The following is a 60948-nucleotide window of genomic DNA, read 5'->3' on the forward strand; positions in this document are numbered from 1 at the left end:
TATTTTGTACCAATTCTCAGCAATTCATTTTTTACAATAAAAATACCAAATCAACAACACAAGTTAAAAGAGTATGTCTTGGATTATTCATATGTTAACTTTCACATTTATATCTAATCCACAAAACGAGAAATCGTTGTTGAAACGTAGCCGCTCGATGAAGCTTTTTTGACAATTTTACTGACGTTGGAAAGCACGATACTGCATCTACCCGAATCAATTGGTTGCATGTCCATTGTCCAAGGCAGTAGCGTATTTAGGGGGGAGAATAAAGGGCGATGGCCTCCCCCTAATGATCAGGTAAAAAAATAAAATACTAATTTTGCAAAAAAAAAAGTTGTAGCGCAATAATTGCTTGGATGATTCATCCTAGCGCGGGGGGCGGGGTATACTTTTTGCAATGTAATTTATCAACAGTTTTTCTTCCTTTTCTTGACAATTGCATGGCACAAATTCACGATAGATTCAATGAGCACTGCTCAGCTTTTAAAGTCAGCACATTTCTGCCTTCATTGATTCTTGAAGATGAGGACTGCACGATCGACGAGATTTTCGACTTCTACCATGGAATGCTGGATGTTGAACCAAGCAATTGCTTTGCAGCTACTATTGAATTGCGAAGATGGAGAGCGAATTGGCTTGCAGTTTCTGTGGATAAACGACCTGCGACTCTTGTGGATGCGTATCAAGCGGCTGAACAACTCGGCACTTATCCGATTATCCATAAATTATTACTTCGAATCTTTGCTACGCTTCCAGTTACAACTGCCTCCAATGAGCGATGTTTCAGTTCAATAAAGTACCTGAAAAATTATTACCGCACGACCATGACCGAGCCACATTTGGATGGTCTAGCTCAGATGTATTTAAATAAGGATATTGTACTCGAGCATGATGCAGTCATTGATATATTTGCCAAGCACAGCCATCGCATTAAAATGTAAATTGTCATTGCGAATCGCAGAGAATGTTCAAAAGGTATTCGAGGTCGGGAGGACTAACTTATTGTTTATGTTCTGAAGTGTTTCATATCTTTTGTTGGTTCATTGATCGGAACAGTAACTTACTTCTGCGGATTCGCTCTTGATTTTGGACCCTCTCTCCCCTTATCTGACAGTTTCAGCTAACCTCCTCCCCCCGTTCTGACCCATCATATGACATTTTGATATACCCCACCCCTATTTAAAGGCTCAAACAAGTCTAATTTCAACCCAAGTAGAAAAAATTTAAACCAATTAACTGCCATTTTCATCAAGTTTGAGCTTTCTGTGTAGTACCGTTGACTACCCCGTGTGTACTACCCCCAGACCCCCTTTGGACTCCAGCCGCCGATTCAGCCGCTGCGCGGCTGACTGACTGTAGATGAAGCCTAATGCCATCCAACGATAGTAAAATTGTTAGAATCCGAGCAGAAATGAGAAAGCTACAGCATATTTGGTGGAGGCAGTATTCATCGATCACAGCAAACTGTGGGCGGCTTATACTGAACCACGATCGAATCGCCTTGAAAAATGCATTGGAAAAACGCTTCGTCGAGCGGTTACGTTTGAACAACGATTTCTCGTTTTGTGGATAACATATAAACGTGAAAGTTGTTAGGTTAATAAAACAAGACATACTCTTTTAATTTGTGTTGGTTTGGTATTTTTATTGTAAAAATTGAATTGCTGAGAATTGGTACAAAATAGTAAAGTTTAAGTTAGCGCTAGATCAATATAATGCATACTTAAAACTTGCAACCAATGAATTCGGATAGATGCAGTATCGTGCATTCCAACGATGGTAAAATTTCTCAAATCCGAGCAGAAATGAGAAAGCTACAGCACATTTGGTGGAGGCAGTATTCATCGATCACAGCAAACTGTGGGCGGCTTGTAATGAACACTGGAAACTGATCGCTTTGTGTTTGCAATGTTTTGGTAAAAAGCTTCGTCGAGCGGTTACGTTTGAACAACGATTGCTCGTTTTGTGGATTAGATATAAATGTGAAAGTTAACATTTGAATAAACCAAGACATACTCTTTTTAATTTGTGTTAGTTTGGTATTTTTATTGTAATAAATGAATTGCTGAGAATTGGTACAAAATAGTAAAGTTTAAGTTAGCGCTACATAAATGTAATGCCTACTTTAGATTGGTAATTAATCCATTCAAGTAGATGAAGCATAATGCCATCCAACGATAGTAAAATTGTTAAAATCCGAGCAGAAATGAGAAAGCTACAGCATAATTGGTGGAGGCAGTATTCATCGATCACAGCAAACTGTGGGCGGCTTATACTGAACCACGATCGAATCGCCTTGAAAAATGCATTGGAAAAAAGCTTCGTCGAGCGGTTACGTTTGAACAACGATTTCTCGTTTTGTAGATAACATATAAACGTGAAAGTTGTTAGGTTAATAAACCAAGACATACTCTTTTAATTTGTGTTGGTTTGGTATTTTTATTGTAAAAATTGAATTGCTGAGAATTGGTACAAAATAGTAAAGTTTAAGTTAGCGCTACATAAATATAATGCCTACTTTAGATTGGCAATTAATCTATTCGGGTAGATGAAGCATAATGCCATCCAACAATAGTAAAATTGTTAGAATCCGAGCAGAAATGAGAAAGCTACAGCACATTTGGTGGAGGCAGTATTCATCGATCGCATCAAACTGTGGGCGGCTTGTAATGAACACTCGAAACTGATCGCTTTGTGTTTGCATTGTTTTGGTAAAAAGCTTCGTCGAGCGGTTACGTTTGAACAACGATTGCTCGTTTTGTGGATTAGATATAAATGTGAAAGTTAACATATGAATAAAGCAAGACATACTCTTTTAATTTGTGTTAGTTTGGTATTTTTATTGTAAAAAATGAATTGCTGAGAATTGGTACAAAATAGTAAAGTTTAAACCATCAGTTATTGGCTCCAGTGTTTATTTGTGAATTAGGATTAACTGATTCGTATAGATGAAGCATAATGCCATCCAACGATAGTAAAATTGTTAAAATCCGAGCAGAAATGAGAAAGCTACAGCATATTTGGTGGAGGCACTATTCACCGATCACATCAAACTGTGGGCGGCTTATACTGGACCACGATCGAATCGCCTTGAAAAATGCATTGGAAAAAAGCTTCTTCGAGTGGTTACGTTTGAACAACGATTGCTCGTTTTGTGGATTAGATATAAATGTGAAAGTTAACATATGAATAAACCAAGACATACTCTTTTAATTTGTGTTGGTTTGGTGTTTTTATTGTAAAAAATGAATTGCTGAGAATTGGTACAAAATAGTAAAGTTTAAGTTAGCGCTAGATCAATATAATGCCTACTTTCAACTTGCAACTGATGAATTCGGATAGATGCAGTATCGTGCTTTCCAACGATGGTAAAATTTCTCAAATCCGAGCAGAAATGAGAAAGCTACAGCACATTTGGTGGAGGCAGTATTCATCGATCACAGCAAACTGTGGGCGGCTTGTAATGAATACTGGAAACTGATCGCTTTGTGTTTGCATTGTTTTGGTAAAAAGCTTCGTCGAGCGGTTACGTTTGAACAACGATTGCTCGTTTTGTGGATTAGATATAAATGTGAAAGTTAACATTTGACTAAAGCAAGACATACTCTTTTAATTTGTGTTGGTTTGGTATTTTTATTGTAAAAAATGAATTGCTGAGAATTGGTACAAAATAGTAAAGTTTAAGTTAGCGCTACATAAATGTAATGCCTACTTTAGATTGGCAATTAATCCATTCGAGTAGATGAAGCATAATGCCATCCAACAACAGTAAAATTGTTAGAATCCGAGCATAAATGTGAAAGCTACAGCATATTTGGTGGAGGCAGTATTCATCGATCACAGCAAACTGTGGGCGGCTTATACTGAACCATGATCGAGTCGCCTTGAAAAATGCATTGGAAAAACGCTTCGTTGAGCGGTTACGTTTGAACAACGATTTCTCGTTTTGTAGATAACATATAAACGTGAAAGTTGTTAGGTTAATAAAACAAGACATACTCTTTTAATTTGTGTTGGTTTGGTATTTTTATTGTAAAAATTGAATTGCTGAGAATTGTTACAATATAGTAAAGTTTAAGTTAGCGCTACATAAATATAGTGCCTACTTTAGATTGGCAATTAATCCATTTGGGTAGATGAAGCATAATGCCATCCAACGATAGTAAAATTGTTAAAATCCGAGCAGAAATGAGAAAGCTACAGCATATTTGGTGGAGGCAGTATTCATCGATCACAGCAAACTGTGGGCGGCTTATACTGAACCACGATTGCTCGTTTTGTAGATAACATATAAACGTGAAAGTTGTTACGTTAATAAAGCAAGTAGTTTTATTGTAAAAATGAATTGCTGAGAATTGGTACAAAATAGTAACAGTTTAAGTTAGCGCTAGATCAATAATAATGCCTACAAATATTTAAAAATCAATAGGCATTCCGCTTTTACTTCTATTCCGCGTTTTTGCACCCTTCCTAAAAGTAGTTGCGTTTTTTTGCATGACGTCACAGATTTTTGTGACGTCACTAACCAAGGCGGCCGATCCTAAACCAGCACCTAATTTCTTTCACAAGTTTGTTTAGCTTATTAAATAGTTGCACCTTGTTTCACATGTTATCAACTAGCCTCTAATCTACAACGCAGGATGCAACAATGCATCGAGTTGAAAGATCAAAAATCAGAACTTCTTAGTCCAAACTTACGATCGTCGGACCATTTGGCTTGCGACAACTCGGCAAGTGCTTCAACTCAGAAGTCAGCAAATGAGATTTACCTGCTCACACTGGACTTGCTTGTCAAACTCATTTTGCTGACTTGCGACATTTTAAGTTTAGCTTTGCTCAGTTTTATCATTTACCAACTTCAGTCATTTGCTTAAATGTTGTCACTTGCTCAGTTCACTCCTGCTGAGTGCTGACTTGTAGAAGTAGGAGACTCAACTCAAACTTAAACAAGAAAATTAAAATATTGAATCGATGACAGTTACTTTGAACCAGTATTGCCAGACGCCAAATCATTGCTCTAACAAAAGCTGTTTTTCAATAAATAAAATCAATATTGAGCAACAATCCGTATCTTTGTCCATCAGACATAGAGTATTGAAGAATTATATTAATGCAAATTTTAAATACACATCAAAAACCTTGGAAATTCCAAAACAAACAAATAGATTTGAAATGTGGCATTCCGAAAAAGGCAGGAAATTTTCTGGAATGAAAAAAACAACCAAAACGTTTTAGAACAAGTCAATTAAACAAAAAATTGATGAAAACATCAAAGAAAGACAACTTCAATTTCCTGGACACGTGCTTTGAAAAGTAAAAAATAGAACAACTCTCTTAATTTCGCAGGCAAAATTGAAGGGAAGCCTTCCCAAGACAGACAAAATTAACTTAATTAAATCAAAATATAACTTGTTTAGATATCCTTGACTAAACGAGAATATTAAAAAAATTTTGTAAAAAGTCAATCAATGCTTGGATTCAAGTTTGGCAAAAAAAATTACCCATTTTACAATTTCCTTCAACACATCTGCTTTTCACCGCCAATTCACTCCAAGAATCGATTTCCTCGGAGTAAGTAAGCCTATCATCTCTAAAACGATTTTGAGGTAGTTTTTTCGCCAAATCTAGCCTGCTTGCAGTATATATATATATACAATTTGCATATTTTGAACATGTATTGTTTTTGACAAAAAAACAATGATTGATTGATTGACAATGAAGCCAAAGTTACTTTTTAGAATTAAATATTTCCTTAGGACAAAACTTTTATCTGGCAACACTGCAATTATTTTAATAAGTGTTGCCAGATGTCAAACACAACACACACAATTTGATGGTTGGTTTGGTTTTGATTCTTTATTTTCAGACTGACAAACCTTTGATAGGTTATTCCTGGTAGTTTTGCATGCTTGTAGAGGCTTTTGACGCAGTGCCAGTTACCGAGATTGACAGAGTGAAATTGACGATTGTTATTGCCGAAGAATTATTCCATCCATTAGGTGCCGCTGAATGGAGAGCAGTCCTTAAAATGCGTTGCTCAAGCGCACACTCCGAGAGTCAAACCAGTGCCGCTTGATCTTGAAGCCTGTAGCGCATCCAGCATGGGGTAAGGGGGCTCAATCCCCCCAAACCCGCTACAAAAATGAAGTTTTTATATGTTCCCCATTTATAGGCTACCTTTGCTTACAGGTTAGATATGAATAAGACATAACAATACAACAGGGTTGAGTATTATTTATAACAATATATTTTACATAATTATTTACAAATAGTTTTAACAGTCGAACGTTTTCGGCTTAACTGCCCTCATCAGGAATCAGGAAATAATTTTAAAAAATGCAATAAATTTCAACTTCTTGAAGGTAAATTTACATTAGGAAAAAGCAACTATCATAAATAACTACAAAAAAATTGCACCACAGGGAAAGTGATAGGCCTACATCAAGTAAATGTTGAGGAAAATAAACACGCCTCCAGCTAATATTTGTTTGTTTAAATTTGGGTTGTAGCGTTAACAGTGCTTCCTAAATTTTGGTGACAAATTGGGATTTACGTGCTGTAAGTGCTGTAGCCTATTATAGCACACAATCACTTATTGGTCGTTGGTTAATTCTTGGTCGCTGGTTTGAATCTTCATCCTCGGCTTACTCAGTTTGAGGATGCAGATTCAAACCAACAGCAGTTGTTTTTCAATCTCAGTGGCGAACCTTTTTATTCAATGAAGTAGTGTGCCTGCCTCTGCACACTATTGTGTATGAATGTGTAGTTAGATTTACTGTGATGGGGTGGTGGCTGACTAGATGACTGCTTATGGTCTTTCGCTACCATCCTGATTGCGCCATAATCTAACCAACAGTTGTACAATGCATTGTTTTGACAACTACATTTTACTCTGATTGTTTGTTAATATATGGCGCTGTTAAAACAAAATAAATTGACTTGACTTGACTTGACTTTACCTTTGCGTAAAATCTTAAATGAGTGAACAGAAAATTTTCGATCTGTGCAAAATAAACACTCCGTCTCCATGATATGGTCTTTGATGGCACTTTTCTTTAATTCCCTAAAGTTCAGATGCTCCCGTAGCCTACTCTCGTGGTCAAATGTCTGCTGGACATACCGATGTAGGCTACCGTACGTCAATACCGAATGACACGGACATGTAAAACTGTAGCCTATACGACTAGGGTTGAAATATCCGGATATCGGTTAACCGGTTAACCGGTTAACCAAGGCATTTTCACCTATCTGATATCCGGATAGTTTTTTGTCGGTTAACCGTGTAATAAAAAAGTAAAAGTATTACTGTGTGTTGAGTGTTTTACGCCTCTTTTGCAATTTTGAAATCCGATATTTTATCTATGGGTGGCCAATAGCATCACGCAGTTATCTACACTACGATAAACGTGGTGTGGTGACTTCCCACAAGAGGTGAAAACTGCAAAGTCGGCAACATTAGAAGAAATATTTCTTAGGAGTTTTGATTGATCCATACGGCGGCTTTTAGCGCTGTTATAACGTCACTGCAGTCTGCAAGTCTTTCTATTAGGCTACCACACGTCCTCACCTCACAGTCCAAAAGTTAGATAGACGCAAAACGCAGTGAAAGAAGAGTGAGACAGTAGGCTTATATCTTACTTCGAGTGTATAAAAAATACTGAAATGGAGTTCAAACGTTTTAAAAGTGAAAATCCTGTGTGGGCCCACTACCTACGTTCAAGAAATGGCGAGAAGGCAAAGTGTGAAACGTGCAAAACTACTATTTCCTGCAAAGGAGGATCTACAGGGGCCATGAGAAACCACTTGCATTTGAAACACAAGATTCAGGTTGAGGCTAAAAAGACAAAAATGCAAAGTTCTTCTTTGGCAATGACAGACAGCAGTTCCACTGGTACAAGCAGGATTGACATTTTTTTTAAACCAGCCAAAGATTCGTTAGAGAGAATTGTTGCAGAGCTAGCAGCTGTTGACAGAATTTCTTTCAACACAATTGCTACCAGCAATCAAATGAGACAAGCATTTTTATCCAGAGGATATAAGTTACCACAAAGTGTGGTAACTGTCAGAAATCTTGTCATGACATTCTACCACCAACTGAAAAGCAATACGAAAGATAAAATCGAAATGGAAAAAATGAGTACAAAATTCTGCTCTATCACGCTTGATGAGTATACAAGCACAACAAACAGAGAGAGAGAGAGAGAGAGAGAAACCTTTTATTTTGTCTGTTGCGAGAAAAGTATACGGTACAAAATATAGACAATGCAAATAAAATAGCACCATAACTAGAATCTACAACAGACAGGAAGCAGCGAAAGACTATATTAGTCATCGAGTCAGCTGCTTCCCGTGTTTTTAATGTGACAAATGTCAAACATCGGCATTACGTTGAAACCAAGATATGCGTTAAAATAGGATAAGCTTAAGTTCCGTAAAAAATGAAAACAAAAAGTTGTTTACTGCTGCGACAGTCAAGTGAATTGCTGTGATTTTATTCAAATATCAAAAAATATCATGCCCTACAAAAGTAGTAAGTTATGAGAAAAAAAAACAAACAAAAAACTATGCATAAACAACAACTTCTAACTGCTAGCATAAAAGACGAAACAGAAACACTAAAAGTAGGCCTAATCATAGTATATAACTTTAAACCTTAACAAAATCAGTCAGTTTATAGGCCGACTTGAATACAGTTAATAAGATGACAGCCGTTAATAAATAGTACTTAGCACTAGTTCGTGAGTAGTAGACCTAGGTCTACGTAGTATCAACAATGTTCAATCCGAAAATTTTGCGATAACACTCGTCAATGTTGTGGCAATAAAAACAGTCACAGACAAAGTTTTTTCATATAATAAATTTTACATTTTTTTGTGAAAGTTTTTACACTCGTAGCCCCTACTACTTCAGAAGGTAAATCATTCCATATTTTTGGGCCTAAGAATTTCAAACTGCCTTGGCCTTTTCTTGAGCTGACACTACGTAAGTGAAAGTTATTTTTTTGAGAAGCTCTAGTGCCATGGCAATGTACTTCAGTAATTTCCTTAAAGTAAGGTTCAAAATAGCTTGGCAATAGCATATTTTTAAATTTAAAGACAAATTTAGAAATTTCTAATTGATGCAAGTTAGTGATGGGAAGTATGTCGAGATCTTGGTACAGTAGTGAAAGTTTTGCTCTTCTGTTGCTAAAGGTTATTGTGCGAATGATTCGATTTTGCATTGTCGAAATTTTCTTGAGCAGTTTTTGTGTGCTTGAACCCCAACATAAAATGCCATATTGTATTATTGATCGTGCAAGAGCATAGTAACAGTGTTAACATGCTTTGTTTGTTTGTGTAGTTTCTAATTTTATAAAATATTCCAGATATTTTTGCCAATCTCCCAGATAGATCTTCAATGTGATAATTCCAACTCAGTTTGTCATCAAGAAATATGCCAAGATATTTGATGTTGTTTGTTTTTTTGAATTTTTGTGTTGTTTAAGACTACATTTAGTTTTGAAGTTGACCCTCCTTTTCGTTCAAGTAACATGTAAAATGTCTTGGAGTAGTTGATACATAATTTGTTTGCATTGAACCAATCAGTGATACGCTGCATCTCAATTTCAGTGTTTTGCTGCAATTGCAAAATAGATGTTGCTGAAGTAAAAAAAACAGTGTCATCAGCAAATAGCTGAGAATTGAAAGTTGTTATAAGAGGCAAATCATTTATGTAAAGCAGAAAAAGCAATGGTCCAAGTATAGATCCTTGAGGAACACCACATGTGATATTTTCATGCTTTGATTTGAAGCCATCAGCAGAAACATATTGTTGGCGGTTGTGTAAGTAAGATTTTATAAGGCCTCCCATTAAACCTCTCAGGCCATAAAACTCCAGCTTTTTTAGAAGTATTTGGTGGTTAACGGTGTCAAACGCTTTTGCTAAATCAAGAAATAACAGGTAAACGTAATGATTTTTTTCTTTGAGTTCAATTAGTCTTTCATGAAGATTACTTAATGCTAACGTTGTAGAATGACCTTCCCTAAATCCAAATTGTTGATCATTAATCACGTTGAATTTGTCAAGAAAGCTCATCAAGCGTTTGTAAATAATTTTTTCTAAAAGTTTGCTGATATTTGAAAGCAAGGAAATAGGACGGTAATTAGTTGGATCTGCTTTTGCCTTTTTCTTGAAAATAGGAATAACTTTTGCAATTTTTAGAGCGTCAGGAAATATTCCTTGTTTCAAGCATGCATTAAAAAGTTTAGTTAAATGAGGTGCAATAATACTTTTTGATAACTTTAACATTCGAGAAGAGATGTCATCTGGTCCATCCGATTTTTTAACATCTAGTTTGTTTATTAGGCATTCGACTTCATTTTCATCAGTTTCATATACCGCACATGTTTGTTTTAAAGCAGGCCCCATGAATGAATCAAAGTTTGACTTTTGCTTTAAGTGTGAAGTTAATTTTTCGCCAATATGTGTAAAGTGGTAGTTAAGTTGGTTGCATATTTGTTCTTGTTTTTTGTATGAAATGTTTTCTGCAATAAGTTCATTGGGAAGAGTATTCGTTTTAGCTTTCTTTTTTTGAAGAAGTTCATTGATAGATTTCCATGTTTTTGATGAGTTGTGTCTCGATTCATTGAAGCGTTGTTTGAAGTAGTTTTGTTTTGAGATTTGTTTAATGTGAGTTAATTTGTTTCTATATTTCTTGTAAAAAGATACTTTTTCAGGACAATTTTTTTTGTAGCAAAGTTTGAATAATTTATTTTGGTGTTTGATTGAAACCAGAATTCCTTTTGTGATCCATGGCTTGTTGTACAATCCAGACTTTTTCCTACTGAGTTTTTTTAATGGGAAATGAGAGTTGATTAGTGTTTGCAAAATAAGTATCAATTTATTAGTGCTGTCGTTAATATTTTTATAGCTTGTGGTTAATTTTAGGTTTTCAAGTTGATCTGAAAGTTCACTCAAAAAAGCATCAATTTTATTTTCTTCAATTTTTCTTGTCAAATACGGACGTTTTTTCATTTTGCGTGGTACAGTTTTGATTAATAAAAATGTTGGTAAGTGATCAGATATATCATAAGTCAATACATTAGTTTGTGCACTTTCACTGTTATTAGTATAAATGTGATCAAGTAATGTTGACGAACTTTCGGTAATTCTGGTAGGCACATTAATCAAGTTTGAGCATCCCAAAGCAGTTACAGCTTGCAAATAAGAAGAAATTTTGGATTCTTTATTAGATTTGGCTAAATCAATGTTGAAATCACCCAAAACGAAGAAGTCACAACGTTCTTTTTGAATCATGTGTAAAGTATCACTGAATTTATCCAAGAAAACTTCATAATTTCTGTAAGATGGATGTCTGTATACAACGCCTATAATAATTTTTTTAGAATTGGTATGAGACAGCTCTATCCACATGTTTTCACAGTCTTCGATTATAAATTGTAGATCTTGTCTTTCAGAGTAAATGATTGAGTTATGAAGGTACATTCCAACGCCACCAGCAGTGGTTGGAGAATCAGCTTGTATGAATTTGTATTCAGCAATATTAACTAATGGATTTTCCATTTTTAATTTTGTTTCCGTTATGCACATTATATTAGGTTTAAAATCCAACTGAGTCATTAATTCTTCTAATTTAAATTTGTTTTTTATTAAGCTAACCATGTTGAAGTGAAATGTTGAAGAAGATGTTGTTGAAGAAGATAGCCTATAACCATGTTGAAGAAGATAGCCTACATGAATCTAAACCTTCACTATCACGAAGACTACATTATTCTTGGAATGGCGAGGATAAAAGGCTCCATGCCAGCTAAAAAAGTTGAGGATTTGGTGAAAGAAAGATTGCACGAATTTGGCCTAAAGATGGAAGATATTGTTGCAGCCACCACAGATGGAGCTAGTGTGATGAAAAGTTTTGGAAGGTTGGTTTGTTGCATCCACCAGCTTTGCTTTGCACATGGTTATCATTTAGCTGTCATGGATTTCTTGTATGCTAGGCAAGAAAACGTTGATGAACTGGAAGAAGAAAGCGAAAATGATGAAGGATCGGAACATTTAGAAGAGGAGATGGAAGAAGTAGAAGAAGATGGTCTAGATTTTGTGGAGGGTGAAAGTAATGGCTTAAATCTTCAAGAATTTGTTTCTGACTTGATAAAAAAGGTTAGAAAGGTGGTAATTCTGTTTCGCAGAAGTCCTCTTAAGAATGAAATTTTGCAAAAGCACGTTCAAAGACAGTTCAATACCGAGTTGAAGTTAATTCTAGATTCAAAAACCAGATGGAACAGCCTTTTACAAATGATAGAACGGTTTGTAAAAGTGGAGACATGCATCAGATTGGCTCTTGTTGAAGTTAATTCTCCCATTACAATCACTGAGAGGGAAACAAAGATCCTCAAAGATGTGGTTAATGTCCTTGAACCTGTCAAACACGCAGTAGATGCACTTTGCAGAAGAGATTCCATGCTGCTGACAGCTGAACGAATTCACGATTTTGTACTTAAAACTCTTTCTGATACTGATTCTGCGTTTTCAGAATGTCTCAGATCTTGCCTTCAGATCAGAATCAAAGAAAGGCGAGACACATGTCTCACTCACCTACTTGAATACTTGCATGATCCCAGATTTTGATGGATGATAAACTCGACACGTTTGGTGAATTCGGAAAAAGAAGCAAGGTATACGCTCTCGCAGCAACCCTATTGCAAAGGTTACTTGGAGAGGTTGCAAGAGATCCTGAACCTAGAGTAGAAGATGAAAGCAACTTGGTATCAATTACTTCTGCAAGGGTAGAAAGAGGGCCTACATCTTTGAAGGAACAACTGGAGCAAGCCATCATGTCAGCATCTGTTGCTGCTACTGCAACTCCACCTTCCAAATCCAATACCATAGAACTTAGCAGAAGGACAATCCGAAAAGAATGTGAAGTCTATGAAGCAACAGCGAAACGGCCGGCCAATCTTCAAATTCTTTATGAAGCGCTGCTTACCATTCAGCCCACTTCTGTAGAAGCAGAAAGAGCATTCAGTGCATGCGGGCTTTTTGCTACAAAACTCCGGTCTCGTCTAAACGATTCAACTATTGATGCGTTGTGCTTTATTCGAAATGCATTACAGAAAAAATAAGCAATCGATAGTTTTCGTTTTATTGTGTAAAAATGAAACAGAGTTGAACCATTAACTTGTAACTGAGTTGCTTGTAAGATAACATGTGTATTTTAGTGGTTAAAAGACTAGATATGCTGCGACAGGGTAGCTTTCAGTGTTCCTTCCAATATCCGGTTAACCGGATATTAAAATTGTCAAATATCCGTATATATCCGTTATCTGGATATCAAGCTTTTACAACTATCCGTTCAACTCTACGACATTTGAGCAGAGAGACGAAGGCGTCTGGGACTTTAGTAGAAAATACGAACTAATTTTGAATGTTTTGTAAGTAGGAAAAATGTCCACATAAAATTTACTACTTACAAAATTAGTGTTTCGTTTCAAACTGTTTTCGTGCTATAGTTGTTGTTTTCGCATTTATTTGTGTTGGCAAATGGAAATCTAATTCTATTTTGACATAGCCTACATGACGAAAAAGTCGAGATCTATAGAAGATTGCGAGAGTGGACGTAGCGTAGGGATGAGGGTGCTGATGTTGCTGTTAGCATGGGGTTCACTAGGCCAACTTCTAATCTGATTGAGAGAACAAATCCTGATGCATCGACAACCGGTGGGTTGTGGGAAGTAAGTGCCTTTAAATATTAATCAAATGGATGGGCATTGGCCTACTGTCACTAATTGTCGGAAATCACTCGGCCGACATTTATGAATTAGCCCTCCCCTAATTTTTTTTCTGGGTGCGCTACTGCTTGAAGCTTCTTCGTTTACGAAGACACGCGCTCACCAACTGAGTTATCGGGGCGGACCAATTTTGCTACAAATCGTTCTGTTTTGCAGATATGATGATAAAGAATAGGCTACTAGGCTACTACAACGCAAAGCTTCTTCAAACAATTTCCCATTCCTTCAATCAGTTTATTTATTTGTCACAAACACAAACATGAAAAGAATACAAAATATCCAATAATCTGTTGTGTGTCATATGACGAGGAGACTGCGAAAAGACCAAGCGGTCATCCAGTCAGCAGCCACCTCAAGCTAGGTGATGTAGGTCTAAATAACATACAGACAGTAAATACACAAACAATCATACAAAAAAATCAAGCATTTGCTGATACAGATAGGCTACACACAGGGCCGGATTGACCATTAGGCTAATAAGGCTATAGCCTCAGGCCCCGGAAAAATTCGGCCTTCAATTTTTGTAAGGCTGATAGTGATACACATCCAGTACCAGTAGCCTACAGTACAGTTTTTGCGTAAAAACGAATGACTGAGTTGAGTCAATACATATGAAGAGCCCATTTCCAAAACCACGTAGGCACCACTTTTACCGAAATTGAGTTTAGAGCAGGGATTTTCAACCTGGGGGTCGCGAGCCGTTTTTCGGAGGTTTGCGAGGCGCTTGAAATTCCAGTGTATTGTTTTCAATTTTTTTGCCAGAAAAGATTAAAAGCTGTCCTTTTTTCGAAATCGCCCATTCCTCTACTTGAGGTTATTATATCGTTTAAGCTTTCAGACGTTGCAAGGCTTCAACAATAGGAAAGCATTCGATATTTTTCACCAAGTTCTTGTACCTTGCTTTGCGCAGACTAAAGTTAACCAGTAACCACGCTATGGTAAAAAAGCAAAATTTTGTAGAATCCTATGCAAAATATATATTTCTCAGTAGCCTATCGTTTTCAAAGGCATTGAAAAAAAAATTAGTGTCGGCTATTTTGTTTGAAAGTTCTTTCAGCAACAGGTGCACGCATTGACAAACTTAATAGTTATAAATATGCAGCACCAACCATCTCACGGAAATTGATTGAAATAAATCCGTAAAAGATTGCAATAAATTCAACCGGTGAAAGTGCGAAAACGTAGATTATTCTCATTATTTTTTCTCCTACTATCTAACGAAGCTTGATAGAAAATGGAAATAACAATCGAAGGAAACGTAATAAAAGCCGTGATAACATCGCAAAAAAACGTTTTTCGTTTCGGAAGTTTACGTTGGAACAGCAAAACTAAACATAACTGGATGTTGGCTTGAATCAAATTTGGTTAAATTTTGAATTAAATATGCTTTTGTTGAATACTTTTATGAGGGGGGGCACGAGACAACCAGGAGCGGATTTACCTATGGTGCCGGGGCGCCCCCTGAAATTCCAATTTATTTCTTTATGTCTGTATGCAAATTTCCTTTTTATGCTATAATACTTTAACTTGTAAATTTCCATTTTACTAACGTAAAACAATGCGTGATGTTTAGTCTCGGCAAGTAGACCTACTAACCGCTAATAACCGCTGATAACGGTACAAGAGACAATGGACATTAGGCCTATATAAAATACAGTACTAATAACTAATAAAGAAACCTTTTTTAACTCAAGTATAAATAATATAATGCATGGTAGCAATCCAGATTTTATGGCAGTTTAGGCAGAGAGATAAGATCAAAGATGGAATGCCATACATCAAACTTTTGGACAGTAAAGCTGGATCTGGTCTTGAACACATGTCTGCTAAATTTATTACGTATTTTATTCAAAACATGTTTGTAATCGAATTACTTTTTTGAGGAAATCTAATGTCATTTTGTACGTTGTTACAAATTACAATTGCGTATTGAGACGTTTTTGCAACATTATCAGCATGAGTAGGCTAGTTTAATCGTATTGTTCTTTTGCTCAATTGCATCATTGTCAGTTTACAATATTTTGTTTTGCTGATAGGGCATAGGCCCGATTTCGCTTATTCTACAAAATAGAAATAGTAGACTCTTATTGCTGCAAGCGTTTTGTTCATATTTGAATTATTTTTTTATTCGCAATATCTTAACTGAGTAGGCTACCACTCACTTGTACTAAGTACACCTAGGCCTCACCGTTTGAATGTTTTTTGTAATGCATTTTTTGGGCTATGCACCAGTGAGCTTCAGGCACTCTAGGTTGGTGATTTATTGAAATGGATTTTGGTAGTTACCCCTTTTCATTCACTTGGAGCAATCACAGTTGTATAGCCTAAAGTTTTAGTGGAAAATACCTAAATTATCATTTCACGTTCGTTATTGCTTTTAATTGCCACGAGCGGCATTATGGCATTGCCTCAACTTAACAACTGATTGTCACTTGTGGTGTTGATTTGTGATGTGGGAATGACTGGTAGCCTACCTGACTTAGATAGGCAATTTTATTGATAAAAACGCAAAAAATTTTCCAAAGCATTTGCGCGAGGTTGTTCCATACTTCTTTGGCGCCCCCTAAAATTTTGCCCTAAATCCGCCACTGGAGACAACACTGATTGCTCAGAGGGTGTCGCGGTGGAAAAAAGGTTGGAAACCCCTGGTTTAGAGTGTCATTAGGTAAAGTATTACCATAGGTACCTACTATCCATTTCTTTGTTTAAGTACAAAATCTTTTCCGTGAATGCAAATTAGCAGTACCATCTGCCTCAAATTTGACAATAAAAATTGTGTTTGTTTCCAAAACCAATTATGCGCCATCATCAGCCATTTTTCTCTTATGTTTATGTTATTTTGGAGTAAATAATTTCAATTTTTCATGTACGTACTTTTATTACTTTTTGTAGCTTGGTTTGCAAAATTAGGCCCTTCTCTAGTAAATAGCCTTAGGCCGACAGTACCCTTAATCCGGTCTTGGCTACACATGTTTTCATTAGGCAAAAAAACTAAGCAAGTTTACTACCGTGCCACTGAATGAATTAATTGTGAGCGGAGCTTAAGAGATATCAATTGACAATTTTAATCAGTAAAAAATGAAAAGTAACGTATAGGCCTACCAAAGAGATGAGCAAATAGAATAATGTAATTATGTAGATAAAACAGTTATTATTGATACAGTGTCATTTAAATCAAGAAGGTAGCGTTTAAATCTGATTTTAAAAGAAGTTGGAGAAAGACCTTTGAGATCACCTGGAACTTCATTCCATACTTTAGGACCCCTGATTAACATATGCCTTTTACCCAATTCAGTACGCAGTCCTTGAAACAAAATAGTTAGGCTACTACTGGATGATTGGCGAGTATTGTGTGAGTGGCATTCAGATAGTCTGGAAGATATCCCATTCCGTTTCTGGTAATAAATTTAAATGGACTCTGTGCATGTATTTTGCTATCTCTAGTTTATAAATTTCTTGTATATTTAACAGCTGTAGTTTATGGAAAAGTTACAATGTGTGAGCTGTATACTGTAGTTGCTGAATGTCATGATTCTAACAACTCTTTTATGTAGCTTAAATAAGTGATCCAGTGCATTGTCACAGGCTCCACCCCAGCTGGATATGCATTACGCAGCATTGAATATGAGAATATATAAGACTGTAATTATTATTTATTTGCAATCAGACTCAAAGTCCATAGAATTCAAATTTTTAACAGTCATCACACAAAATATCAGAATAACACAGCACCAAGCAGGCTACATCAAACAACGTACAAAATACTGAATGTTGTAGTGAATATAAAATGTAGAATTAAAATAGTAATCAGAAGACATAACATTGCGCAAAAGTGGATTAATTGATCTTTTGCAACGTTCTACAAATGCGTAGCAATTTTTTCTTAATAGAGCATCAAATGTTAACACGTCGTTCTGTACCTGATAGGCTACACTTTAGCACTGTCGCATTTCGACAAATTGTGAATAATTCTGTACGAGTCGTTGTAAGCAACTCGTATGCGATTTAAAGTAGAAGTTTTATAGTTACACCATAGCTGAGAATAATACACAGTTTTTAGTGTGTTAGTATCCACATAATTTCCAAGTTGGAGAATGGCCCAGAAGCCTCTAGCAAGTTTTTTACAAACATTTTGAATGTGACATTTCCAGTTGAGAGAGTCATCAATTAATACACCAAGATATTTAATACACTTTTTTCTTTGCAATTCATTTCCGCTTATCGTAACGTGCATCTTTACATTAAGCTTTTGTTTAGTTAGTATCATGTAGGCTACTCAGTTTTGTTGTAGTTCATGACGTCATATGGCGTCTCGTCCTGGACAATGATCTATTAAGGTCATTCGATATGATTTCATGGTAATTGCCACTCGTGAAATGCTGTTTGTTGGTCTAACCAGTTACAGTACTGTACTTTTGGCTTGATTTATTGTTGAGCTTAACACTTTTATACATAGGCTACGATAAAAGTCTCTATTCTGAAAACGCCATATCTCTTTATTCTAATATTTGAATGAAAGTTAAGGTTCTTACGTCCTCCACTGCCACTACATCGTCTTGTTGTTTTGTCTTCTGCCGACTCACCCGACTTCAAAATTACTTCGGCCTTCAGTTCAGACGTTGTCAAGGGCTATGTATATAGATCGCTGTGCTTTGCACCTACCTTAAGAATTAAGACTTAGTTATCGTTTATTTCGTCAGTTTCTTTTATTCGTCCCATTTTTGTTGGTCCCGGCAGACTTCCTGTCTTTTGTATAATACATTCCAGCACGTTTATTTCATTATCATTTATTTCGTCATCTCTTTATAGCGAGCAGGAACAACGGGCAATCATCTCTTTATATGTCCGGCCCGATAGCTCAGTTGGTTAGCGCATGACTTCGTGAACGAAAAAGCTTAAAGATCAAGCGGTGCTGGTTCGAATCTCGGAGTGTGCACTTGAGCAACGCATTCTAAGGACTGCTCTCCATTCAGCGGCACCTATTGGATGGAATAATTCCCCGGCAACAAGACTTCAACAATCGGAAAACTTCACTCTGTCAATCTCGGTAACCGGCCCTGCGTCAAAAGCCTAAGCCTCTACAAATATGTGAAACTACAAGGAATAACCTATCAAGGCTTTGTCAATCCGAGGACAAAGATTTAAAACCAACCTCTGAGAAACTTTTTGTTCTACTAAATCCAGTGGGGTAGCCAGGAATTTCAACAGGTGGGGGTTTTGACCGCCGGCGGACGAAGCCCGACGTCGTATTCGCCTAAGTCTAAGACGACACCCAGCGACGGGGCTCCCCCATAAAATTTTGAAAAATTACTTTGAATGTGGTGCATTTTGTGAGCATTTTCAACAAAAATTTGGGTAAGAACATTTCTGTAAAATGGTGCTGTCCGGTGGCATAGCAAAAGGATAAGGTCATGTTTTCTTCTGCATTTTTCGGAAATAAAGCTAAGTCTCTATGTTTTCTTGTTGCTGATTCCTGGCTGAGATATTTGAATGTTTGGTATTGGCAAAACTCGCTCTTTTAATGCAGTTTCGTTTAAAATTAAGCAAACTTTGTTTTAGAGACGTAAAGAGACTGAAAGCATCATTCTCAATATAGTGACGTCACACGCGTGCCAAAGGGGGGTTGAAACCCCCCCTTGGCTACGCCACTGACTAAATCGTCATTCGCGTATCAGTTTTATGGTGTTTTGCCTTCAGGTGTTTAGCGTGCTTGGGTCGTTTGTTTGACTTTGCTCTTCCGTGGCTTTGCTGACAGTAATCTCGAGACGAAACGTGGAGAGCGCAGCTCTATAGTATGCACTGTTAACTGGGGAAGCTTTTTGTAAAGCGAAACTCCTTAATTTGCTTCTCACCTATTTTGTTCCTCCATTTGATATTGACACTCAGTGATTCATTACTAAGCTTCCCAGACAACCACTTTATCTGGTCCAGATCTTTACCACATCGACATGGCTGACTGGCGACTTCAATTTATTATAAAAAAACAAACAAACTTTAAATTGTAAGCAAGTACATTGAAATAGTGAGAACATGGCCAAGCTAACAAATTAAAAGTCTTTAACGCTGACGTCCTGTAGGCTTCTTCTCATATCGAGTCTTAAATTTTGTTGATACACCACAGATCGACACATCTTTTGCGACAGAGTTGCATATTGAAAGGTTTCACTTGCTGAACTGGGTGGTAAGCTGAGAGGGTACACAAGACGGTCCGCTGTTTTGCTTGTTGCCTCAGATAGGCCTACATGTAACTGGGCCCGTGTTGTAGCCCCACCTTCCCATTGTAGATTTAATACGGCCAACACTGGTTCGGAGAATATTCTATTTTTTCCACTTTGCCTAGGGACGTTTGCCTACGCTGAGAACTTGACAAGATCCTGAAAGAATTAACATTGAACAAGTACAAAGTAGCAAGCACTTGATCGTTACAAACACGTTTTCATAAGCTTATCTGGACTTTGAAAACGTACATTTTCGTCATATTATTTTTCCTCAGTGAGGCCACAACAACCTCAGAGAATCTGCAAACAGTTTGTTACGTTTCTGAAAATGACGGCTTCGCGGTGAGATTTCTTTCGTCTTTCAATGCTTTGTTTAATATTTCTTCTTTTTTTAAATTATCTTTTTGCTTCAGTTGCTGAAACCTTGTGGCGTCTTTCTTTAATCTGAGTAGTTAATGTATGCATAGTTATAATTTTTAACAAGGTCTGCTAATATAGAACACAGTGTTTGACCTGAAGTGACTAAGCGAAGTAGACTACTCTGTATTAATAGGAAGCAATTATTGCATGTATTTTAAGTAAACTTTCGCATTGAACCAAGGACTGTACACACAAAGTCGTTATCTATCCTTTTTGTCACCTTTTGTATAATGCGATAACAGTAGGGTTGTAAAGGGGTGGAAAGTTTCCGGGAATTTTGGAAACTTTCCTGGAAACTTTGCGGGAATTTTGAAGGACCCGGGAATATTGGGAATATTGGGGAATTTTCATTTGGCATTTATTATATATGTTTAAAAAATTTGTTAAATATTTCATCAATTAGAAAAAAATATCAAAAACCTATCTTAAGCATTTCTTATTTTCTTTAATTATTATAAACACTAATTTGGTGTTAATTAAGAATGAGGCTTATGCATACTTTTTCAATATTTAAAAAAATACTGATCAAGCGATCATGTTTGGAAACACTTACACCAAGGTCCGCAATAGGCTCGCAAATGAAAGGATGGACAAACTAGTATCAGTCAGGTCAAACTTGGCATTGTTTGAGCCCTGTGAAGACAAGTCAACTCAAATTGAAGTTGACTCTAAAGTCGATGACGCTGCCAGAACATTCATTAGTACGGTAGGCCTACGTACATCATCTGAAGTAGCCGAGCAAAAGGAGATGCTAACTGGCAGCAACTAGAACAACGACTTTGTAACTGACTCAGTATTGTTTTTCTTTGTAAAAAACAGATTGGTGATGACTCATTTTTGAAGTTATTAAACTAAACCATGTGTTTGTATGTTCTTAAGTATTTTAGTTATACATAGTACTTTTATTCTAAACAGTATAAAGCCATTATTTTCCTGTTTCAACATCAAATTAAGATTGTTTTGAATGTTTCCGAAAATTCCCCAAAATTCCCGAAAATTCCCGTTAATTCCCAAAATTTCCATGGAAAGTTTCGGCTCTGAAAATTCCCGGGAATTTTGCAACCCTAGATAACAGTGTGTGTTTTCATGCAGCGCTGTATCCAACATAGATATGCGTTACCCCTCAGCACTTTACTAGCAGACTATCAGATCAGTGCAGCCGTACAGAGGCGCAACCGAGTACATTATTATCCCGAATCTATACCTATTTCTAAGTTCCAAGCAGAAACAAGATTCAGTACCACTTTTAACAAAGTTTTTGGTATGACCCGACAGCGCAGAGGCGTAGCAAGCGCCCTACGACTGGAGGGGGCTCAGCTAGAAATGAGGGCCCCTAAAATGTTTGGCCGGCGCCCAAATGGTCCTATGCTGCGACTGTGCGAAAATATTCATCAAATTCTTTTCAAAGACCACCACTAACAAGCTAAAACAAGCCAATTCTGTTGTTTGCGCAATTTTTTCTTGTTTTCACTGATCAGGCTATATCTTCTGTTTCTTCGCGCTTTGACCAACTCGTGGAGTGGTACAAACTGTTTGGATTTCTGTACAACGCCAACAGCCTGAAGAAGTGTCTCAGAGAAAACGAACTGAAGCAACACTGCAAAAATTTTTAAAGAAAAATGGGAGACATTGATGCCAACGAACTAATAATGGAATTGAATCGTTTTATTTGTGTCATCGAGAAAGAGAGAGGACTTGTCACGCAAGCAATTTTTTAATGTAGAAGAACAGCCCTCAAGAGATATATCCGAATCTTTGCATTTGCATCAAAATTCTTCAGACCACATCAGTTACTGTCGTCAGTGCTGAAAGGACCTTCAGCAGAATGAAACTGATCAAGAATATCCTGCGCTGAACCATGACAGATTGACAGATGACAGGCTTTCTGCTCCGCATTTATTAAACAATTTGCACAGAACAAGACTCGAAAGCGCTTTGCGTAATTATGGAATACGTGTGCACACTGTCACTGTAGACCTATGCATACACAGTAGTGGGCGCAGCTAACGAAAAAGTTAGCTGTCAACAAAGAAATCAGCGGATTTCCAATAAATTTACTTTCGCTAACCCGCTAACGAAAGCTTCGCTAATTAGCGGAACTGTGCCCTTTACAGTGTATACATAATATGAACCCTGCATGTTGTGTAAAATAAATACCGCATTCCAGTTTCTGCGTTGTAAGGGGCCCCGGTATGTTCGGAGGGGGCCACGCTTTTTGTTGCTACGGCCATGTCGACGACAGGGCATCGAACCCATGCCTATTGCCTACCGACTCAGAGGCGGACACGCTAACAACTAAGCCTTTTTGCCAACCATTGCGCAATATAGCGATTTTGACTACTCTACACAGGCGTCAAATGATATTTGTACTTGAGCATTTTATATATATGCCCATTGAGCATTATATGCCCTGGAGCAATATTATATGCCCATTAGGGTGCGGCTGATGCCCTGTAAAATTTAAAACTTGATCGTAACAACCCTAACTTTTTTTGGAAGTGAGGCTTGGTGTACAAAGCTTAAATATGAAGTTTCAGCAAAATTGAATAAAGTCTAGGGGGTCCAGATTGCAATCAAACTTTTATAGGATTATCGATTTTCCCAAATTTCAATTTTGACATTAAATTGAGTGATTTATGTTTAAAAAAATTTGAGTAATTTTTATATGTTCATGTGATACCAGCTAATTTTTGTAAATCATTGTAAATTATAGTTTTTATGCTGTGAACATCAACTTAGGTTTCACTTAAAACTAGTGTGTCTATTTAGGGGTAATTTTGCATACTTCATACAACGGAATTTCTGACATTTTTGCAGAAATATGGCAAACTTTCTAAGCTTAGGCAAAATCTGCGGAGCACACTCGGCAAAAAATTTCAAAAATGGTGTCTTCGGATTGCAAATTCTTTGAATGAATACCCTGTTTAGAACATACCATAACTGACACTTCAAAATCAGTGTTTTATACTTTTAATGCCATTTACCACAGCGCTGTGTACAGTGTGTAGGCTTTAGCCATAATAAATTTAATATAAGCACTCCTTTGTTGCTTTTGAGTTAAAATTTAGATATTACGAAGTGACATTCTAACATTTGTGTTTTAATACTCTATGATGCATAATTATGATACATATCATTTCACCACAGGTTTTCACCTTAAAAAGAATTACTTCACCCACAGGGTGCCTACACGCAGCCTAAAGTAAGGGGCGACTTATATCTTCTTGAAGTTGTATATAAGCACCAGTTTTATGCCCTGTATTACAGCTTGTTGTGTCAAAAACAAGAGATGTAACAAAATCTTTGCAATGCCAATCTTTAAGCAACTGCATAGGCCTAGTAACTTTGGACACAAGTGCTCCAGCTGTTCTGTTGAATGGGTTGGGATTATTGTCATTATTGTGGATTATTGCTTTTCATCTTGCTTTTACTTGCTGTTTAAAGTCTCCAGAAGTTTTCCATCCTAATGTAAAGCACCAACAGCAGGTGGTGACCATGCGGAGAGAATTTTTTCTGAAATATGTTGCGCTGTTTCAACTCTGTATCTGTGTGACTAAGATGGATGGAGATTTATCTTCGAAGCATCTCAAGAACAGGCTTGAACCATAGAATGAAGAGTAACAGATATAAGGCAGTTGGTGTAATGCTGTTTCTGATTGCTGCAGAGACTAATCCTGGAGATTTCATTATGTCATGAGGAATGAAGATGGCTGTTGCTGTTTTTGATCTTCTTTCATGAGAGCGTTTTTCCTTATCTCACAAATCATTGAAAATGTGCATGGCTTGTTGTCCACGTGATCCTCAGCTTCTAAATCAATAGCATTATGTATGACATTAACTCGGGTCTCCTCCTTTGCTACTCGTCTATCTTGCTGCTGTCGCCTGGTACTGATCTTTTTAACTTTGGCTTCTACCACTTCATCTTTTCCAGCCATACTTGCTTCCCGTTGCCTTGTATACTGATGAGGAATAGCATGTCTTCTTCATTGCTATTTTTTTTCCATTACATTGCGTGGCCAGAAAGAGAAGGTATAGCTAAGATTTTTCTGAAATTCATGTATTTTTTAGTGCTTTGCCTTTGTCTCTCTTAATCTTCATTTGAAATTTTTGCTTGTAAATGAAATTATTTTTGCTGACATTTTTTGCCTTGCCACTGTAGAAATTTTAGCTCACAAGTAAATCGTAAAAACTTGCTCAACTGTACTGTAATTACCTGCCTTCCTGATAACCTTATCTGAATTAATTTGAAAATCCCTTGCTTGTAGATTGGTAACTTGCTACGTTTGATATCTTGATCTGCTTTTGTGGTAACCGTAGCAAGTAGAACATACTGAGGGTCATGTTGTATATACATGAGAAGACATAGCCTAGCAAACTTTTTTTTGATTAAACTGAATACCAACTGAATAATTTAATGAATAATGAACTGAACTACCAACTGAATACAAACTACACATATTGATTCTGATCTGCAATTGATAAATACGATTCTATGAATGTTTCACCACGTAGCATAGGCTACTAAATGTCTAAGGTAATTCACCATTCCTAAGTTGTCACAATTAAAATGGTTAGGAGTCTTGTCTTGATATAGGAGAAGTGCTCTGTAATGACTCCTTACATTTAACCTTATTCTGAACCTGGGAACAATGCCTTAGAAATAATCTGCACTTACTACACTGAAACTGGAGGTATTTGATTGAGCTCAATAGTGGTAAGTCATTTGGAAGGTACGGTAGTATGACATCACAGAGGCATGTTTTCACTTTTAGTGATTCTCAAGGTAAAGCTGACAAGTAGTGACCAGGAAGACTTCAGTCACTCATAGGGATGGGCAAAATAGAATAATTAGCTATTCTAGAATTATTCTAGAATAATTTTTCTAATTTAGAATTTCGAATACCTATTCTAGAATAATTTTGTTTAATTTCAGAAAATGTCAAAAAGCTTTGTTTTTTTCTGGTTTTATTGAGGACACATAATGGAAAAGCGGCAACGAAACAAAAAACAACAATAACTGCCCAGGAGAGCAAGTCTTTGTTAATTGTTACAGTGAAGAATGTTTAAAGCTTCTAACCGCTCGCCAGCTATCTGAGCCGCAATCGCAGTTTTGATGCTGTTAATCCAGCACTCGCGAAGGATCTTTCTGAGGATGCAGAAATGGCAGGAGTGGCTAAATACTTCCTCTCAAGATCAAACAACAGCGGGAACTTTTCTTAATTTTTGTTCCACCATTCAATTGCATCTCTGTTTTTCACTTTTGCCTAAAGGTACGATCGGATTTCTTCGGCAGCTGAAAGCTGTTCGTTGTCGTCATTACTTGATGCTGAAGTATTTGCCACTTTAACACCAGAGCTCCATAGATCAATCTATATTGGATTGCTGCATTGTTGTGAAACTTCCGACGCTAGGTGTAGCGGTAGCCTCACCCAGAGTTGAATTGCGTTTCATGTTTAGTATGATGAAAATAGATGCAAATCCACAGCACAACGGTCTTCCGACGTCCACAAACTGCACTGGTAATGGGAGCTGGCTAGCCGTTTTCGCTAGAGCGAATAGCTATAGCTGAGCCGAATGTAATTGATTGGCAAAAAATCGATAAAAAATTTTGGTAGTCGGAAAAGGGTCGGTTAGTCGGTTTGGAAAATTCGATTCGAAATGTGATTTCAATTCGAATAATTAGATATTCGGATTGCAACTATTCGAAATTCTATATTGCCCATCCCTAGTCACTCACATTTAATAAAGTTGTGTGTTGTACTGGTCAATACACAGACTATGTTGTTCTACTGCTTAATACTTGCATTCTCCACAATCTCCAGCAATTACATCAAGCATATTTTGCAATTGGTTGTCACATTACTTCTCAAAATAGTGTTTGGCTGTCTGCTTGCAAAACCCTACTTGTTAAAAAATAGTATGGAACATATTAATACTGTGTCAAACATTGCAACTGTGGAGCCTAGATGACTTTAAATACAGAATTTACCATGGTAAATGAAGGACTATGCAGCCCTGTAAAACTACCCGATTAAGCACCAAATTTCTTAATTTTCAATTCAAATCTGGACCCCCTAAACATTAATAGATTGGTCTTAAACTTCATAAATATTGTTTTTGTACCAAGTGTCACCTATAAAAAAAAAGTTAGGGTGTTTTGCTTCAGGTCGGGGCATCAGCCGCACCCTAATGCCCATTGCTGTCAAAAACATTCAGTGTGCATGTAAACAATCCGCACAAAGAGGTTCGGCAGAAACTTTGTCCCTTAAATACATCAAACCGCATTTTACTGACATTGAGCCTAAAGCCTAAACCCCACGGTGTAAAACTAGCAAAAAGTAACTTACCTTTTAGATAAATCTTTCAATGAGGTCATAGTTTTCTTTAGTCTACGCAGCTTCAAGCGATACTGGTCAATTTCTTTAATCGCATTTTCGATTTCACTAGTTGCTTCTGATTGATCAAGTTTTGCAGTCACATGACATATGCTTTCAGTTAAAACAACTTGATTTTGTTGAATTTCATTCAATTTCTTTTCTGTGCTTTGCAAGTCTGATTGAAAGTTACTCAGAAATTTTTTAGCTAAAGCCTCCACTTGTAGCGCAGAATGATCTGTAGATGGTTCATCGCAACTCTTTGTTTCGTCCAATGAGCTGCTTACATCTTCTGTGGTTTCAGTATTGCAAGTGTCCTCACTCATGTTTATGCAATTTTTTTTAAATTAATGAAATTTGATTTTATAATTAAGTTTAACAAAGCAAAGATCATAAAACATTCCTAAGGAAAACAATAAACGCATGAGGAAAGCAAGGTTGTGAAAAGGTTTGAAAACAAAAACTTGTACAAGTTTCAAAATATGTATTCAGTCTTCATTACAGCAACATAATAAATTGGTAATTCCAGCTGCTTCCCCGATAGCTAATCAACTGTTTTTTTTTACATTGATTCAACATCTGCAGACATTGAATCTATGTAAAACACGGTTAATTTGTTGTCTGGGTCGGGTCACTAGGATGTTGCCATAAAACACGTGTCAAGTCTATATTTGCGGTACGTGGGTCATTTCATTATAATTCATCCAGGCCATGGAACCATAGAATTAGGCCATGGAACCATGAAACTATAGAAAAATGGGACAATTCTAAAATCTATGGTTCCAAAATTTCAATTTTCTGGATGAATTATAATGAAACGACCCGTGTATAAACAACTGATGAAGCCAAAAACAAGAAAACAATTTGCAGAGAAAAAAACATTTTTATGCATATTTGAGGAATTTTACACATTTTCTAATCACATTATAAACTTCATTCATTCACACAATTTGGGTTATTTACTAAATCTATGAAGGCTCATAAGGAATATTATATGGGATGTATGAAGATTATGCACATTGTTTTTCACAAATTTAGCTTCAAGTTCTTCCTTTCGGCTGACCACAAACTTTCTGCTTCATACAAACGATGACGACGTTTAAAATCACATGTAGTTTTTGATCTTTGTCACTAGGAGTTATTTCACAATCTTGTTTGCAACAAACTATTAGACATGATGCAAACCATAGATTTAAAGGAAAAATTGAAAACATATTTTATTCATTGAAGTAAATATCAGTCTTGGAAGGTTTGTGTATAAATAATTATAGTTATGCTTGCCTCAATCCCCAACAAGTGTCAATAAAGGTGAAGTCTTAAAATACAAAATATTCACTTATTGAGAAGTACTGTATTAGCATAATGAGATGTGCATTTCATTGGTTAGTCCAGTTGTCAGTTATTTAGTTTAGTAATTTACTTTCAATTCATACAGAAACACGGTTGATTATAGAGTTAAAAAAGTTATTGCAAACATTTGAAAACCAGACGTTGTGGATTATTTAAATTACTCAAATAAACAAAATCAACTTATGGAATAAGTACATAAATTCAGTCTTTTAATGTTTTCCATATTTAACATGAGAATAACAGCACCTACTTAGTGGTAAAACTTTGTTTGAAAAAAGCTCAGAAACTGCTTTGACCAAATTAGCTACTAAGAGAAGTCAATGGAAGGGGCATTCAAAGGATGCACAGAGTCATCATAAAGCTCTTCAGGCAAATTTCCATTTTCTGTATCAGGAAAATACTGTGGAAATGGACCTATCATTTTACTCACATCATCTTCAGTTTTAGGTTGATAATGCGCCAACCGTGAATCACATAGCTTAACAAATTGATTAATATGTCCAGATAATCTTCCTTTAACATATAAAACATTGTATCGTGTGTTTATTCTAAGTACTTTCAATCCTTTTGTTGTTTCATATGTTCCACCAAGTTGTCCTGGCATCTTTCTACCCTTTTGAACATAACCTCTTTTATGGCTAGCAATTGAACCAACTCTTCTTTGCCAATGTTTATTACGACCACTTGGTCCCCCAGCCATATGCCATCTTTGAACAACTCCTTGAAAGCCATAACCTACACTCAATGCTGTGCAGTCCACGTATTGTCCCGGTCGGAAATGCATGGCACTGATAGCCGTTCCTGGTTTGATGGCTGCATTTTCACTCATTGGAAATCGAAAACACTTGGCTTTTACGGGAACACCTGCATCATGGCAAAACTGTTGATATTTCTCATTTCGATAAAATGGGCTTGCATTTTTAGCTCCCACTAATGCAGCAGCTCTTCTGCCATCAAATTCTTCTTTTGAAAAATATTTAATAACATGACAATCCAGTATTTGAATCATAGTTGAATTGGCATAAGTTCCATCATTAAACCATATAGGATGAACTCCAAGTTTAATTCCTACAGCTCCACATCTCCGTGAGCCAGGGGTCCATGCTTGTACAGGCCAATGCTCATCCTTAAGTGGTGATTGCACCAGTTTTCCATTAAGTTTGTTTGCATAATCACAGGCCCATTCTTTAGCAAAGGAAGCATTTTCTTCAGTTAAGTCATAGTCCCAATGCCATCTGGGAGCTGGCAATTTATGCCTTGGAACAAATTTTTCTGATCTTACATTATATTTGTCTGTGTATCGCAATTCTTTTTGCTCTCCACGCCTTAGAGCATGCAATGTTTCAATAGGAGAGTAAATATTTTTAGCTTTAGGTTTGCGATGTCGTTTAGCAAGAAAGCTTTTGTTTCCATGATACAATCTTTCAAGATTTACTGTAAAAGTTGGCAATTGCCAACACCGCAAACAAGTCGAACAGCTTTGTATCAACATAATTAAAAATGCATTTGTATATATTCTATTTGCAATAAAGCACCATATCTGAAACAACAATGTCAACATTAGTTTAAACTGTTTTAACTCCATTCCACCACCCACCAGTACGAAACTTAAATTGGATCTTGAACCTCAATCGTAGTAGGCTACTGTGTAATGTGCAGTCTGACCATAAAAAGAACTCAACACCATACTCTTCTGAGCCACATCAAAATGGACTTTTGCCTGAAGATGAGTTTCTTCTTTATCATGTTTTTTCTCCACCCTATTATCATGATGACTGCTTATCCTCAACAATATTGGAAATGGCAAATTCAACCCACAACACTTTCCATTAGGCTGTTGTTTAGTACTGCATTTGTTGGTTTTTATTTTAAATAATATAAATAAATCTAATAAATATATTTTGATGTTGTAAGCACTGAGGTGCTTTTTCATCATTCTGATATACATAACGCATTTGCTGTTAATTAGTTTAACAGCTAGTTTCATAACTAATAACTCTAACCATCAATAATATCTGATAACATAGACAGGCTTGCCATATGTCCCGGTTAAGCTGGGACAGTCCCAATTTTATAGCCTTGTTCCGTTTTCCCACCCAGTTAACGACTCATAACGAGTTTGTCTCAGAATTTTCAATTTTAGATTTGCAAAAAAAAAATTCTTGAGTTAGCCATTTTAGCAATTCTTTCTCAAGTGGGTCTGCAGAAAATATCAACAAAATGTTTCAGAAGCAAATGATCAACATTGACTTCGTTTGGTAAAGAAATACATGTCTGAGAGTGAGAGGAAGGAATCATGGCAAAATGCAACGACATCTCTTGAACAAAAGTGGATCCAATTGTTCCAAACTTTATCAAAAAATATAACCATTAAAAACTTTCAAAAACTTGTCGAGTTTGTGCTTTGTTTGCCTGGGACATCAGCACTAGTTAAGCAAATTTTTTCAATTATGAACAATATGTGGACTGATGACAAAAGCCAAATGCTAGAACAGATAGTCAAAGCTCTCCTCACGAGCAAAATTAATGTTGATTTGACATGCAGTGAATTTTATGAAAAGATAAAATTGAACACTGTACTTTTGAAAAAGGTGCTTAGCACAGAAAAATATTTTTAAGCCTGATTCATTTGCTCTTTAGGCAACAGGCCTTAAGCTAATTTCCGTTTGATTACGTTTTTTAAACATAAACATTTCGATTTTCTTTTTCCTATTGAACAATATTCACACTTTGCGAGTATGAAAATGGCATACTTTCACATTTAAATTTTAAGTTTAATAAACATTTAAATGTAGTAGGCTACATTGAAAATCCTCGCTCTTGAATGATTCTATTTTTGTAAACACTTGAACAAATCAAAGAGTGAGAAACATTGACATTATGTGGCAGCATGCAGAGCGCTTCAAAAACTAAAGTACAACTACAAGCTGTGATAAGAAAAATAAATCAAATAATCAAGTTTACTTCACATACTGGTGCGGTATATGGTAAAAAATTAATCCATCAAACACATAACTTTTATCCCTGGGAAAGCTACATCGTAGAGTAACCAAAACCAAGCATAAGGTTTTGTAAGTCAAAGCTTTCCCCGACTTTAAGTATATAATAAAACTTAAGTGATAGAAAAGTGAGTACTGAGTAAGCTACAGTAAATCTAAACACACACCGAACAGTATAATCACCCCGAAAACAAAACAAAAAAGCAGTCACTTTTACGCTACTTCAACCCTCAAAAACTTGTTAACAATACACCTGCAAGCATGGTAAAACAAACAATTCCTCATATACGTGATACCTATGCCCCTGATCCTTCGCGTAAGCTGACAGAACAAGAATAAGAGCCACTTTAACGCATTCCACTTCATTGTGCTTCCTACACAACAAGTGTAGAAGTTGGGCCGAAGCAAGGCCATTGATTCCTCCAGGGCTATGCAGTCAGAGTCAGCCAGTTAATAACCGAGAAGTCGGAGTGGTATATTTTTTGCCGAGTCAACTGCTTTAGATTCTTCTTGTAGTTTGTAAGCTAACTTCTAACACTAAACGGTACATAATCCTCAGAAAAATTTTGCTGTAAAATTTTTAGCTGAAATTTAGCTACAGAGTTTGCAGGTGGAAGATAGAAGAAATTTTTGAGATGGAATGGAAGATAGAGTGGCCGCTAAGTAAGTGGAAAGATAAGTAATGTAAGTAAGTAATATATGTGGAAAGATAAGTAATGTGATTGGAAAGATAAATAATGTAAGTAAGATAAGTAATGTGGAAAGCTAAAAATAAGTAAGTAAGGGAACGTTCAAATATTACGTAACGCTTTTTTTCCGAATTTTTGACCCTCCCCCCTCCCCCATGTAACGCCAACGTAACGTTTTTTTCAATCCCCCCTCCCCCATGTAATGCTTTTTCACTTTGAATTCAGCACAAAAAACTACCATTCCGTAGTCGAAAGCGTTACGTAACGTTTTGCTTGAACCCCCTCCCCCCCGATGTGACGCTAACGTAACGCTTTGCATAAACCCCCCCCTCCCCCTCGAAGGCGTTACGTAATATTTGAACGTTCCCTAAGTGGAAAGCTAAGTAATGGAAGATAGAGTGGCCGCCATGGCCGCTAAGTAATGCTTGAATGACCACCGGTGCTACCTTCTCAGTCGGCCAAGTTTGGCCGCCAGTTTCTTCTATAGTCAATCATTTTCGCAATAGAATGATCGTGGATTAACTGTGGAAAATACGTAGTATCAAAAAGTGACACAGAATTAGGTCAGCGTGTCATAATCATCACTGTTGTATTGTGCAGGAACATTATTTGCTATCTGCGATTACTAGCTGTCAGTCTTTTTTGTAATTCTCGACATTTATTTAACAAAGTGTTAATCCGAAGTGTTAATTTACATCAGCTGGCAATATTGTCGTTTTTATGTCGATGCAATGTTGTCGGACATTGAATCGTTGTTAAAAAGGAGAACTAGGTTAGTTGACATCCCAGGGGAAAACACGTGTCTTCAATCTTCGTAGTTGAGAAATGTTCCCACTGTGGGTTGGTGACTTCACACCCTAAATGGTGACATCATAACGGTACAAATGGTCTGGTTTTATGAAAGGCGGTATTCGGTAATGCAGTTGAAACAATTTGCTGAGCAGCGAGCAGTTGAAACAATTTAGCGTTGTTAGATGGTCCCGCAATATCGGATTACAATCCCGATAAAGCAGTTATTGCGTGGTACAACGATTCTATTGCAGGACGTCGCCCAGACTTCAACAATGTTAAGTGAACATTTTAGCATTGTAGCAAGTTTAATTCTATTTACTTGTGCTATCGTTATTTGTATTTTGGCCTCCAAGCATGCAGATTTGGCCGCCGAGAAGGAGCTCCCGGTAGGCCACGATGGCTGCCGGAAAAAAAGACGAGTTTTAAGGCCTGGAATGGAGATGGAATGAAAATAAATCTCAGCATGGAAGGTGGAAAAAATGTCTTCCATTTCATTTCAACCCATACCTAGTTGTTGTGCGTCAAGAACTATGTGCTACAATGTCTAAAAAATGGTGATCATTGACCTCTAATGCCGAGCCGTATGGTGGAGTTCTCTCTACCCAGAAGACAGCAAAATCATCATTTCTGCATTGTTTCAATGTCTGGCGCAAACGTAAAAAGAACTAAACACACGAATTTGGCACCAACAAAAGGAAAATATGATCAAACCAAATGGTTTAACGTATGCACTGCCTGATAAAACAGTGTTTGAAAATTAATATTTTTAATTTGTGTAGCCACCAAACCTACTTGTTAGAAATTGAAATGCAGTGGACATGAGCAGTTATTCTCACAAAAAAAAATTATCTGACAACCTATTATGATGCTAAAGTTTGAGTGGTTGGTTTTTGAATGTTTATCCTCGGACTTACAAAGCCTTGATAGGTTATTCCAGGTAGTTTTGCATACTTGTAGAAACTTTTTGATTCAGGGTCGGTTACCAAGATTGACAGAGTGAAGTTTCCGATTGTTGAAGTAGTGTTATTGCCGGGGAATTATTCCATCCATTAGATGTTGCTGAATGGAGAGCAGTCCCTAGAATGTGTTGCTCAAGCGCACACCCCGAGAGTCGAAACAATGTCGCTTGATCTTTCAGCTTCTTTGTTCACGAAGTCAAGCGCTAACCACCTGAGCTATTGGGGCGGATGGTGCTGCTTTATTTGGGGAGCCTTGTGATTATGTTTTATGTATTGTTTTCGAATTGTGCAATTCTATCAAGTTGTTATTATTTATCTACCAGGAATAGCCTATCAAACGCTTTGTCAGTCCAAGGATAACGCCGGAACGATTTTTGACTGGAGGGCCAGGATTATGAAAAAAGGGCACTTTTGTAGTTGAAAGGCCAATTTTTTTTTATGTTTCAAAATAAAGCGATGATGTTCATCTATCAGCTCATTATCAAGTAATGTTACAAGTGTCAGTATACAAAGAACAATGGCACGGAAGGGCATCATGCTATGTTATAATGATGTCACCGACTGTGATACAGAATTTTGTGTCGTGAATATTATTTTGAGGCAAAAGTGAAAAATTATAATTAGGCTAAAAGCGAATAGCAGGAATTGTTGATTTGTTATATTGCAAAATGTGCAGTAGTTTACATGATCTCAAAAGGGCATCATTGCTCCCCTGCCCTCCATCCTCAAGCTCCCGGTGCCGGCACCCCTGGCCGTAGGTATAATTCCAATTGGGATAAAACATATTTTTGGGTGAAGAAAGCTGCAGGTAGACCGGAAAATGCTTATTGCAGGCTTTGGCACATTTCTATAGCACCAAAAGCGAGTAATCTTTTGAGTCATGAAAAATCCAAGAAGCACAAAAAAGAACCACAGATGATTTGCAGATGCTGGGTGTGAGTGGCTTATAATGTAGATTTCTTCGTTCTGCAAATGATCTAATAACTTTTGTATAATTTTACCAAAAAATCTTTGCTGATGATGTTACTCAATCTTTTCTTGTGCATGTTTGCAAATCTTTGATGATATGTGATAATTACTGCTTTCAAACTGGGTTATTTGCCTCACAAATACTATTACAATGCTAATTTTATCTTGTTTGAGTTTGGCTTTTTTTTGGCCATTTTTTCTAACTATTTGGCCTCAAAGTTGGCCTTTTTTGAAAATTAAAGTCTGGCAACCTTTCTTTGGGCTTCCGAAGGAAAAAAGGTAGGCACTTTAACTTCACCCACTCGTCGAAAAAGCGTACTCGCGATTCAGCTGATTTCAGTCATGTGACTCGACACGTGATATTCTGATCGAAAAATTTTGATACAAAGAAATTTAACTGAATGCTTCGCCACAACCATTGTTGCCTAATGGTTAGGGCAGAGGAGCAGTAATTTCGATTTCGTGGGTTCGATTCCCACCCTCTGCTAATACTATTTTTTCTTCTGCAACTGAACTGAGTGCAAGAATCTTAATGATCTTAATGACTGCAATCAATGGAGTTTATAAGGAAAATTGTGACTAAAACACAAAGCAATTTCACATTGAAAAGCAGGCACTCTTCGACGACAGTGTTGCCAGATTTTTTTTTAAAAGAGCCCAAAAATGCGCCAAAGCAACTTAAAAGTAGCCCAATTTGCCGTCGCGACGTCGACGGTTGAGCAACGAAGACGCAGGCTTTCTAGGAGGGTTTTTGGGCATGCCCCCAAGAGTCATGGACAAAGCAACATCTTTGTCCATCATGCTGATTGTGTAGATACAAAATACATACATTAATACAACATACAATAAGTACAATGTTCAATATTGAATCAAGCATTGTTCAATAGAAAAAAACTTAGACGAGCCAATGCTATACAGACTTCATACAAATTCCTATTTTTAAATTCAAGATCTACAAATGGTTCCATAGTAGATGCTAATGCATAGCATAAGCCCGTCAACTCAGATGAACTACCAAGAACCAACACCCAACAAAATTCTATCATCAACTGCTGAAGCTTCATTTTCATATATAGACTTCATTTTCATATAAAGTTAGCACTTCAATAAACAGTAACATGTTCTTTTAATTGGTTGTCGTTTAATGTTTTTATCATTGCAAATAAACTTTTGATAATGGTTTGAATTTGGTCAAGTTTAAGTGGCCACCAGATGGAGCTAGTAGTATTTTGGGACTTGGTATTAACTTAGTTGGTTAGATCTATGCTTGTGCTTTTCAACGATAGCAAATCTGTTGAAATTGAGCAAGAAATGAATAAATGGGAGACAATTAATTATCGTGAACATGCAGGGCGTGAACTGGAAGACGATCGATTCGCCATTGAAATGCATTGGGCAAAAGCTTCGTTGGGAGGCTGTCTTCGAACAACGATTGCGCGCATATTGAATAAGATATAAAAACGAAAGTTAGCACTTCAATAAACAGTAACATGTTCTTTTAATTGGTTGTCGTTTAATGTGTTTATCATTGCAAATAAACTTTTGATAATGGTTTGAATTTGGTCAAGTTTAGGTGGCCACCAGATGGAGCTAGTAGTATTTTGGGACTTTGTATTAACTTAGTTGGTTAGATCTATGCTTGTGCTTTTCAACGATCGCAAATTTCTTTAAATTGAACAACAAATCAATAAATGGGAGACAATTTCCTTCTGGTGTGTTTCATTGCAATTCCACCCCGCACTTCCTCCTTCATAATAGTCCATTCCAATGTGTGTGACGTCATCATTTTGTCCGGTTGACCAACAGGGCGTCTTGTGGAAGAGCACCGAGCTGTCATGCTTCCGCATTGATGACCGGGGATCAAACACCATTTTTCCAATTGTTGCAGCAAAGTTCTGATCCTCACAATCGCTGACAAAAGTTGAAGTCCGATACGATTTCGCAGTTTGGTTTTGATTGCAGAAACTCTCGAAAAGGCTCGCTCAACTACCGTAATGCATTGCTGATTGGTATAGGCTACATTGTTAGTGCCAATTGAGCAACTTCTCTAAATTTATACTCCCCTGCAGCATTTCTAAACTCGTACACCTTGGTACAAAAAATACAAGAATCTATCATTGTTTTTCAATTATACACGGAAGACCAGTTTACATTCAGTAAGTTTCTCCACTGACATTCAATTTTTCCCACTTTAATTTATAGCTTAGACACCAATAAAAGCTTCAAAAATTATGGTACGGTACTGTACCAAACCAAGATCATAACTACCGTACCCTATAATTTCCGATATTCGATACAAGTGCAATTTCGCTTTCGCCACTCGCCAGTCAGTCCTTCCATTCTCCCGGATGAAAATGAATATAGCATTGCTGTAACAACAGTCAAAGCTGCTAATGGTCAGCAGTAAAATCAATCCTCATGCCGAATCAAAAAAATAACGTCATTTTTTCCGTAATAAACCGAAACTTTACCCACATTTTCAAAGGCTGGTCGGATTCTACCGATTATTCAGTACTGCCAACTCAACATTCACTGCCAAACAACTTAAAATTCAGGCGCCGTCTCGCGCCAAATCAGAGACTAAAAGTAGCCCAAAAAAGCGCAAGTCGCAAACCAACATTTTTTGGCGCCAAGCCCAACTAAAAGTAGCCCAATTGCAGATAAATCGCCCAATCTGACAACACTGTTCGACGAGTGGGTAATGTTAAAGTGCCTATCAGAAAAAAAAAACTGATCCGTGTTTCCAATTTAAATCTGAAATTTCATAATTGATTTTCTTGAAAAGTTGAAAGTTTAAGTTTACGAAAGTTAATTTCTTGAAAGTTTACGCGGCAAGCGGCGCGGCGCGGTTTTGTCATTTCAACCTTCCACGCGGCACGCGGCGAAAAAGTCAAAAGCGGCCGCGAACGCGGCGCGGCTTGCATCACTAGTGTGCAGTGCTTGTGGGTGCAGTGGTGCACCTATGGTTTCTAGTAAACCCATTTGAAAATGTGGCAACACCGGAAAATTGTGAGGAAATGATCAAAAATGCGGAACTTCGGAGGAAAAACACCCTCCGATGCAGCATCTGATGATTCCGAAACACTATGCCTTGCAAAAAAGTTCAGTTCAGTTGTTTTTATTTTTAACCATCATATGAAAAACAATACACGTCAACATAGCAAAGGTAGAAGCGAGAAAACGCGAACGTTAAAACGTGCTTGTGACCGAAGTAAACTATTGAGTTGAAAGAAAGTTGGCATGATCGCAACACCTTCAGCAAAATTTAAGATACCGGTATATATAATATAAAGGGAAAATAAAAAAAAGAAAATGTTACAAACAAAAACAAATAAACTACATGTATTTTGGTTATAGCTTTATTAGCCCACATAGCTTTAGCTGAGATATTTAAGATTTGTATGGACAGTTGCTATGAAGATCGGCCATCGTGCATTATCAAGAGTGCTGATGGCGATTGGTCAAAGAGGATGGAAAAACTTCTGCAGACTCTGTAGAACTGCTGTGGACAAAAACACAGAACCAGAAAGCCAGGAGGAGCATTTACAATCTTACTATTTTGCTAACAAATCTACACACATTGGCCTATCATTGCTAGGCAAAAAAATATTAGTATGTTTGGTGTATGTAATACTTCATCATCATCATTTTCAGCCTGTGAGAGCCCACTGCAGAGCATAAGCCTTCCCCTTTTCATGCTAATTTACATGATTATGTGCTAGTTGGTACCAATTGGTTGTATTGCATTGTTTGTCAATGTCGTCCCTCCATCTTACTTTTGGTTTTCCTTTCTTTCTTTTGGTTTCTCGTGGTGTCCACGTTGTTAATTTTTTAGTCCATCTATTGTCCTGATATCTTGCTATATGACCTGCCCAGGACCATATTAGTTTCTTGATTGTGCTCAATATATCTCGTAATTTCGTTTGATTTCTGATCCATTTGGCAGTCTTTTTATCTCGCTATGTTAAACCCATCATGATTCGTTCATGTGCTCTCTGCATAGTTCTTAGTTTAAGTGTTTAACTACAGGGTGGTCGCTAGAAAAGCAGAAAATTTGTCAAACTGTTATTTATTTTTACAAAGAATAACTTTTACAAAGTTTTTTGAAGGCATATGGTATATTACACTTATAGATGTTCAAAATGTCGTCCTTGTACTTCAGAGCATTGTCTTAACCTAGAAATCCAAGCTTAAAAAAACAACGTAAAAGAACCTAGAACCTAAAAGAAATAAAAACATGTTAAAATAGAAATGAGTGAGCACACATTTTATTCATCATTTAATTTGATCTTCAAATTTTCTGCTTTTCTAGTGACCACCCTGTAGTTTTAGTAGTTTAAGTTTAAGTAATTTCTTTGTAAGGTGTCAAGTTTCTGCACCATATGTAGCGGTTGGAAGGATGCATTGATCGTAGACTTGTTTCTTGAGAGAAAGAAGCAGTTTTGACTTAAATATCGAACTTGCTCTTCCGAAGGCTTGCCATCCAAGTGATATTCTTCTTTTGATTTCATCTTCTTTATTGGAGTTGGTTGTAATTTTTTGGCCAAGATATATATAGTGATCAACTTTTTCGATAGTCGCTCCGTCCAAAAGAATATTGCTGTCGGTGTCTGCCAGTTTGTTAAACATAACTTTCGTTTTGTTGAAGTTCTTATGAAGGCCAATCTTTTTGCTTTATGTATTGAGTTCACTTAGCATTGTTTGTAGTTGTTTAGGTTGCTCAGATATAAGGATAATGTCATCAGCAAAACATCAATGGTTTATGTACATATTCACCATCAATTTTGATTCCTTTTTCTTCCCAGTTAAGTTGCTTAAAAATTTCTTCTAAGGTTGCTGTAAAAAGTTTTGGAGATATTGTGTCACCTTGACGTATATACCCCTTTTTGAATCTGAAATGGTTCAGAGTCTTTGTGCAGCCGAATTATAGATGTATTTTCCGCGTAAATGTTTTTGAGAAGTTGAGTGTATGATTGGTCAATTCCCTGTTTTTCCAGTGCTGAAATGACAGCTGATGTTTCAACAGAGTCAAACGCTTATTATAATCTATTAGTCCAAGGCAGTGTAATACTTAGACAGGATTATTTCAAAGAAGATTTAGCTTGTTCATTTTTGATTTAAAGCCTTTTACAGTTTTACATTCATTTCTTATAGTAGTTGGAAGCTTGTTCCAAACTGTTGGCCCCATGCACCGTATTGATTGTTTGCAAGTGTTAATTCTGCAATAGCCTATATAGGAATATAAGGAGATTACTTCTTGTTGTTAGGCTACTTGATTGTTGACACATCATTATATCATTGAATGTTGTGAGAAGTAGCTTTTTTGAATATTTAAACATGAAAGTTGCAATCTCTGTATTTTTCATGTTGCAAATTGATTTTAAATTGTTGAGTTCCATTACACCTTTTATGCTTTCTCTGCGGTCAGCCGGTCAATCAATGTCAAATAAAGTATGAAGAAAGTTATTGCATGTACGACCATAGGCGCCGACTTTTCAAAAAACCTTGGGGGGCGAGAAAGGTGATGACGTCATATACATACCGCTATTTTACTCAATTAAAATAGTCTTTGATTATGCTTACTGTCTTGTTTATTGACACCTAGGTCGCCAACCGAATTTATTAGAACCGCTGCTTGAAACGATTAGTTTTACGCATGTAGTACGCCTTGTCGTAAAAATTTTGATATTGTGAGCTCATAATTAGAACAGTTGGAAAATAAGCCGATTCATATCCTTTTCGTGCGAGTGAATAACAACGACCAAGACAGTGAAGTTATCGAAATAAAACGCAAAAAATCATGATTTCAAGCAGAGTGGAAACCCGCTATAAGTTTTATTAACCTCGTTTTGCTAATTACTTACCTTCAAAGCGTTAACAACGGCGAAGTGTTTTCTTTTCTGTTTTTTATTGAAAGTCTTTACAGTCTTTTATATACTCGAGTATAGGTCGAGATGTTCGCAAGTGATTGTCATCTCAAAAAGACAGGTTCAACTTATACACGGGACAAGCTATTGTCTCCAGCTCGGCAGTTTTCAAAATAAACGCATTTTTACTGCCGCAAAATCATTATTGACGTAGATTACGGAGTTTAAAATGGCGTCGTCCTAAGTAAAAGTTTTGAATACGTTTATTTGCAGTGATTTGAACTTAATTTTCAAATTTAATGATTTCTTGTCAATTCTAAATTTTTTGCACTTGTTGAGCAATATGCAAGCTCACGAGACAAAACAGCGGAAAGAGCTGTTTTAAGAGGTCGATTTTTTTATTTTTGCGTGTAGGATATAATCGTTCTTATTACGTAACATGCGATGATCGTTGAAGTCGGTGTCAAACCTAAGCGGCCGCATGAAACAATGATGTCAGGTTAGCTAGGTGACAATAGTGGTGAGAGACGACGTTAATGCAGGCAATATCTGCGACCAAGACCATTGAACACCTTTTCTTTTATCGGTTTTCAATTTAATTCTCACACATTGCGAACAAAACAATGCGTTCTGTTGAATCATAATTGATCTCACATTGATCTCAAAGACCTCGTTGAAAATAGCGCTTCTAATTTAGCTGGTTTACTTAATATTGCAGTGAATAGTTACGTGACTATTCCAGCAGCGTAAGTTACTCTACCATCTACTTTGAAATTTCCATACCGTATGAGAAAGCCATGCGATCAGCTGCTGTTTTGCGGGCAAGAGCAACGTGGGCTGTTTTTCGCTTTCGGCATTCTTAAAGTCCGTTTAAATGATCCAAATCTCTTTCGCGAAGTGTTTTATCTTTGAAACACCACTTGTAATAAACATTTTTGTTGCCCCTCAACTATAAGTTTACGGGGGGCGCCGCCCCCTGGCCCCCCCGGAAGTTGGCGCGTATGTGTACGACTGTACGTTGCAGCTTTTGCAATGTAGTTTTGTTTTCATGACACCATGTTGAGATACAATATAATATCTGAGTCTCAAACTAGAGCATGGTAAATGGAGAGAAGTGCTTGTTTGTTTAGGAAAAGCTTAATTTTTTTTTGTCACGCAGAATGTTGATCTTATTTTTTGAAGCAAGATTTCTATATGAGATTTTCATAACAATTGCTAGTTTACAATTATTCTCAGAAACTTTATTGAGGCAACTTGTTCTATTTTTTTTTTTGAATATTTAAGGGTGGGTTGCATGATAGTGGCTTGCTTCCTTGACTTGAAAATAATACAGTAGAATTCGCCTATTACGGCTTTGTTTATAACGTCAATTCGCCTATTACGTCACATTTCATTTGGTCCCCGGCAGAATTCCTATCTTTTACGTACATTGTAGTTTGGCTACAACAGCATCGCCTATAACGTCAATTCGCATGTAACAGCATTCTTTATTGGTCCCCAGACTTCTTTTGTTTGTTTATAACATTATCACTTTAAGCCATCATCTTCACCACGAACAGTCAGTCTTTTAATCCAGTTAGCGCTGCTGCTTGCAAAATGTCTTCCCTTTATTTTGCTACATCGTTCGCAGCAGGGACTTTAATTAACTGAATTAACTTTTTTTCCCACGTGAATAACTATCACATGTAAAAAGCAGCTCTACAGTTGACCTTTAAACAAGTCAAAGCAACAGTTGTACGTGCAGTACCGTACTGTATAAGATAAACTATATGCGATAGTGAGCAAATCCTACATTATTTAGCAAAAGCTGAACGCTATGTGGTAGAGAAATCTGTGTCAAAATCGAAACAGCAGAAGATCAATGCCTTTTTTGCTAATAAACAATGAACTTTACTACTGTGTGTAACCAGTGATGTATGCGCATACAAAAAATATTGACATCGTCAGCGTAAACGCAAACGTTCGCAAAACCATACGCCGTATGCGTCAACGTAACTTGTAAAAAAAGTTGGCGGCATCAGCGTTAGCGCATACACTAGCGTAAACTAATTTGGTTTGCTAGGTGCCAAACATTCACACAGTATAAACCACTCGAAACAAACAAGTTTTATTTTGAATTTCCACGAAGATACACAAGCATCTGAAAGTGTTTATCTGACATTTTGCTGTGTTTTGGTTCCAATGTGTCTTTGCCCATTGAAAACATTCTTTCAACTGCAGCGCTGGAAGGTATTGGCGTGTTGTAGCGAAAAAAATACATTAAAAAGTATGCGTTGACGCTATGTGCTAAAAAACTGCAAAAACTTTACAGCGTAGCCTCAAGCGCAAACTATCCAAAAAATGTGGCCGCAAGCGTTAGCGTGAACAAAAAGTCTACGCCGCAAGTATGTGGCGTAGAATTTGCGGCGTATACGTACATCTCTGTGTGTAACGAGCTGTATTGCGCAAATTTCCTGTACCTTTTGCTGTGGGTTTTCTTTAAAAATAATTTCTTTGTTTACTGTATTTTCTGCGTGACTTTTGTCAGTTTGGTGGTACACAGTAAACCTGACTGGATTATACACCTCTTTCTGTAATCAAAAGACAGTTTTGAAATAGTTTGCGGTAGTTCGTCTATAACGTCAATTCGGAATATAACGTCAGTTTTTGCAATCCCCTAGAGGTGCCGTTATAAGCGAATTCTATTGTATATGTTTGGTTTTGGTGACATTTAGAGACAATCGATTTGTTGCTAGCCATTGGTCTATGCATACAAGCTTTTGATTTGCCATATTCTATACATAAAATAGCATAGTAAGTTTTAGATTTCCATTACATTTACAATAGAAGTTATTGGGCCCTGAAAATGGCAAAAATTGCTGTACTGTACGCTACCCCCACATGTTAAAAACGAGGGTGGTACTTGAAATTCAAATGGCCGCCATGGACATACCCTTTGAGATATTGTTCCAATACTCGGGATTCTTTCATTTGGTAGCCTAAGGCATAGTATGACTACTTTTCAGCAAAATCTGAGAGCTATTTATCATATTTGCTGTTTTCGTGCAGAATGGCCATATTTTTCGTTTTTTCAAGCTCGATGTGGACCCGGTTGATTTCATCCAAATTTTGTAATATTTTGCACAATTGATTTTTTCAAAGGATAATACAACTTTAATGTACTGCCATGAAAAAATTTTTCATGAGGTGGTTTGATGCACCTTACTGCATAAGCCACGCTTGAGTAATGTATATATATTATATATTAGGGTGTTTCATTTTTCACCATTTTTGAAATTCAAAATGCCTGGGGTCCCATCTGGTGGTATTTGGGGTAAAAAGTTTACACCCCTAATATTTTTCAATTATGACATCATATTGAGGTGGTCCACAAGGTTTGAAATTTTTGGGTCTTAAAATCTCAAAATTTGGTCGTATCTTCGTAACCACTCATCATAGATTGACAAAATTAGTGTCAAAGTGCGCAGAAGGGTCGGTTTCCTATACCTGATGTAGAGAATATTAAGGTCTATCTGCTTCAGAAAACAAGTTATTTAAAAAAATCTGATTTTTGGTCTATTTTCTCCGATGAACAGAGATCAGGTGATCAAGATAAGAAGTTTTTCTGTATTTTTCCACTCTTGGAAGCTGCTAATGCATAATAATAGTCCTTGTTCGTTTTGCAAGAGATGAAACGTTAATAATTGAAGGTAGGCTATTATTTATACTATTATAATGTAACCGTTGAAGAGGTATGCTCAACAGTGCTGCTCACCTGCTTTAGATTTTGATTAGGTGTCATTATGGCATTGAGGTCAAGTATTGAGGGCAAGTCGATGCACTTCAAGGAAATTGAAGAGAATTGTGCTTTCTCTTAATTCAGATATAGTCAGTCACTATTTTTACTTGAGGAAGAAAGTAGCCGAAACTAATCCTAAGTTTTTGAAGAAAATACCCCATTTGAAAGATGTGGTTGGCCATATGGAACAAAGATGGTCTTTCAGTGCTTAGCAAACAGAGAATTGAAGCGAAGTTTAAAGACGTGATAAAGAAGTACAATACAGCAAGAAAGAAGGAATGAAATGCAGAGGTAATGAGGTTAATCAAGAATGGTTACAGAACTTGTTTGATATTATGTGCAATTGTGCATGCAAGATTGCAAGTGTTCGATCTCCGAAAATCCAGTTGTTTTGAAAACCGAGTCTAGGAGAAAGAAGTCGCATTCTTGAGAGATCTGCAAAAAGATTGAAAAAGTGTTTATCGGTGACATAGATGTCAACCATGTAGAAAAGGCTTTGGAACGGGAAAATCATATAAGGAGGTGGGAAACGAGCAGTGAAGTTGAACAACCCCTACATTCTTTTTCAATAAATGATAGAAGTTGTTTACTTGCTGATCGTAGGACGATTTCGGTACGCCAGCGGTCAGATCTTATGAGATGGTCGATTCTTGGAAAAGATCAAATAGCTGCATCACCTTCGACAGTATACCGCCAACGACAAAAAACAAGAGAAAAATCTCTGATGGAAAGTGAGAACCTTCTCAACTCAGCTTCTGCTATGCAATTATTTTATGATGGGCGGCGGGCGCGTTGTCAGTAAAATAGATCGATATGTTTTCTTGGGTCAACTTGTTGATAATCATGGCATGAAGCACGAAGTGTGCTTGCTGTTAAATCTTTTCCCAAAAGTGTGTCAGTCACTGCAGAACTGATTTTTGACACCATCATCCAGGAGGCTTGCAGAGTTCACCTATCCCAAGTATATTCAGTCATGGCTAATACGACTGCTCTCAACACAAAAAAAAGTCCGAAGTCAATATTCGACTGGTCAACTATTTCAATGATAAAGTGGGTCATGATATTCATACCCTTGAATGCATGTTCCACATAAACGAAATATATCTTTCCCATGTCATTTCTTTTGTGGACGGCGCCAAGAAGGGTCCTGGAGGAATGCAAGATGGGGCTTTGCTTCACCAGCTAGCAAGACTAGACAAGCCAAGTACTGAAACCTTAACACCAACTGATCAGTTGAACGTAACAAGAATAGGTGCTGTGCATTTAAAAGCTAAGCACATTTCTCTCCAATTCCTTGAAGTTTTGCATCGACTTACTAATACTTGACCTTAATGGCACCTAATCAAAATCTAAAGCAGGTGAGCACCATACCTCTTCCTTAACGGTTACATTATACATAATAGTAATACCTTCAATTATTACTGTTTCATCTCTTGTAAAACGAACAAGAACTATTATTACGCAATAGCAGCTTTCAAAAGAGGAAAATACAGAAAAATTTTTATCTTGATCACAGATTTTTTTAAATAACTTGTTTTCTGAAGCAGATAGACCTTAATATTCTCTACATCAGGTATAGGAAACCGACCCTTCTGCGCACTTTGACACTAATTTTGTCAATCTATGATAAGTGGTTCCGGAGATACGGCTAAATTTCGAGATTTTAAGACCCAAAAATTTCAAACCTTGCGGACCACCTCAATATGACGTCATAATTCGAAAAAAATTGGGGTGTAAACTTTTTACCCCAAATACCACCAGATGGGACCCCAGGCATTTTGAATTTAAAAAATGGTGGAAAAATGAAACACCCTATTGGTAAAAATAGCTTCTGCCAGAGTCTGCTTATAAGCTTTGCACTTAGTCTTTTCGTAAAGGGGAAATTCCTGCAAGGGGTTTTCTCTTTTGTGGGGCACCAATCACTTGGAAGACCAAAGTGTAAATCAACTGACCAAAATTTAAGGTAAGGTTGACTTAACAGGGAGAAGTTATATCTTTTGCCCTCAGCTTGTATCATATCAACATATGCCACACCTGCCTTTTTGATCCCAACTGACAATGATACATTAATTATAATTAATCTAAGTTTGATATTTCAGCAACTTATTAAGCATTTTGTTACATGATGCCATGTGCATACTGCAATAGTCAGTTTACATTGATAAGACGAAAATCGACATGCACTGGATGTCAAAAAAAGCACTGTTCTGGTTGTGTCGTTTCTGGGCAGTGTCTTGCCTGCCACTCCGTGTACAACACAGGATTTCATCGAAGTCAGCTCATGAAAGTTAAAGTGAGGCATTTGCAGTTGTTTCTTAACAATCGGAACCACAACACAGAGACAATTAGAGAAAAGCATGAACTTGTTCTTTTAATACAAAGTCATTTTGGGATCAAAGAACCTGATTTAGGAAGTCATACAGAATCATACGAAACTTCCCATCACAGTTCTGTTAATCTTGCCAACTGTGCAGGTGCAGATCAACCAACAGAAAGTTTTAATTCTGGGGACATGCAGACTGATCAAGGTTGTCGTGTTAATTCAGAAGTTCCTGTGGACGACGAAAACTTTCCTCCTTCGTTTTCCAATATGGCCCCTCCAACATATCAACAAACACAAAGTTCATTTCCTACCGCCGAAAGCTTTACAACAGAACCATCATCAAGCACTTCTTCCACTTCTGCTGAAACTGCAACAAGTTCACTCCCCACAAAAGAATTACCAGATATTTCTGATCTGACGTCAATGCAACAAATCAAATTGTTGAGCATACGACAACTGAAACATTTACTCACTACAAATTTAGTAAACTTTACAGGAATTCTAGAAAAGCAAGAACTCATAAAACGTGCAGAAAATTTGTATGTAGAGCACAGAAATGACTCTGACTTGACTAATGAAGAACTTTCAGAAAGTTCCACACATGGTAAAGAAGAAAACTTATGCAAAATTTGTTGGGACAATGCAGTGAATTGTGTTTATCTAGAATGTGGGCATATGGTCACTTGTATAGATTGTAGTAAACAAGTCAAAGAATGTCCAATTTGTCGACAGAATATTAAAAGAATTGTTCGTGTGTTCAAATCTTAATTTCTGTTGGCTGAGTTCCTATTTATAAATATGCAATAATTGTAGTGGATGTTTAATGTTTCTTGCTGCAGGCCTCTAAGCTCCCTTATTTTTCCAGCGACCAAGCGTGGCCTACCAGAGCTTCCTGTCGTCGGCCAAAGTTTCGCGCCCGGCAGCCAAAATAAAAAATCCGTTAAAAATTTGTGTTTTTAAAAATCTGTTAATTGATATCGTGTTTTTGCTTTCATTCAAGTAAGAACAAGGCCCTGAAACATATTTGCAGTTGTATTTAAATGCACCGCTTCCCAAGTAGATGTAGAGCATGAACGAACGCGAGTGGAGAAAAGAAAATTTCAAACACTTACGGAGAGCAGACCCAGACAGCAATTTAGTCGTTTTTTTTACATTGATTCAACGTCTACTGTTTGACTTGCTAACTGGACTTCTGTAATCTGCACCTGTTCGAAATTTACCTCGACAATCGTCGACGTCAAACTCGAAAGATGAAGCCGGCGACCAAACATGGCCTACCTGCGCGGTAGTTTCGGAGGCCATTTAATGGCTTCTCTGCGCCTATGGCTGCCGGGAGCTTAGAGGCCTGTTACTGTCTTCTGATTCTTCATAAAAACCATTAAATGAAGCAAATTAATTTGGTCTCATCAGCCACTAACTATCAGATATGGCGCACATTTGTATCCTATTAATCTTTCACTAATTATTGTCTTTTGTATCCCAAACAATTATCAATTGGAAAGATAATGCAAAAGCTGACATCTCTCAACCTCTGATCAGCAGGCTTTTCTGAGTCAAAGAAGCATTTTCAAGCAAATAGCCTGTAGTGTCATTTATGTTCTGTAGTTCCTATATTTTATTTACATACCGTATAGCTTTGTCAAATATAAATCCCAGATTCTATTGATTATAGTAGATACTGATACACATATACAACATATATAGTAGTAAGTTATTAAAAACATGCAAATAGATTCCACTAAAAATAAGCTAAACGTGTTCACAACCTCACGTTCTGATACAATATGACAGTTGCATTTAATGCATAAAATTTGCATCTCAAGTTTTGAATTCAGTGTAATTTTGGGTTAAACAAGCTACCGGTACTCCAAAGTATGCTACCGCAGCAAATTAATCGTTTGGTTTGGCGTCCTGTCTCTACTTTTGCATTCTTCATTTTGTACACTTCGTTTTACGTTGGATGGAAATGATGATTATAAACAGGTTTTCTTATGCAAAAAGAGTATGTTTGCTGCAAACGCTTTTAATTTTTGTCATTAAAATATATATTACGTGGCACACGAAAACTAAGATAAGGTGGTTGTGGCCCGTAAGTAGCCTACATTATCATACCAAGTATGGGAACGTTCAAATATTACGTAACGCTTTTTTTCCGAATTTTTGACCCCCCCCTCCCCCATGTAACGCCAACGTAACGCTTTTTTCAATTCCCCCCTCCCCCATGTAACGCTTTTTCAGTACGAATTCAGCACAAAAAACTACTATTCCGTACTCGACAGCGTTACGTAACGTTTTGCTTGAACCCCCTCCCCCCCGATGTGACGCTAACGTAACGCTTTACATAAACCCCCCCCTCCCCCTCGAAGGCGTTACGTAATATTTGAACGTTCCCTATTGTTATTTTTATCAGCTAGTTTATTTCAAATTTGGGCAGTTTATAAGCTTATAACATAATAAACGACGAAAAAAACAGTGCAAATATTATAACTGATAAACATTGTAAATCTAACTATTTTATAACGTCATTACACCAATCTTATCACAGTCCATTTTTAAAGACAATAGAGACTACATGAAGCAGGTACATTGATAAGTTTGTTTGTTTTAAATGTTTATCCTCGGACTGACAAAGCGTTTGATACGCTATTCCTGGTAGATAAATAATAGCAGCTTGATAGATTGAATTGCATAATTCGAAACCAATACATAAAACATAATCACGAGGCACTCCAAATAAAGCGGCACCGTCCGCCTCGATAGCTCAGTTGGTTAGAACGTGACTTCGTGAACTAAGAAGCTTCAAAATCAACCGGCGCTGGTTCAACTCTCGGAGTGTGCGCTTGAGCAACGCATTTTAAGGACTGCTCTCCATTCAGCGGCACCTAATGAATGGAATAATTTCCCGACAATATTTCAACAATCGGAAATTTCACTCTGATAATCTCGGAAACTGGCCCTGAGTCAAAAGCCTCTACAAGTATGCAAAACCACCAGGAATAACTGTCCATTTCCCGCAGCTTCAACATCTGAATTACTTCATAAAATTTTACATGTCAATACCAACTCGGTTCATCGCATGATGAATGTGCCAAGCTTTATAGTGCGGTTATCCATATTCTTTTTTTCCACCATCAAATATAAGTCGGTTCCGATGATGCAGCTATAATAAGTTAGGCCTATATTTAGCCTACGCAATTTCTGTTGAAAGACGTGATTATGATTACGTTTTTTTTAAGAGAGCACCTTCTCAGCCAGTGTTGCCAAAGTAGGGGGTCCCCCCAATATTTTGGCAGCATCCCCCCAATAATTTTAAACAAGTAGGCTATTTGTTACTAAAAACTTCTCTATTCTCAAATACTCCAGCTGATTAAAATTCTTTTAGTTTGCCTGGTAAGCTCTGCTGCTTGTGAGAGGTCGTTTTCGAATCTTCGTAAATTGAAAACCTGGCGGAAAAATACTTTGGGACAGGAAAGGTTGAATGCTAGCATTGTTTGCAACATTCACCAAAATATTCTTAATGACATTGCTGATGAGTTTTCAATGCGCACTACCGTAAGACGCAATATGTTCGGTTGCAACAAGTTCTTGTGATGTGTTTGAAAGTTATTATTTTTGTCAAAAATTTGCAGATGTTCTTCTGTATGCTACAGTTCAGTTCAGAAATAAAAACAAACTGAACTGTAGCTTCGATTGTTTTCAGTCTCCTGACTAATGATTTTGTCCTATAGTGCACTAAGTGTAGTAGCCTAATTCTGGTGAAGGAGAGGAGAAGAAGAAAAGTAGGCCTATAACTTCTGTTTTTTTTTTGGAAAAACCAAGTATTCATTGGAAGGTCACAGGTTCGAATCCCACTAGAAGTACCAATTTTTCTTTGCCTGTTTCTTAATCTTGCAGCAGTCATTCACAAGAGCACTGGTAGCACTTTTATCTCCATGATTTCTTACCTGTATATTATGCTGTTAGCAGCTAATTTACCGAGGTCCAGTGATTGTTTAATTACCGGTAGCCTACCACTAAAACTGTGTATAAAAATGTGCATCCTCCCAATGTTTAAAATCGTCTAAAATTTGATAAAACGTTGATTTATCCCCTCCCAATCCTCAACTAACTTCGGCACCACTGCCCTCAGCTGTTGGCTACTTTGAAGTACCTAGCCTGTTGGAATTTTATTTTGACAATTTATGATAATCATTTCTTTTCACCTCCATGCCTGGATGCGGCCATTTTAAATTCTGTCATGCTTCGCAAACTAACAGTTATTTGATCTTTAGGTACGGGAACACACCTAAATACTAAAAATAAAAACTGCCTACTTCTATAGCTTGGTAATGATTTGTATTAAACAATTGTCAATATCGGTGGACAATTGTTCAGTGGTTCAAAGCCTCTACAATCTACATGTATGAGAAACTGCCAAGATTAAGCTTTCAAAGCAGCTTTTCCTGTCCGAGGATAAAGATTTCATTCATCAAATTCGTCAAGACCCTCGGCCCTATCTTTTTACCTGACTTACGATACTTCCAAACTACACTATCAGAAGGCCACTTAGGAGAGCAGCCAGTCTTTGGTTGCATCAATCAAGACACGCAGACCTTACACATCATTAGCTGGCGGTCTGTTCTTCAGCACCACATTCACAAGAGGCCATTGGTTCATGGTTAAACAGAAAAGCCCGACGCCAGTACGAAGGTGGTTGAGGCGCACCCACGCCTATCTCGGTAGCGTTAGGCCGATGAGGAAGAGTCTGGTGGTGGTCGACTTCCGTTTATATTCCACCCACCAAGACAAAAATATATTGCACGTTCGTGACCGTACTTTAGCCTGCTCCATGGTAGTCTACCAATTTTTTTAAAAGTTACGCTCAATATTTAGTTCAATATCTCTAACGTGCCTGCTTGGATAAGTAGTTTAAATTGAACAATTTAGTGTTTTTTTGCAAATCGTGTTCACGTTTGCACGGGTGTAGCCTATTTGTTGCCATGTGCCGAAGTTATATCGCAAGCGATCCACACAGCCGTACACATGCTACCACTGACTTCATGAGTAGGATTGTAGGAATGCAAGCACGGATCGTGTATTTCGTACGTCACGCTTTTGGAATCGCAAAACATTTCAGATTAGCCTCAGTCAACCGTTTAAACATTGTTTTATACTGTATATGCCCAATGAGTTGAATAAAGTCTGTATATAATGTTTCAAAGGCTGAATGGGTGCCTTATGTGTCTGACGAATCTGTGACAATCCTCAACTGATGCCAAGAATTTAGATGAACATTTAATAATCTTATAGTTTACGAATTCTCATATATTCTCCTGACTCCACACATCAGAAGAGTTGGTTGCAAATCTAATCTAAAATAGCCTACGTTCAGACCTCCAAACAACAAAACACTTCAGTGGTATTCACTTAAAATATATTTAAAAGTATCAACAAGTACCAATCTACAGTTCACAAAAACAAACAAAATGTGGGATCGAATCAAAAGTCAAATAAAACAGAACGTGGGTTGATGTATGACGTCTTTTTTTTACGTTGATTTAACGCCTAAAAATCAATAAATAGCAAAAGAGCTGCTTCAAACTTATTTCATAAAAATTCATCAACTGTTTCTACTGATGGATGAGATATGTGAAGTTTAAACAACGTACGGATTGAATAACGGCTTCGGCCGTTGATGCAACGCCATTAGATGTTACCTAATCAACTATAAAAGGCGGAATTTGTGACGGTGTTGCCATTAATCTTCCTCTTGGATCGTTGCAGTTTCAACCTTTTCTGTTTCTTCTTCCGCAGCTTTCTCCTGTAAAAGAAACGAAGAGCTTGATCCGATAATCATCTTCCATTCTACACCACTAAATGTCAAGGCTGTTGAATCAGAAAAAATTGTCATAGCCGAAATCGAAGTCGCATATTTTTGGATCGACTTCACAGCCTTGATTGCGGTGGGCTATTCATCGACAATCATGCAACTTTATCAGGTTCTCCCATAAGCAATCATAAACTGAGACTTGCTAAACAAACAAAAAATTAAAGAATTATACGGAAAATATTCCGTTAGACTTTCTCCCAGCCAAACAAGCTGTCCCCTCCAAGTGCCCATAAAAGAATACCTTGATCTCTTCGTCTTCTTCCAGTTGGCTTCCTTGAAGAGCTTTCTTCTCAGTCTCAATCGCCTTCAGGAATTCTTTCTCGGCTCGCTCAATCAATTCCTTCTCTTCTTCATTTGTGTCTGCTCAAATTGCAAATAATAAGTGTTTTTGTGACGGTTTTAGACATTTTTAAAGTATGAATAAACAGGAGCATGAAGATTCATAGTAAATATTCACGAAACATATTGAACTTGGCGAAATTCACCAGCAACGTAGCGAGAGCGACACCAACTCAATAACGCTTGCGATCCCGACTACAAGCGAGGTCATTCATGTGGTCCACTTTTGGTAATCTACTAGCAAAACAACGTCAATGCGATGTATATCAAGGAACATATTTCAGTCTGGCTTCTCGCCATTTAACTGGAGGTTCCAATCAATACGTTGACAATTTTGGACTTCGCAATACAAAAGTCGGCTGTAGTATCTACCAACGTTGTTAAACGCTGAAGTTACGTAAAATAGCAGCTTTTTAGGTGAGAAAGAGGTTTGTAAGATGATGACGCTCATAATATAAGGCTAGCATAGCTTGAAAAGAAAAAAAACAAAGTTGAAAAAAAATCATGCTGTTGTCAGCAACATGTTCACCAACCGTCCTTTGGTTCTTCCTCAGTTCTTGGACCTTGCTGGGATTGAACTCGTTCCTTCAGCCTCATTTCGCGATGACGAGCTTCTAGAATCTTCTCGCGTTTAGTTTCTCGTTCAAACATCTGAGGAAATCAAGGACGCACGATTATAGCTGACGTCAGCTTTAGAGCTGACCAATGGCGAGAAATCCGCTCATACGTCATGAAAAGAGAGTTTTTAACATCACGTGATGTTACAAACAACAATAAATATGAACTGTCCGCGGCATGCCACTTACGCTGCTGACAAGGTTTTTCTCATTCTTCTGTATGGTGCACAAGCCGCTGGATAGTTCCAAGAGTGTGGTGGTGCCGCTGTGAGAGCCACAAGCCACGATCCGTCCGTTGTCTTGCACGCGCAGACTGTGCACCGCTTCATCACAAACCTGCAGAGGTTCAAAGATGTGAAAAACTAGCTCTGTATTAAAGCACTGGGTGTCAGTGATTGATTAACAGGCAGGATATCAACACTTCTGATTTTTTGTCTTCACTGATATCAGCAACTTGCAAAATTAAGACCCTGCTCTTTTCCTCACTGAACAATCTCAAGAGTAGGTTGTGACATAACTTAATCGATCACGATTTCTCATGTGCAGTTTTGCGTGTTCAGTCAGATTTTATCATTTTCGTATATGAGATAGTAGGCTATATCTAAGTTACGAATAAAATTATTGGATGAGTGAATTTGTTAGTGCAATGCATAATAAATCCCTAAATTTCCTTTTGTCTTAGTTAGTTATTTTTTCACAATTAGATTTACACTTGAGTGATGAATTAATTAAGATCATTTTAAATTTATTTGTACAAATTTTCCAAACTTTAATCGGGGCTTGTCTAAAAAGCATGGGTTTACATTTGAACTACGAGTTTAAAATTACCATTTTGTCTGAAATTGGACCGAAAATCTGGCAACACTTGCTCGTACAACGCACCCTACTTTCAGAACCCAGATGGCGTAAGTTTTGATTTCCCGATGCGCTCTTGAATTTTCTAATCTATGCCAACCATGACTGTCTTGTTTCATGCATGTGAGCGCAAAGCGAAAACCAAGCCACAAAAGGTGAAATTAAGAGCAAGATTATGAACTGTTCAGTGTTCTCGTTCAATGTGACAAGTTGCCTGCTGAAGCATCGTGAGAGATCATGGCTATTCCCGTTTCTGACGCATTGTGGAAACGTTTTTCTATAGAAGGAAGTTTCAAATCTTGGGATATCTTTGGTTCGCCAACTTCAACTTTCTCGAGTCTTCTTAATGTAAAATTAAGGTAGAGAGTTTGTCTTGTTGAACCATATGCATCGTATGCCTATGGTTCAAGTTGAATAAAGTTCTAGAAAGGTGAGTTGAATCAAGGTAGTTTTACGCAAATATTACCCACAACAACGTCGCATATACCTGGATGCTAAGGGTTGGATCGTTCTGCTTGAAAAGGTAATCCCAGACATCGAGAGTCCCGTCCATCTTCGTGGTGAAAAATACAGCTGGCCTGACAGGGCTCCACGTACCGTCGGTCAGATACGCCATGTGGAATCTGCAGTGTTTGGTTGCACATATTACGGATATTCTTTCATCTTCTCTGAATACTGCGACACATTTCCGTTCAACGGTAGCAAAGCTATTTCATCCAACATCGTTACCAAAAAACGTACGGTAATGACAATTATACTTTTTGATTTGAAATTTTTAAGTTAGATTTCAGATATCTACCAATACGACGAAGAAGCCAAACGTTTTATTTGTAGTTGAAAAGTAGAAATTGGCAATAATGAGTGTGCAAAAGGCTGCTCTTCTTAACGGCGGTGAATTGCAAGTAGGGAATGTTTAGAATTATAATAAAAAAATTAAGTCAAACGCTGTGATCAACTCACTTGGTCCACATGATGCAAGCCTCTCTAATGTCCTCAGACCACACTCTCGCCGTCCAATCGCCAACTGTTAAGAAGTTCTTAGGGAAGAAAGGATTTCTCTGCAAGCTATAAACTGGCCCATAATGGCCGGGGTAGAGGCAGACAATCTTCTCGGCTGGCGTCTTCGCTTTCCGGTTGCAGGAAACGATGGACCCTTGTTCGGTTCCCACCATAAACTTGGTAGGCTGGTGAGATGAAAAAAAAGTAATTGAAAATTTCAAAAATTTAAATTTGGCATAAATCATTAAAAATTATCATGAAAAAAGTCGTCAGTATATGAAACCAAAACTCTCCTCACCATAGTTGGTTCATATTCCAGTGAAATCCCTCCAAGTGCGTTATCAATGTTTAATTTCCTGGTGGGATCCAGCACGAGTCTTTCCGTTGGTTCCCCAAGCTTTCGAATGTCCCACCATAAAACCTGAGCAAGAAAGTGTATACACTTTTTTTTAAATACAACCCAGAATATGCTTTCTATTTTTATTATTATTTTTTATCTTCATTTCATTTTTTTTTAATATGTTTCCACTTAACAGCTTAGTTCAATTATCCATCTGGCTACAAAATCATGATATCGCCAGGTGGCGCTGATGAGGCGTCTCAGTGTAAGGTGAGACGACGAGCCTGAAGAAAACTACAAATCTATGATTAAAAAAGTTACGAACAACATAGCCGCAACTAAGCAAGGACATGCATAAATACCTGACTGATATGGTGAGTAATGCATAATGTTCGCTGCTATGATGTGAATTCAGTCTCATGCTGATTTGCTTATGGAACTAGGCTTTTTTGGTATATTTTGTAAAGAGATAAAATTTTGAAGCTGATGATGACAAGCACCAACAAAAATATACTTCACCTGACCATCTGTGGATGAAGAGAAGCATTCTGTTCCTGTTTTTGACTGGAGCCATATCGTCTTATAGACTGGATCCCTGTGACTTTGCTCGATCGGGGACATTTCGACAGGATGCCCTCCCTTCCGCGTGTCCCAGAAAGCTGGAAGATTAAAGAAAAAGTTGTCAAACATCTTTTCAGCAGAAGGAACTCGTTTACAGAATCCAGTAGGAGCTGAACTAAGATTGCTTTCACTGTTGTTCAACACATAATTACAAACAGGGCAAAGTAATGTTGGAAAATCAAGCTACATCAACTTGAGTAGCCTACGTAGTAGTAGTAGTAGTAGTCCAGTTTTTATCCGGTGATGTCCCCGTTACCGAGGGTGGCCGGATTCACCCCCAAGTGCCGCAATCGTCTTCACACTCTGCCTCCACATCGATCTGTCTAACGCGTCCTCTCTTGTCAAGCCCACCTTGCTGCTTTCTTCCTCAACTTGCATTTTCCATGTTTTCTTTGGTCTTCCTTGTTTTCTCCGACCCTCCACTCGCAACTCCAGCGCTCTTCTCAAAACATCATCTTTATCCCTTCTCAAAACATGCCCATACCACCTCACTCCATTCGCTTTTGCCAACTTATCAACACTCTCATTCAACCCAAGCAAGCTCATAAGTTCTTCGGTATTCCTTTTGTCCATCAGCTTTACACCACACATTGCTCTCACCATCGCTCTCTCAGTTCTTCTTAAAATCGCCAATTCGTTTTCCCGTAAGCACCATGTCTCACTTCCGTACAGCATTGCAGATCTCACACAACTAGTATAAATTCTTCCTCTCATTTTCAACGGAAATCTTCTACCACATAACAACTCTCGACACTCTCTGAATTTCACCCAACCAAACCTTCCTCTTGCAGTCACTGCCGCTTCACAACCACCACTGGCATTCAATCTATCTCCTAGATAGCAAAAGGCATTTACTGATTCAACTTCATCATTCAGCTTTTCAACAGGACCAATCATTCCTTCCTCAATCTTCTTGCATCTTTCACATTCAAAACCATCTCCAGATCTGCATGTCACTCTCTTCATCTTTGCACATCTTCCATGCACCCATTTCTTGCATTTCGTACATGTAACAGAATTTGCCATCACTCTTCTTCCGCAGACGCCACATGGGTCAATTTTGCTCATTGTGATTTCCCCTTCCGTTCCGCTTATTACGACCTTTGTCTTTTTGATGTTCACACGCATACCTTTACATTCAAACGACTCCTTCCACTTCTCAAATTTCCCTCTCAGATCTTCCATTGTGTCACTCAACAAAACCAAATCATCGGCGTACAGTATCTCCATTAATGAATCTTCTCTTACACATTCGGTAATCACATCAATCACAATGGCAAAGATTAGAGGAGAGAGGACAGAACCCTGGTGTACACCGACCTTCACCGAAAACTCATCTGAGAGGGCAGATCCAACGCGAACTCTCGTCCTTGCACCGTCGTAAAGACCCATTACGGCTTGAACGAGAGCTTCTGGCATTACTTTTTTTCTCATTGCCCATTCCATCACTCTTCTTGGAACTCTATCAAACGCCTTTTCCATGTCCATGAAACACATGTACAAGTTCTTATCCTTGTCCCGATATTCCTCTTGCAACCTTCTAAAAATAAAAATAGCATCTGTCGTTCCCTTCCCAGGCATAAATCCACACTGCATCTCGTCCAGCTTCACCACAGATCGTATTCTATTCTCCAACACCCTTTCCACTACCTTCATTGCATGCTCCAACAGTTTTATTCCCCTATATGACCCACAATCCATTACATCACCCTTTCCCTTGAAGATGGGTATCACCACACTCATCTTCCATTCATTTGGTATTCCTTTTCCATCTAACATACGTTGACTGATTTCCTGCATTACTTTCAATCCTGTCTCTCCACTTGCGCGTATCATTTCCACAGTGACTTCAGATAGTCCAGAAGCCTTCCCCGATTTCATTTTCTTCATTGCTTGCATCACCTCCTCTCGAGTAACTCTCTTTAATGGACCTGCTACCACGTCGGCTTCCACATTTTGATCCCAATCGTTTTCCTCGTTCATACAAGAAAATTCGAGAAATTCAAGAAAATTCGCAAGTTCGTAGCCTACAATGATTATAACTCCTAGGAAGAAAGAAAATAAGTCTGTGATAAACGTAGCACAGTTCAAAGGTACTCACCGATTTGTCCATTGTAGCAGCCACCCACCAATACATGGGAATCTTTTGGATTATATTCCAGACATACGAGAGGAGATACTGGTTTCAGGGTCAACTCTGGTTTGTTTGGGTTCTCTGAAATTCAAACAAGGAAATCATTTAACAATCATTTTGTCGTAACCTAGCTAACGCCCGGTTGTTAAAGATTTGCATTCAGTGGACGGGAAGGTAAGGAAGCCAATTTTTGTGTCCACTTTCTGATGTATGAGCACCAACCAACGGGAGTGCGTAGTAGCATATTTATAAAAAAAAATAAACATTTGTGATGACTAGGTTTATACTTGAGTAGCGGCTCTATGCGAGTACAGCCTACAGTACTTCATTTCTAAAGTAGAATAAACATGCGCAAAAGATTTCACCTATATCCCATATATATGAGTCAAAAGAAGTGTCGGCCGAAGACTGTTGGAATTCGAGGTTCGAGTAAGCTACAGCAAGCTTCTTTCCACCGTCAGGATACCACGATAATGACGTTGCAGTACGTTTAATTTCATTAGGATCTCTATAGGAAAGGGTGATCAGTTCAGTTTGATTTTATTTCTGACTATCATAACAAAAACAACACGTATGCCAAATCCAGCAGATGTCTAGATAAAGACAGCGACAAAATGCGAACATTGTAACGGGTTAGGTTAAGTTTAAAATTTGGCACGTCGCAGCACGTGGGAAGAATTTTAAAATTTAGAAAACAGAAAAAAGAGTAAGTACAGTTTTTAAGATTTATATAAGTAAAAAAACAAAAAAATAGATATTAACAGAAAGGTCGAAGATTATAAACAAATCGTTTTTATCATTAGTGCATGTGGGAAGATTGATATTATGGTAGGTTATTTTCAAGTTTAGCAACTTCCAAGACCATCCTTGCTCACGAATAATCAAACCACTTAAGAGCAATCTATCAAGCAGTAGAACTTGAAGTGAACATCGAGTCAAGTTCACTCGATGAAAGTTTTATCAAATTTTAAAAAACCATAATGGTTTTAAAATTCATTAGGAATCGCATCAATTTCATCTCACACATCTTCGCTACAACAGTTGAAAAACAAAATGTTAAATTATTGAATGACTTGCACATAAATTTCAGTGCCAACTTCTTCTTTGAAATCTGTCATGGAAATAAATGAGTGAAAAGTTACATTGTTTCACATGATATATTTACATTCAGTTGATAAATAATCGTCATCTAACCTAAAAACATTAATAGTTTTTGCTGAAGGAGGTTCATCTGTCGTTTCAATTTCCATATTTTCAAAATATTCTTCATAAATATCAATGGCGTTGTTTTGTTTGATGCAATGCTCCATCACCTGAACAAAATGATGGTATGATGCTGCCATGAACCTATGGACTGAAGCACTCCTTTAAATCCTGGAGGCTGTTCTTAACAGTGCTAAATGTATTAGCTGTTTTCGTTTTTAGATACAAAATACAGTATATTAAAATATTTTCGCTTTTTCAAACCAGACAAATAGTCTGTTGTTAAAAATCATCTTCTTTTATGAAAGGTAAAATATTTATATCTTGATATAAATCATAACCTGGCCATCACCAAAAGACATAACAGTCAAAAAAGTATATTTTCTTTAATAACACTCAAACTCATTACTAATAAAGGTAATCAAAAGTTAACCTAATCAAGGTTGTACTACGAAAATGCTTAAAGAGCGGGTCATATAATCGTTAAACCAAAAACAGTAGTATCGTTTGTTTACATTTATAAAATAGGCTACACTTACACTTCCAAGTTGTTGCAGAGTGTTTACATAATGATCTTCTTTCTCTACTTTCTTACGAAATCGAATTGTTTGTTCTACTTCTGATGGATTGACGTCTTTTGGCCACCCCCCTTCAACATGGTTGATCCCCCGACTTTCTGTTTCAAATCGTTCTGTGTTGACCTGCAAAAGTGACAAAGAGCTTTGCATTAACACATGGTTCGGAAAATGTGATGTCAGATTGCTTTTTGACTTGTAGCAAAACAACTGCTGAAAATCGAAAAATTTCACCATTGCAAAAGGACTTGTTCTCAGATTTACCTAACCACACACATGCAACTTGCATGATGTATCAATACTTTGTTTGGCATATCAAATGAAGTGTCCAGTGCAGTAAAAGAACAGTGATATTTCATCTGTTTTTTTTATGAGTATCTCACATTTTAACTTACTTCGTGTTCAGACATTTCTTGAGCACATTGCATAGCCATATCACATGGATCTCGTTCAATAAAATCTGCCGTTAGTTCTGGTTCTGGTATGACATTGACATGGAGTTCTGCCGGTCTGTCGGAGAAGTTGCATTGTCGACCGAACTCCAGTCGCTTTTTTGTGTACACATAAACAATTTCCATTGTGTTGTTAATCAAATACCATTACAAAAAGATTTGAAACAAAATTTACAAACTGAAAAAAAGCAAAATATATTGATTATAAACTAAGCACAAAAATGACAAAGCTTGTGTAGAAAGTTTGCTTTGTTGAACCGTCAACAAACAAAACGAAGCAACCTTAGCAGGTTTAACATGTTGTATTACACAGAGAATCAGAGATATAACATAATTAAGAAAAAAATCAACTCAAACGTTTTCGACACGTACGTGTGTTCTCATCAAGAATTACTTTGCATAGTCAGATTTATCTTACA

The 60948-nt window shown here is 37.3% G+C and overlaps 4 protein-coding genes across 4 annotated transcripts; 1 reads left to right on the forward strand and 3 right to left on the reverse strand.

Annotated features, from left to right (window-relative positions):
* Window positions 1-19736: 19736 nt before the first annotated feature.
* LOC145769952 (biogenesis of lysosome-related organelles complex 1 subunit 6-like) lies at window positions 19737-27198 on the reverse strand. Its single transcript, XM_082581511.1, has 2 exons — window positions 26773-27198; window positions 19737-20449 (listed from the first exon to the last, which is right to left on the reverse strand). Exons 1-2 carry the CDS (start codon window positions 27123-27125, stop codon window positions 20320-20322), a joined length of 483 nt encoding a protein of 160 aa, XP_082437637.1. The 5' UTR covers window positions 27126-27198; the 3' UTR covers window positions 19737-20319.
* Window positions 27199-27205: 7 nt separating this feature from the next.
* LOC145769947 (large ribosomal subunit protein uL3m-like) lies at window positions 27206-29645 on the reverse strand. The gene has a single exon (XM_082581502.1). It carries the CDS (start codon window positions 29639-29641, stop codon window positions 28457-28459), a length of 1185 nt encoding a protein of 394 aa, XP_082437628.1. The 5' UTR covers window positions 29642-29645; the 3' UTR covers window positions 27206-28456.
* Window positions 29646-46040: 16395 nt separating this feature from the next.
* Window positions 46041-49069, forward strand: LOC145769951 (E3 ubiquitin-protein ligase RNF34-like). Its single transcript, XM_082581510.1, has one exon. The coding sequence runs from the start codon at window positions 46325-46327 to the stop codon at window positions 47291-47293; it is 969 nt and encodes a 322-aa protein (XP_082437636.1). The 5' UTR covers window positions 46041-46324; the 3' UTR covers window positions 47294-49069.
* A 2852-nt stretch (window positions 49070-51921) lies between these two features.
* LOC145769944 (dynein intermediate chain 3, ciliary-like) lies at window positions 51922-60721 on the reverse strand. The gene is made up of 13 exons (XM_082581498.1): window positions 60473-60721; window positions 60042-60203; window positions 59494-59612; window positions 58665-58807; window positions 58267-58380; window positions 56064-56203; window positions 55503-55625; window positions 55166-55389; window positions 54693-54828; window positions 53540-53686; window positions 53267-53384; window positions 52636-52754; window positions 51922-52325 (listed from the first exon to the last, which is right to left on the reverse strand). Exons 1-13 carry the CDS (start codon window positions 60653-60655, stop codon window positions 52263-52265), a joined length of 1791 nt encoding a protein of 596 aa, XP_082437624.1. The 5' UTR covers window positions 60656-60721; the 3' UTR covers window positions 51922-52262.
* Window positions 60722-60948: the final 227 nt, after the last annotated feature.

This window comes from Aplidium turbinatum, chromosome 5 (genome assembly GCF_918807975.1).
Source record: "Aplidium turbinatum chromosome 5, kaAplTurb1.1, whole genome shotgun sequence".
NCBI lineage: Eukaryota > Metazoa > Chordata > Ascidiacea > Aplousobranchia > Polyclinidae > Aplidium > Aplidium turbinatum.

Bases quoted from the DNA above. Each gene is read 5' to 3' on its own strand.
- LOC145769944 (XM_082581498.1), bottom strand. From the start codon at position 60,655: ATGGAAATTGTTTATGTGTACACAAAAAAGCGACTGGAGTTCGGTCGA. The intron at 59,613-60,041 runs GTAAGTGTAGCC...CATTTTGTTCAG, and splicing joins CTCTGCAACAACTTGGAAGT to GTGATGGAGCATTGCATCAA. The intron at 52,755-53,266 runs GTTGGTGAACAT...CAATTTGAGCAG, and splicing joins TGAGGAAGAACCAAAGGACG to ACACAAATGAAGAAGAGAAG.
- LOC145769947 (XM_082581502.1), bottom strand. From the start codon at position 29,641: ATGTTGATACAAAGCTGTTCGACTTGTTTGCGGTGTTGGCAATTGCCA.
- LOC145769952 (XM_082581511.1), bottom strand. From the start codon at position 27,125: ATGAGTGAGGACACTTGCAATACTGAAACCACAGAAGATGTAAGCAGC. The intron at 20,450-26,772 runs GTAAGTTACTTT...TTAACTACTCAG, and splicing joins TTGAAAGATTTATCTAAAAG to ATTAAAGAAAGACGCCACAA.
- LOC145769951 (XM_082581510.1), top strand. From the start codon at position 46,325: ATGATGCCATGTGCATACTGCAATAGTCAGTTTACATTGATAAGACGA.